General features: G+C 45.2%; 1 protein-coding gene across 1 annotated transcript; it reads left to right on the top strand.

The window, feature by feature from the left end:
• Positions 1 to 13,067: 13,067 nt before the first annotated feature.
• ALPK1 (alpha kinase 1) lies at positions 13,068 to 43,356 on the top strand. Its single transcript, XM_050896191.1, has 13 exons — positions 13,068 to 13,188; positions 17,987 to 18,141; positions 28,554 to 28,752; positions 30,775 to 30,834; positions 32,510 to 32,596; positions 33,296 to 33,372; positions 34,944 to 35,039; positions 35,548 to 35,652; positions 36,084 to 38,124; positions 38,912 to 39,065; positions 40,139 to 40,301; positions 41,917 to 42,103; positions 42,727 to 43,356. The coding sequence occupies exons 1-13, from the start codon at positions 13,068 to 13,070 to the stop codon at positions 42,921 to 42,923; spliced, it is 3,642 nt and encodes a 1,213-aa protein (XP_050752148.1). The 3' UTR covers positions 42,924 to 43,356.
• The last annotated feature ends 7,255 nt before the right edge of the window (positions 43,357 to 50,611 follow it).

Below are 50,611 nucleotides of genomic sequence, written 5' to 3'. Positions count from 1 at the left end.
AATTGCTTCCAAGAAGTATGCAATTCATATGTGATTTTTTTCCCCCTACAGATACCCTGTGAAATTCCCGCATATGACCTATGATATCTTCATGATATCTGAGTTTTTGGCCTTGTCAGATTCACAATCTCTATGAGACTGGACCTTATTAAGGCTTGCTTAAGAGAAGTCTGTGTTGCTGTGGGTAGCCCAGCACGCAGCGTGACACCTTGCCTTGAGTTCTGTGCGATAGAGGGCATGCCAGGAAGTGGAAGCTCCGTCTTTCACATGAAATCTCACGTTGAAGATCTGAACAAGAGAAGGGTTGAACTGGTGTATTACAACCATCGAGTGAGGGTTTATCAACCTTTATAATCTCCCTGATCAACTGTGACCATTAAGAGACCAACAGCATTCTTTGCAAGAACTGGAACAACAGTCCGGGTTTCCTGCAGAGATTACAGTAGAGATAAGTATGTTCTTCCTAGGTCATAACCCTTGCATTTCAGTTTGATATTCTCTGCTCTTTGCTATTTCCTCTTCTAGAGAACTAAACCGAGGAAGCTGCACTTTCTCAAAGTGGCCAGATACCAGCAGTAATCAAAGGCATCACAATACATAGTTTGGCTAGTGGCAAGTATTTTAAATACTGTATAGGGAATTGATAAGGTTCTAACAGTGATAAAATATATTTGCTGCATTAAAAAAATCTGTTTCCTCTTGCTCTGAAGCAAATCTGTTGGAGTGTAAAAACTGTGACAATTGATACAGACTCCAGTGAAATGGTTTGGCTGAAAGCAGAAGCTTCACGACTTCAGCGCACTTTGGAATAGCCTCCAAAACACCATCTCTGTACTTCTTTACATTCGCCACATGAGGGATGATGTGGTCTTGTCTCCTAGGTGTGTAGTAACAATTCTAAATGTGTTGGATTATCAACATTTTGGATGAGATACTATTTTGATAGCAAGGAGCTTAACCATTGCCTTCACCAGGACCGAGATTTTACCATAGAGACTGAATCTGGTCACTCTGTCTGGTTTGACACCATTTAGATGGAGATAATTTCATGTGTACAATGCAGACTGAACAGAACCAACCTTTCCAGCGCCCTTCAAGAGCAGTGATTGAACAAAGAAAGTTATTTTGAAGAGTTAAAGATAACCACTGAAAGAAACTGTCTTTTGCTGATACATAGCGGGACCAGCGAATATGGAGGTTCTTTTTTTTTCCCCTTTGAATTTGTATAGATGCTAAGGTGTTAAAAGTTTCCACATTCTGTGCTGTGTGGCAATAAAACCTCTATTCCATTATCTCAGTTTATAGCGTTTAAGGGCACCCAGCTGTGAGAGATGCAGCCTGCCTAGGAGGTACATGACCCTTTTTTTTTTTTTTTTCCCTTTAAAGATATATATGATTGTGGCCCAAACTACCCGTGATGTCTTTATGTTGTAGAGCTTACTGGCACAATACAACACTATCTGTTTTCCTCAGAGGTAGGCTTTAATTGTAGTTTCTAGTGAATCAGTTTGGTATCGCATTTGCTTTCTAGCTGGCATCCTAAAACTAAATGACCAAAAAATACACCTGAAATAAATGTGAACCTTGCTGAAATAAATGTGAGCCTTTCCACAGAAAGGGATCTAAGGTGGAATAGAGGCAGAAGGAGAAGACAGGAGGGAACTACGTTTCAATAAATATTCTCACTTTGGCGTCTTCTGTCTCACTCCGGGTTATATTGGCTGTCGCCCTTTCAGAGTGAGCCATTGTAACCTGCTGTATTTCAGAAGCCTTGCTGGACTGTGAGAGAGAGAGGATTTGCCCAAGGAAGCAGGTGCCTGGTTCATCTTTACCTTTTATTGTTCTGGTAACCCTCCCTCGGAGCAGTTGCTGTCTGATGATGTTTAGAAACGAGGCATTTGTATTACTGTAGGCATAGAGGCTCCGGTTGTAAATTGGCATTGAGAGGTGGTGAAGGCAGACGCGTATCTCTTCCCTCTTGTGCAGCCCCTTGCTTGGGACTAGGGAGGGTCTGTCCCTTACAGAAATTCTTGGTGATGAAAACAGTAGGATTTCACAGCACAGGGAGCATTGGTTTATGGCTCTGTGTATAGTCTCACAAGGGAACACTGTTCAATAGGCTTCAAAGTGATTCAGCCATGGCATAGCCGTGGCTGTGGCCAAATGTAATATAGCCTGTAGCTCTTTAAAGAGGATTAGCCTTAGATCAGGGACAGCATTCATTGCTGGATTTCATGTAAAGTAGAATATGCTAATGAAATGGAAATGTCTACAGCAAACATTGCATAATATTGTAAACCTCAAAACTGAGCGTTGTGTCTTGATATCTCTGATGGAAGTCAAACTTTCATATTCTGTTTGTTACTTGGAGAAAGAATTAGTTGAAGTTTGTAATATCACCACAAGCTCTCTATAGTAAATTAAGATCTAGTTTGCACTTTTACAGGCAAAGTTAAAAAGATAACAAACATTTGAAGGTAACTTTTCAAACACTGTTGAATGCTTTAATGATGTCATAGCTCTCCAACAGAGACAAAATCCACCACATCTTAAAATATCTTCATTTGGGTTTTCTGCAACAGGCGTAGGCTTGGTTCGATCCTGCGTTCTCTCCCTGTCTGCCCTTCTGTTGCTTTAAACACCATGTTTGGGCTTACAGGAGTCTCAGCATCAGTGCTGCAGAGGCACGGTATTTCTGACATGCATTTCTGAGCCATTTCATCTTTTTAAGGCACTTTCTTTCTGTATGTTAGCCTCGATTGGCAGTCCAGTAGGCTTGATTTGGCTCTCCTATTTCAGTTTTACGCCAGTCTTTTGAATGCTTGAAGTTTAATATTGTATATATGTAAAAAAAGACCCCAAACTTCAAGGGGACCCGCGATTCAAACTGTCTGACTTGAGATGTTGTGACGGATTTTATTTGCAGAAGGTCATGAACATCTCTCAGAAAATTGTTTTAGTGGGAGCACTGGGAAATCACTGGCCGCTTCTGAAAGTCTCGGTTGTGTTGTTGCATGTAAAGGAACTCATTCTTACTGTATTAATGCACTGTATGTAGCTTATTAAACCTAGAATCATGTTTATTTTTAAGGTTGAGTATTTGTAAGCTTCACAGGAAATTTGTTACCCTGATACGAAGCTGACTCAGTGCCTGGACTTGAAACCTTTGCCCATGGAAGCATTTAGACGTGCTATGGGTGCTTTCCTCCTTGCACAAGTAAGCAGGCATTCACGTGAGGCTCGGTCTTACCAGCCCAGCAGTGTGTATTTGTGGCCTGGGGTTTGATGCCCACACAGTACATTGAGACAAATGCTAGATATAAAATACAGTGATAGATGTTATGTACCCTGATGGGCTGTTTTGCTTTTGTGTACTTGCAAGTGATGACTTCAAGTGCCTCATCCCACTCTGCTGGGGAATAAAAGTCCAAAGAAAGCCTTTGGGAAGAAGATCCTTCTGGCTCTGTTTCCAAAACGTGCGCTTTCATTACTTAGTAGTTTTTTCTCTCCGCACAGCTCCATATCTTAGGATTTTGTTGTTCTGGGATTTATTTTTTATGGTGGTGGGTAGTTTTTTTTTTTTTTTATTTTGCTGTTTGGAAGGGTTTTTTTCTGTAGACGTGGAGGGTGGTGATACATATTCATGAAAGAGAAGTCTTTCCAGCCCCTGCTCGCATTGACAAAGACTTAGCTGTTTCACACAGCAAGCTGACTGGAATTGTGTGGGGCCTGCCTGACCAGATTAGAGCAAACAGCAAGCTTATTCCTCCAGTCGTCAGGCCTCCCCTTCCTAACAATTTCCCCAATTGTCATTTTGACAAGGCTGTCATTAGGTGATGGCTTCTTTTGGCCATTTTCAGATAAAGATAATTTCCTTAACTTCCATTTTATTTGACAACAAGTAGTTTGGGAGAGAAAGGAAGTACTTCAGTAGTTTATGGATTAAGGGTTTGTCACTTCAAAGGCATCTTTGATCTAAAAATATGTGCTGTACCAAATTCATTATGTCTTTTTTTTTTTTAAGAACTTTTAAATTTATTGATCTGCCCCTCAATTATTCCCTTTTTTGCATCCCCTAGTAGTACATGAGATAGCAATGGTGAGGGGAAAGCGCCCAAATGGCCTTCTTGAAAAGTCACGACCAGGGCAAAACAACAGGTGCTTTTGTTCGGCACCCAGTGCCGGCTCCGTCGCAGATCTGGTTTTAGCCAGAGGTCCTGCCTGCTCCTGCCGTGGGAGGGATGTGCGGCTGGGTGTAGAGCTCGGTTAAAAAGTGGGAGACAGAGAATACGTTTCATAAGGAATGGCTTATTGCACGTTTTGTATTTGTCTGGGTCACTCCTCTGGTATAACTGAACGGCCTAAAAACATGGATCTTGGGCAGCGAGCGTGTAGCAAACTGGAGTTTGTGTAGTTTGGTGATCAGGTTTGACTCCCCGGTGCCCGCTTCTGCCACCTCCATGCGATGGGCAGTCGCTGTGTGGTTTTGGCTTATGCAGCTTTCTGTGGGTGATCCCCCCCCCCCCCCCGCCACCCCCCTGAGACCCTACACCCTGACTGCTCCTACAAAAGTGCTGGCAAACGACCTTCTCTGATTAAGGGTAGCTTTGAAGTCAAGCTCTGGAGCTCCTTTTTTTTTTTTTTTGTTTTTAATAGGAGTAACTTTACTGAAGCTCTGTTTTGTGTGTGTGCTGCACTAAGAAATCCCAAACCTCATTCTAACAAACAAAACCAGAAAAGCTCTTTCCCTGGTCTGTTTGCAACTTAAATGCTCTTCCACAAAGCACTAAGCTCAGCTTTGGAGCAGGCAGGTGCAGCGGCCGTTGAGCGTGTTGCTTACCCAACCCCATCCACCCGAGGAGGCATGCTCGGAGTTGGACTTGATGATCCTTATGGTTCCCTTCCAACTCGAGATATTCTATGATTCCTAAGTGCACGTCTGCACAGGCAGAGTTTCTCTTCGGGTGCTTGGTTCGCACTGCTGCAGGGAGAGCGGGGTGCGGTGGAGGTTTGAATATGGATCAAGAGCCGGGCTTTTGCAATGCCTGCCGTAGCTGTGTCAGGCACCGGGCTTCACTTTGACCCCTCCTCTGCTTTTTAGGGCTGACAAAACTCTGTTCTTTGCTATAGCAATGTAAATCCATCACGGTAGCCCATTACACTAGCCTTATGCAGGCTTAGCTGAGGCCGGGATTTGTTCTGTATTAATATTAATATCTGTTCTACCTAATTACTTCAGCTTTTTCTGTAATGTTACCTCATATTATACCCAGTTGGCTAACCACCTCCTTGCTGCTGGAGGCTGTTCTTGATCCCATTTCTAAACAGAAGCACTTCTGCTTCAGCTCTGGCTGGGGTAGCTGTGCAGAGGCTGGCTTTTTTTTTTTTTCCCTTTTGCCTGCTAATTGGCTGAGACCACTAGAATTTGGAGGACACAGATGTCACTGATAGTTTGCCTAGGGAGCACATTCATGCCCATCTGTTGCAGTCTAGAAGGCTGTTCATATATCCACAAGGCCTTCATTTAATTCTTGTCAGAAAGTAATGTAAATCCAGTTTACCTCAGAGGTCACAGCCAAGATTTATGCCAATGAGCCCCCTGCAATTTACACACACTGTAGTTGTATAGGATGAAAAGAAAGCCTTTCATGTTGGTGCATATTAACAAGAAAGCTTGCCTTAGGAGAGGCTTTTTGATTGAGGTTCTTCCTTATTTTAATACAGCCAATGCCAGTTGGTATATCCAACTTTACCAAAAGAAAACATCTAATCTTTAAGCCAGAGAAGTAAACTAACTGACTAAATAAATAAAGCCCCTGGCAAATCGATTTTTTTTTTTTTAAACCATCTTTTCTCTATCATGTGGCAAAGCCTCCGCGTACTGAAAAGAAAGGTAAATGCTCTAGGAAAACACAAGCATGTGTGCATTGAAATAGTCAGGAAACTGAATTTGCTTTCTGTGGAAGATGGTATTAACTCAATCACTAAAACCTTTGCTAAATTATCGTAAGCATGTTTTCTTTTTCTGTTGTTTTTTTTTTTCCCCCCCTCAAACTGCCAAATCTGAAAATAAAGTTGAGCCTGTTATTTTTGACACACGTGATGGGAAGGACTCCAGAAGGCTTGTGCGCAAATCCGCAGGAGGGAGAGCAGCTGAGGGTGCCGTATGATGTGCATGCTCCCTGCTACCTGCTGAAGGAAAAAATACCAGCCTCAGTGTTCAATCGCTCTTTTAGGGACAATTTTTTGCAATTTTTTCAGTCTCCCTACAGAAAGCAAGGGGAGACAAAATATCATAATGTGGAGTGAAGATGAGACAGTAACTCGATCAGCTGCAGGAGGGGGTGCAGCTAGAATAGATCCAGCACTGCCTCTGTGTCATGATTTCACCCGTCCTCCTTATTTAGCAAGAGACTATACCACCTTAAAAAGCTCCCTCAAAAATTACTGTAGCTTCATTGATCTTAGTGAAGCTTCATGGAGATAGGCCACGGTACACCACGAGCTGCTGCGTGCAGTCTTCGTGTTGGGCAGTGAATTACTTCATTAGAACAAGGAAACTGGATTTCACAGAGTCGGAGGCAAGGATTCCCTCCCCAGCACACACAAAAAATGCTGTCCCGCCATGTGGTGTTGGCATGGCTAAAATGTACAGGAAAGCCTATTGAATTAGACCGGAGGGAAAAGCTAGAAGTGCAAGTGGTGCAGATACTTGAATTGAAAAATAGCTGTTAAAAAAGAAACACTCTTAAGTACTTTGGTTATTAAAATTGCTTGTAAGAGCAGGCAGAGAAAAGTAGCACACAAAGATGGATCAGGGTGTGCCAACAACATTACAAGGGGGTTTCAGAGTTGGGCACCTCTGCTTCTTTAGGCCCAGTGTAGTTTGAGGGTGTTATTTTCATTGATACTGGCTCCGCTCGGAGGGATCCTCCTCCCTTTTCCTCCTTCCTTTTCCTCCTTCCTTTTCCCTAGTTTGTCCGGCCGGTGGATTTTACCTTGGCAAACAATTTCAAATGTTGTAGGCATGAAAATCGGTATCATTTGCACGGTATCATAATGACCAGAGTGGTTTGGGATTAGGAGGGAGGAGAGCAAGGCATCGAAAGGAAAACAGGGCTCAGATTCTAAGTTCCAGCGTAGCACTTAAAATAATTAAAATGTTTATTTGAAAGTCAAAACAGCCTCAGTCATAAATAACTATCCATTCCTCGATTGATTGTGTCGAGTCCCAACCGAGAGCTTTGGGAATAAGGTTTATTTGCTCCCTGTTGGGATTAATCCATAAATGTAGTCTCCACATGGAACTCATCAGGTCTTTGCTTCCTCTTCATTAGTCTCCCTGAAACTGGAGGGTAGCCTGAATAAGATGAAAATTAGGATAATATATTTTCAGAGAGAAAAGGTCTGGCAATCTCTAATTTGTGTTTCAGGACCATAATGCTGTGGAAAATTTCCCAAATGATGTTGTCTGAGAAACCAATGCTTGTTATGCTTGCTGTATTTGAAGTTTGAATGCGGCAATTACATCTTCTTTTTCTTAAAGCCTCCAAAGCTAATTGCGGTCTTAAACTAGCTAGATTGACTCCCAGGCTTCTGTCTATCCACAGTAGAACTTAAAATTCCTTTCTCCTGACAGATCTTTTGGTCTTCTAGCCCAAGGGCTCTGAAATGTCACAGTATGGCCCATTTCTTATTAAAGAGATCATTTCACCGTAGCCCACCCAATTCCTCCCTCCTTCCCTCCCTCTTGTTCTGAAGCCCAGCTCCGATTAGAGGGCAACCACAGAAATATACTTTCTCATCCCCTGAGACCTTGGTAATTTTTTTTTTCATCATATTTGATGCAAGAAGTTATTTTCATCCAGGCTCCAACCAGAAATGGCACAGATTTTTTTTCATCATTTCTGTTTTAAAGTGTCTAACAATTACATCAACCATTTAAAAACACTCTGTGCCCAAAGTTGGAGTAAAGGAGCTTTCCTGTCACCAAAAAATGCTTAAGTCCTCAATCTGATGCAAAATTGTTTTTATTATGTGTTTTGAAAGGGGTAGCTACAGCATTTTTTAGTGTGTCCTTAGAAAGCATTTTTGTCTAGACAGTTTTGCAGCATATCAAGCTGCAATTTTTATCACTTCAAAACTGTAGTCTCCTTAAAGTACTGTTTGTTAGGATTTAACGGTACGTTAAGAAAGCTAATTAGTAAGCATTGAGAGTGTTCTAAAGGCCTCTAGAAGTTTTTGCTGGTTCTGCTGTTCGGCTTTAGTCTCAGGTCCTGTGTTTGCCCCAGGTCCGTAAGCTGCGTGCTTGGTTATTTTCACGTCCCAGCTGTCATTCAATGCTACAGCTGTCACAAAACACAACTTACAAAGTGGCATCTGTGTAAAGGATGCTGCTATAGTTTAAAGCTCTTCGGTGCATTTTAAGCTGATTTTATGATGCGAGTCATTGCCCCTAGTGATGGGTCTCAAAAGGCTATCTTCCTTCTGAGTACTGATGTACAGTTTATTGCACTTTTCTGTATGGTTCCAGCACTTTGTTGTCGCTGCTGTTGTAAATCATTATTTATTACTCTAAGTGTCCTTGCTGTTTATTCAGTTCTTTGGAAAAATGTACTTGAAGAAAAATTTCTCGCTTGCTGACATTCATATATCACTGTTATAGATCTGGCAGTTTCCCGGTGAGTTAAATCTTTACAATCCTAGGAAGCCAAGTGCTGTACTTCTGCACTAATTTAAGCTTCCCTGCTAAGCCCCATCAGTTCTTTGTGAGACTGGCAGTCTGTGTGGCTCACAAAGCGACGGGGCCCTCCTGCTTACAGTAAAGACCCAATGTGATCTTCCAGGCTGAAACACTGCAGTCCTCCAGCCTTTCCACGAGCTGGGTTTAAAAGACTAATTTTGGGCTCTGGACTGCAACATAGATAAGTTGGAGCATGTCTGTAAGCTCCCTTGGATGCTCTTAATGCCATGTTATTTTTTGTAAAGGCAAGTATTCCAGCACTTGTTTGCTTTAATGCATCTTCACAGAAAATTGTGTTGATGAACGTATATTTAGCAGGCTGCGAGGTGGCAGTCGAACGCAGGCTTTCTCCAACATGCTTCTGCATGCTCTTGAAGCAGTCTCCTCCACTCGGTTGGACTAATGTTCACAGGGGATCTGAGATACGTGTTTATGTGCTTGGTGGTTACCAGAGAGGACTCCCTAGAAAACGAGATTTTTGAGAAATCAATTACACAAAGGAATGGAGTCAGGGCCAGATGGCAGGGATGCTTCATCCCAACCTGGGAGGTACTCATGGGACGGCTGCACACTCATTCCCACAGGGCTGGGTAATCAGATAAATCAATTAGCAGATGTCAGTGCAGTTAACAGAGCAAGCAACACTAGCATAGGTGTGTTACTGTGATTATAGCAGAGGGGGCTGCTTTTCTTTTCCCCGATGGATAACCAGCAACTGGATCAGCTTTTCTAGACCTGGCAGGGTAGGAGGAGAGGACTCTGCTTTTCCCGAGTGTCTGCTTTCTGGGTGTTGTCATCAGGTTCAGCTGTCTGTCCTTGCCGACCTGGAGGTGCTTAGGGAGAGGGGGCCTTTGTGAACTAGGATGTGGACTAGGACCTTGTGCTGTGAGCAAATCCCGTCAGTGTGGTGACCTTTTTTTAGAATGATCTTTGTCAGTGACAGATAGTTCAGCCCTCTCTCCTTGGTGGACTTAGGACCATGCTGTAGGTCTGTCTCCAGCCCTGTCTCTGGCCCCGTCTCCTTTTGCTCCTGACGGGAGCCCCTAAATGGGCCCTGTGCCTGGGCCATCCCTTTGCCATGTGGGGGGCGATCCCAGCACCCCATTACCAGCACCCAGCTATGCTCATCTGGCTCAAACCCTGTGGGACAGTGCCCTGCGTGGGGTGTCCCTGCTCGCTCTTACTTGGAGCTTTAAAAGATGGAGAACCCTTTTCGGGGTTTTCTTTCTGGTTTGTTTCTTCATGTCCTATACCAGGATGGGGAGAGAGGCGCTAGGAGAGGTCTTCAGCTATAAATTCTGCATTTGTGGCTTTCTATTAACTTTATCATGCTTAGGAGTTGCATTCTTGGACTGTGTTGATACCTGCATGTGCACCTGTTTTCTGAAAACACCTCTAAATCCACTCCCAGGAAGGCATTTCTAATACAAAAGCGATTGGAGAGAAATATCAACTTGGGCAGAGCTATGAAGGGGAGGGAAAACAGCAGAAATCCCACCTTGGTGTTTTGTTGGAGGGATGGGAACTGAACCTGAGTGCAGACTTTAACCTGCTCATGTTGTAAGAACTCTGACCTGTGTTGTATATTTTATTTGATTGTTTTTCCTGGTGGGTTAATTTTTTAACAGCTTTCTGAGCACAGAGTTGGTTGGCTGAGAGTCGCAGCCACAGCGATGAAACCTGTGCTGTTCCCCAGAGAACTTTTTCACTATATGAGCTTTTTATTCGTTCATACGGTAGACATCTCGCAGACCCTGACAAACTTGACTTCACAACATCCGAGGTTTCTAGCTGTCCATTGAGGGGCCCAGGAAAGAGGCCGCATCTCAGATGGTATCTCTGTTCCTCTCTCGTGTATGTGACAAGGAGAAACGAGGCACAGTGTATGTGACTTGACATCACCAGGACATCAAGAGCAGACCTAAGAACTGAAGCTAGCACCTCTGTATCTCAGTCCGACGCTGTACTCTTGAGACTCCCTACATAGGGAGTTGGACTCGATGATCCTTAGGGGTCCCTTCCAGCGCAAGATATTCTATGATTCTATTCTGTGATTTGAATTCTTACTAGAGGATGGTTTGTACCCTCCAGAACGTGAAGACTACAGTCTGCTTTTGCAGCTCGTTGAATACTGTGCCAGGACCTTCCCATGCCGTGCTCCGGAGTGCAGCTGGAGTAGAAGGAAGCCCTGCCGAGGTGCTCCACGGTGTGAGTTGCACAGAAAGAATTGATACCAGCAAAACACCACTGCGATCACAAAGCCAAGCCTCAGATGCTGGGAAATGTTGAGCGTTTAACAGTGTTAGTCTTGCCTAAGTTTTTATCCATGGTTCTGCATCTGGCTGATCTTTTGCTTGTCCACCCTGCTCTCCAGTTGCTCTTAAGTGCCTGTGCTCCTGCCCTCAGTCTCCCTTTTACAGCTACTTCTTAAATTTCTTCTTTCTCTGACATTTGTCTGCAGAGTCAGTCACAGCCCCACTGACTAGCTCCTGCCTCCAGGCTCTTTGCTGATGAATCCCATCCTTTGCCCTGCTCCACCTGCCCTTCCACGGCAGGCTCTCTGATCCTCTCTGCTTTCACATGAGTGCATCTCTTTTGCCCTCTGCTTTTCAATCTGGCAGCTTGCTCTTAGTTGGTGCGGTTGAGAACACAGGCTATCTGCCACCAGCTCCGGGATCCAGCGATCCCAGGGCTGCAACAGAAAGGAAAAAAACTATTTGGAAATTTAGCTGTTAATATATAAGTAGTTTCTAGTCAGCAGAGCAAACTCTGCCTGTATGTGTGTTCATTTGCACTCCCCTTCCTCCTTCACAGCCTTACTGTTTCCCCAATTTTAGAAATGTTTTCACAGAGGCTATTTCTGACTACATTGCTTCAAACTGTGGGAGTAGTTTTCTAAGTGAGACCATCACCAAATTGGTGGAAACCCCCCCCAAGTATTTCTTTCATGCTTCATTTTTGAAAGCTGCTTGACTGTTTTGGCAGATGCTGAGCCTGATGCCTGGGATGGAAATTGTGGGTTTTTTTCTGCATCACCATTGGCAATGTCCTAAGCACCTGAAGGACTTGCAGTGGAAAAGTTATGGCAGGCCAGACAGCCGGGTGAATGTACGGAGAGCCAGCCTTGGATAGAAGCACTCCAAGCAGACACTGGCAGAACTCTGCTACTAGGGACTTCCCCCCAAATTACTGTAGTAACTGGAAAGGATTTGGCGTTGGTACCCTGCACATCACGTGCGGGTTGCTCTACAGTATATCCAGAGCCTGCGCCTGGCTGCTACCAGCTGATCTCCTCCGCCCTGAGCTGTGGGTGCCCCTGGCCCCTGGCCCGAAGGATGCTCAGCAGCACCCAGGCAACGCTGGTGCCACGAGCGTTTCCTGAGGGTGGGGGCACGAGGTGGGCAGCCTGGGAAGGTGGAGGGATGGCATCGGTGCGGGAGGTGGGAAGGAGGGGTTATCAGGTTTGGAAAGGCTCCTGAGAGCTGGTCTGATTGTGGGAGACCCAACTGTGACAAAAAGAAGCCTTGTGTGTGTTTGTTAAGATGGTCAAAAGCCCCAGTCCTTTCTGTCTGTCACAGAGCTGGTGAAGCTGTGATCAACTCCAGCGCTCGTCCTGCAGGCCTGTGGTTTTGTGCTAGGTGAGCTCCTGCTGCATGCTGCAGCATCAGCAAAAAGACTTTTGATTCTGGCAGGCTCTTTCAAAGATGGATTTTGCTCCGCTACCTCAACCAAACCGTGGTAGGATGCTGTGTTACGTGGCAGGAGCTGGGCTAGCGTGAGAGGAGGTGAGAGAGCAATGTGCTCCTGTGCCCCAGGGTAAAAGAGACGGCCCCCGTGGTCTGGTAAATGCACGCAGCATCCTCCACGAGTTCAGAGCGTGCACGGCTCTGCCATTCAATCCTGGCTAACAGTATGCGACAGCCTGAGCCTCCCAGGTGCAAAGGGCTTCGGCACAGCCTGGCTAGTCACTTCCCTGCTTGGGGTTTCACAGCTCCATTGAAGAGCCCGTCTTTTCTCCCTGGCACCTCGGAGATGTTCGCCTCGCACAGTTTGTCACCGAGACCCTGCAGTAATTTCACACACTCCTCTAATAAAGTCCTCCGAGGCTGTCATGTATTTTCATGTATTTCCTCTATTATTTCTCCCTGCTTGAGCCTTTCAGATAATTGATGATACTTTAGTTAATCATTTTCTCCCTCCTTTGTTCACCAGGTACCTCAGCCTTGAAGGGATCCTTTTCATTTAGAATCCGTGTCTTCTCTTAAGTAATTGATCACTGTGCACCCGGGGACACCCAATTCACAGCCGAGTGGGATCAGCCTTCATGAATAATCAAAACGCCGTGGCCATGCTGCTGCAGGAGTGCAAGCAAGCTCTGGACGCGCTCCTGTCGGCAAAGGCTGACACGGGCGAGGAAGACGAGCGAGAATACCAGCGGTGCCAAGGTGAGGTCCCCAGCAGAGGCGGCAGGACCACGGCAGCAGCCGCTGGTCCTCAGCCCTGCCCTATTTTTCTTCTCCTGGCAGATGAGTGTCCAGAGATGCCTGGATTTTGAGGCCATGAATGGGATACGGGCTACAGGCAGGCAGGGAAAGAAGTCCACTTTGTTGCAGTGAATTGCTGTCAGTTCTAATTTTAGGCTTCAGTAAACATGAGGCTGTAAGGAACAGTTTAGTTTGAGAAGAACAATGCCCAAAAGTTTGCTGATGCACATAAATTTCAGTTATTAAAAAAAAAAGAAAGAAAAAAAAGGATGCAACTTCTGAATAAGGGCACATATTTCCTCTCCTTTCATAGGAACTGGGGGAGGGCCTTTTCTGTTTGTCAGCTTCTCCCAATATATTAAAGAGCTCATTGCCTAAATCTTTATCTTGTAAAATGTGTGTGACCTCTATAAGTGGTGTCCAAAGAAAAAAAACTTGCAATATCCCTCTTGAAAGGAAAATCCATGCCGGCTAATGGTTGGAATAAATAACCAGCAAAGGAAGCAGTATTTAGCGAGAGCTGTAACAGAAAGGTTCTTCATTTGTTTTAATGCTGGCATTACCAGCTGGAAACCAGCATTTATTTTGGTATTGCCGTGGTGCTTTGAGAGTGGTTTGTAAAAAAAATTTATTATTTCTTAATTCCAGTGGAACTCCAGTTCTTGTCAATCATGAAAGGATGTAATAGACTTGGTTCAGTTTTCTCTGGGTTCAGACTTTCAGAGGGCTATGTAACTTCATTGCTACAGCTTTTTTACTAATGAAATAAAAGCTACGTTTGAATTACTGAACTTGTTTGAATTACACCTTTTCAGTACAGGGTAGGGAGGTTATGTACTCCTTTCTGCCACACAGGAAAATAGCTTCGGCAAGTACAGAAGAATATAGTAAAGGATGAAGGTGGAATTTCTGGGGGGAAAAACAAAGGCATTAGCAAAAAACCGCAGAAGATCTATTTATGTGCAGATTTTCCTTTGCATGACACATCTGCAGTACTGTCCATTTTCCAGTTTAGTGTTAATAATGTTTAGTTTTGCTTTGCATGAATGACTCAGCCGTAATGTTAATTTGATCTTTAAAATCCTTTGTTTGTCTTGGAGTGCAGAGCCGTTGAGAATATGTTTTTCTGACCATCCTTGTTCTTGCTGGGAGGTCAGCTGCCTTTTTGTGAAGCACCTAAGTCTGTTTGCGGTGGAGGGTGGCATATAGGTTTCTGTTATGGATACTGGAAGATTTTTCTCTTCTTTTTTTGTTTTCAACAAAGGGTACTTTGTTTCCTCATCACAAATTCTTTTAAGTTTTATTATGGCTCTTTAGAATAGGCTCTTGAACTCCTAATCAGGTAGCGCTTTTTTCCCCTCATCCTCCTCCCTCCTTTTCTGCTATTAAATACCACAAAGTATGAGAAATAATCAGTTTAGTTCCAGATAAGGTAAATCAGTGCCCTTATAATCACACGATTAGACATGGTCCTTCAGGTAAACTGCTTCAGGAAATGGGCGATCAGAGCCTGAAGTGATGCTTGGGCTTTTCCGAGGACCGTGTTCCCATCAGCTGAAAGAAAAATACCCAGCAGTGGGGTGGTGACAGCGACATTAATAACTGCTGGGGCTTTCTGCCTGGGGAAGGCAGGGCCTCGCAGGTCGGCAGCTCTCGGCTTCAGGGGGACCCTCCCAGCGCAGAGGCGGAGGGGTTTTCTTCGCCCCCCACTCCTCCCGGGGCTGCCTTTGTTCGCCCCAGCTTTCTCGGACCAGGCGCAGGAGGAACTGAAAGCCAAATACATATAAATGGGGAGGAGAGGGGAAAGGAGGAGCGCATCCTTATCTTGCTTTAGTTGAGGGTGCAGAATGGGTGTTAGATGGGTCTGAATTGCTTTTTTTATTTCTTTTTAGGCTAGAAATCATTCCAATCAACTTCTGTGCCAGTTCAGCCTTCATTAATTAATGAATTTATATTACCTGAGGTGAGAACAGCTATCTGTTACAAGAGTAAACTCTTGTCCTGGGAGTTGGATTTTAGCTGAAAGCTGCGGGACTGTTCACACGAGCTCCCCAACTAGTTGGTGTGGTTCTAGTGGATGTTGTTGCGATACAACATCATTTTATTGTCATTAACACGCTAATTGTGTTTATTTGCACGCGGTGACAACTAGACGTCACAGGGAGGCTTGAAGTGGTATCCTGCTAGGCTTACACAAATGTCCAACCCCAAAGATGACTGAAGGCTCCTAGATTGCCAAATCCTTCTGAAAATGTTACCCTGGTTTCCTTTTCTAACCAGCTCGGCAGTAGTGACTGCTGAAGATGCCTCTTTAAAAATCAAAGTTCAATATTAAAGAATTTGGCCGTATTCTTTGTTCTTTAGTGCATCAAGTATGAGGAGGATTAAGGTTTAATTAAGGATAACATGGAAAACAGGAACAGGAGGACAGCAGAACACCTTTATGCTTTAGAGAGAATACCAACATCCACGTTATCCCACTGATTATTTTCATAGTTGCTGACACTATTATTTTTTCCTGTTTTAGCGTTATTTAAGTAAGCGTGAGTTTGTGTGAGAAAGACAGAAGAAGAAGGTAGAGGAGGAGGCAGAAGGGCTGTCTGTGTAAGCATCCTATTTCTCTTTCTCTAGATCCCTCCCCAAAATGTTGGTCCTATGGGATCATATGGGGAAACATGTGCTTGCTGTGACTGCCTTCAGGCCCCCGCCATCTTGCTTTGGAAAAGATTTTGGGAAGCTCGGTCTTCCGCCTTCTGGACAGGGGGACAAAACCCTCTGTCCGTCATTTTGTGTTCCTTGTGATGAGATGGATATCCCTGCTCCTGCACTGATTTTGCAGCGAGAGGTGTGAGGGTGGAAGCACGACCTCCTCTCCCCTCCGGCTCTGCCGCTTGGCCGCCTTGCCACGGCGTGGAGGGCTGAGCCCCTCCAGACACCGCTTCAGAAGGGCAGGGAAACGTGGCTGCGCGTGAAGCTGGGATGTGTAATGGGAAGTGTGTCCAGCGCTGCAGCAACAAGTGACAAAACATGAGTTGGAAAAAGTGATACCTTTTTAAAGGTGACTTTTTGGAAAAAGGGCCCTAAATATCTGACTTCCCACTTCTTCCACGGAAAAACGTACTGGTGAATGCACTGTAATACGAGCGTGAAATAGACTTTTTATGTAGTGCATTTTCTACAGTCATCCGTAAAGGATTAATTAAAAAATATGTAGTAATACATTTATTGCATTGCCTCGTTAAAGCAATGGTGGTCTCTGAGCAGGATTTTTTCTAGGGATTAATGGCCAGAAGGGGCTAGATCTGCAGCTGATGATCACCATTAACCCCATCTGGTCAATAATCCTTGTTAATCCACTTTTATTGGCCAGAGAGTCTGCCTGGCCGAGTGGTTAGCACAGCACAGCACACTCAGGCTGCAGCTTCACCCCTGTTTCAAGGAAAATTAAAATGTGGGCTGCAGCTGAAAAGAAGGGACAAATCCAAGCCCAGATCTCTAGCTGTGTGCTCCTACTAGCAGTTGCATCCTTAGTCGGGTCAGGTTGGAGATCCGACCAAAGCCAGTGGTTATACGGGAGGCGAAGGGCCAGCCCGGGGAGGGAGTGGGGCATGAGCATGGGCCAAACTGCACTCTTGCCTTGCAAGCTCTGGCACGTCGCTGGAGGATCAGGGGCCAGGCATGGGAGTACTTTGCCCTCATCCAAAAAAAAAAAAAAAAAAAAAAAAATCTGTCTTTTGACTCCTTTGTGCTTGGCCTTTCCAATTGGGAGGGAAGCTGTACTTTGGGTAGGGTTTGGAAACCCTCGGGTGAAAGGTGTGAGGACTGGGGTTTCCGTGCAGCTCTGTGCTGGCCGTGCCTGGGTAGGAGCATACCTGGACCAAGGGCACCTTCTCCTCTTAACTTCTTTTTAACTTCTGTTGCAAACTGCAAGAGGAATGCAGGAGCTCAGGCCAGCTCCTCAGCTAGTGTGAATTACTTGGCTAAGCAGGCTTCAAAGAAGATGCATCAGCTTCAAACAGGGAATCTCATAGCAAGGCTTCAGCTGGTATCTGCCGTGCATCCGTGGGCACTGCCATGTTGATAGCGGTTCCCAGGCACGTGGCTTAAACCCTTGTGTCTTGCTATGGCAGTGAGCTCTCTTGTGCTGAGGGAAAGTGTGTCCTGTAGTGTACGGCTGCTGCTTTGAGAGCAGGTTGGGTAGCTCAGACCAACAACTTTTTTTTTACTGAATTATCAGTCAAATAATTATTTTCAAGAGCATATGCTTGTTATTCATTATATCCCTTTAGATCTTTGTCTAATTGCTTTATATGGTCCGGGTTTGTCTCCTAGTTTGGATGTGGCTTTTCAAGCTGTCTCTGCCGCTGTCACCAGCAAGCCCTGAGCAAGGGGGACAGGTCTTCTGTGCTGTTGGCCCTGTTTGCTCTGCCAGGAGTCCTCTCCTCAGGTTTCCTCCTGTCTCTCTTGGAGTAGCTCTTCATGCCCAGCCAGCCATCAGCCAGTGTGACTTCCTGCTAAAAGCCTTTTTAATGGCTGATGGCTCCCATTTACCTGGAGGGCAGAGCAGCCAAGGGTAACGGATGACAGGCAAGCTTGCCTTCCCTCCCAGTGAGGCTGGTGGCTAGAGCTAAGAGCTGGTAGCAACTGGGGGAAGGTCCTAGAGGGAGGGGAGGTATGCTTTTTGCAGGGTAGGTGCTCTGTCGTAAGTGTTGCGGCTGAACCCACTGCAATATTTTTACCTGCTCTTTGACCTTTTCAGCTTTGCTTCCTGAGGACTTGAGGACCCTTCTGGAGGAGGCAAAGGAAATGAAGTGGCCCTTTGTGCCGGAGAAGTGGCAATACAAACAAGACCTCGGCCCAGAAGACAAAACAAACCTGCAAGATATGATCAGCGCGAGGCTCCTCGATTTGCTGGTATGAAGTTCCACACACCTGTTGCATAAAACATCCCGCTGAGGTGCTTGAGGGTACGCAGAGCCCTGGGAGGTAGTATCGTCTGTGGGTTCAGGGGCTTGTTTTTCTGCACGGTGGCAGCAGCAGGTGAGGAACTGCTTGGTGAGCAGAGGTGAGCGAGTTTGTGGTGGGATGGGGCTGCTCACAAAGGCCAAAGGGCCAAAGTAGAGATGTGACTTTTATTTGTTTCGGTCCTCAGACAAGAGAGGGACCCAGAAGCGACATATAGTTTCCAATTTTTTTCATTGAAGTTGCTATGAAGCAACATGTGTGAATCACAGTTTCCTCCTCCTTGTGAGACAGCTCATCTCCATGTCACCACTGCATCTTCCAAAGGAAGGAAAGTCCTGCCCTCTGCTCCCACTGCAACCAAGCCAAGGTTGTGAGATCAGTGGGAGCTCTGCCTCGAGGTTAGGCTTCTGGTCTGTTGGCTACATAGCTCGCGGCAGATGGGTGTGCAACACTACGCAAGGCTGTTGGTTTGAGGTCTTGTTGGTACCTGCAGTTTTATGTGCTCTCCCAGTGCAGGGAAGATAAAATGGATTTGAGTGATAAAGTTCTGAGTGTGTCCAGGCGTTTGGCTGCTGCTGTGCAAGGAAAAAAGTGCCTAGATAGTAATGACAAAGACATTGCAGAGTGGAGGGCACTGGCTCTGCCTTGTCTAGAAGTGATCCCAGAGGTATAGAGGGATTGTCCATGCATTGAGCACCTTGCAGAACAGCAACCTCGTTTGTTGAAACATGCAGTGATGACTTGGACTGCATTTATGCTATTTCTGCTCACTTTCGTGCTCAGCCCATGCTAGTTTGGGCACTTGCTTTGTCCATTCCTCTGGTTTCACAGGGCAGTTCTGTTTCTGTTTCCACTAAGGTATCGTTTACCTCTTTCCTGAAGAACTGGCATTATAATAAAACTAAAATGCTGAATGTTTACATAAAGTTTTAAAAAAACCGTGAATTTGAAAAGAATGCTGTGCCTTGTTTAATTCAACACTGCTAGGAGGCAATGAGGATTACTCACTTTAGTAGGGCTTGCACAATTCATCACCTGCTTTTCTTTTTTCAAGAAAATTCCTTGACAGGATCCCTTTGAGGACAAAAGCTGGCCAAAACCTAGGCAGGAAAGGCAAGAATTTAATGTGACTTCTCCTGTGAGTAAAGGATGCTTGGCTGTGTAAGGAGTTGCAGGATCCAAGTGGTGCTTGGGGATCCCATCCTGTAAGGTGATGAGTTTGAGCTTAAAGATTAGAAAGCGGCAAGAAATGTGGATTGCTTTTTGCTTTTCTGATTTTCTTGGAGGCATGTCAGATGTGACTTGTAACAAATAGAGGACTCCCTTTTCAATGGTAAATGTAATATGTAGGCTAATGAGCATCCCTTTGGCAGGACAGACGTAAAGTAAGAGATGAGGTTTGTGAGGTTTTGGGGTTTTTTTTTGCTTACTGTGGTGCATGTCTGAAGTGAACACAGTCCCATTCCTCATGGGAAGGGGCAGTCCGGCTTGAAAATCTGGAGTTTGGGGCAGGAAGGTCTGGCCCCGCTGAAATCCCAGCTGCAAAACTGCTGTTAAGTCTGAAGTGACCAGGAGATTTCACCTGCTTCAGAGAGAGCCCTGCCCAAGTAAGGCCAGCAAGTTTTGTTTGAGGACGACGATTACTTTGAATAGCACTGAGCAATGAGAAGCTCAGAAAAGCCAACTTGCAGGGCTGGGAGGTGTCAGCCCCAGCATCCCCTCGCCAGCATCCCACGTTGCAGGGATCCTGAATTTGCTTGGGGGGGGGTGGGGAGCGGCTGCTTCTTGGGTATTTATTTTCTTTTTCTCTTTGGTGTGTGTGGCCTTAGACAGAAATTTATGGCAGAGGTTGACCTCCTTTACAATCCCCGTGCAGCGCTCTAACTTTGGAGCGTTTGTCTGCTCTCTCCCAGGATAAACACCTGCAGCAAACTCCCTGAGAGACCTGGCTAGATGGGAGATTAATGTGGCTGTAATAGTGGAGCAGTGTTTGCAGCATTATGCCCTCTCCCCAGGTAGATGGATCTTTTCTGAGATGATACCAATTATTTATTGCTGAAACATCTGTTGATAACTGCAGCTGCCCTTGTTAAACAAAGCATATCATGGGGTCATAGACTATAGGGACCTAAAATCCTACCGCATGCTAGTTTTAGACTATTCACCGACACCCCCTGAAGTCCATTGGTTACCGTTGTCTTCAATGTTTCATCCTGCGGTTGAAAATACTTTGTAAACGTTGTGCTGCCTTTCCCCATGTGCTTTGAAGTATTATTTCATCTTCATCGGTAATTTATATTCCAGTGCCATTGTACCATGGGAAAAAGGGAAAACCTTTTTTGTTTTCCATTTAATTGTAGATAGACTGACATTTTGACCTGTATTATTAGTATTAGTCAGGAAAAGGGAATTTTTCCCCTTCATCCATTCCTTCCCCCCCGCCTTTTTTTTTTAAATAAAATTTCAAGGCAGAGCAAAGGCTGCTTCAGTTCTTTGAATAAAAAGCTGGGGGGGAAATGAGGCTGAAGAGAAGTGATTACAGTGTGATGAGGAAAGATAAAAGTCTGAGCAACTTTTTTCTTCTTTTTTTTTTTTTTTGGCGTGAGGGACAGAAGGATAATTTAATTCCCTGGAGGAAAAAAAATGTCTTTGTCGATTTTATTGTTCAGAAAAACCTTTACAATTTTTCATCTCTGTTTATTTTAATTTGCCATGCTTAGAATAAGCTCATAAACCGTAATTCATTACATTTAAAAAGTGCTTTGAGATCCATGAATGAAAGGCACTTCATTATCATAACACACTGGTGGTGTTACGAGGAGGCAGAGCTGGCTACCAGGGCTCACTATGAGGATGTTTTACTCTGCAAGTAGGCTGAAAAGCTCCATGAGACCTGCACAGTGAGTAAGCGGATTAGGCTTCGGCTTCAAGGGTTTGCCTTAGTGTTGCACTTTAAAAAGTGGGATCCCCATTGCTGGTGGCTGCATGCTAGTTTGACACATCAAGAAGGCAAAGCCACCTGCACCTGCAGCCTTTTAAAGTGCTCTTCTTCGCCTTTGCTGTGGGATGCTCATTACTTCTGCACGCTGGCTGAAGCAGTAGGAAGGCATGGCAAAACCAGCTTGGGGAGGCAGGGGGTAGCGGCAAGCCAGGCTTTCCTCGGCACGCTCTCACTGCAGCCTCGGTTCAATGGGAGCCGTGCTGCTGCCGCAGCAGGGCTCAGGGCAGATTTTGGCAGTGTACGCAAACTTTTCTTTTTTTTCCCCTCTCTCTCCACTAATGAAATTACTGAACCTCCCTAGGGATTTTAAGGCAACAGATTTACTGTAATCCTTGAGGCAAATCAGCACTTCTGTTTTTACAAAATCTTTGCATCTTATAGAAGGTGGGGTTTTTTGGTTTGGTTTTTCTTTTTTTTCCTTTTCCCTACCGGGGATTCACCAACCAATACAAAGGCCACCCCAGTTCAACAAGCTCAATATACTGTTTTCCACATTTTTCTAGCAGGTTTTAACAGAACCTCGCTGTCGGCTGCCATCGGCTAGCAAACCAAGCCCATCCTGCAACCCCCGTCTCAGCCTGAAGGCCATTTGGTGGGAATCTGCACTAAGGCTTGAAGGGCGATAACCAACATCTGTATCCAAAGCAAAAACTGGGAAGCACTAGGATTTTTGTTTTTAACAAATCAAAGCAAAATCAGAATTGTAACAGCATCCTTGGTGACAAGTATAAACAAGAAGGGATTCCTTTTTGTCTCTAAATACCACATGTGCTGTGGGGTTCGAATTGAGGCTGCAGATCCAAAAGGGAGGCTGCCACGGGTCACCCTTCCTGCAGATCTTTGCTATCCGAAGGGATGGAAATAGCCTTATGCTCGGTGACCAGCCAATAGAGGGCAACATGCCCATGTACACGTAAGCTTTGATCCCGCAAACCCTGTTGTGGGTTTCACTGAGGACAACTCTATGCACACAAGTAGTTCTCTTGTGGGATGATTCATGCCACATTAATATTTTAATTGGTTTTTTTGCAAGATCGGAGCTCGTTTGCAAACCCATTGTAATAATGTGGGGCTTTACTTCATTTTTATTGTACGTATCAATAGTTCCTGCATCCAGGCTGAGACATTCAGCCATGGACCAGGATCTGCTGGGATAGGTACGGTGCAAATACAAAAGGAAAAGCCCCCAAGAGTAGGGCTCCTGCAGGTCCCTCTGCACCCGCCGCAGGGAGCTGTGCGGGCTGACCCCATGCTCCCTGCCGTGGATGGGGGAGCGCGGATCCTGGCCCTGCTGGCGCAGAATCTGGTGGGAGTTAATGGGAATATTGAAAAGAGTAGAAAATAAGGCCCTGCAGCCCTTGCCTGGGCCTTGGCTAATTACGTGCTGATGGATTGCCATTAGGGAAACCATTCTGAAGAACATGCCCTAACTACCCTTAGGTGTGTGTGTGGCACTTAAGAGCTGGGAGCCTTTGAAAAAGAACTAAAGAGGGGGCTGAGGATTTAGTTTTCTCCTCCTTCTAACTGTTGGTGTGGTAACAGGAGAATTAAAGCCCTAAATCGTAGCCCTGGGATCTTGGTTGTTCAGGCTGACCTTTTGCTACCTGCCTCATAAGAGCTCTTCTTGGGTGATCCCAGTGAAACGGAGAGTGACGTAAGGGAGAGCTGTGGCTGTGGGCTGAATTCAGCCCGAGAGGGAATCCATGGCACCCCAGCCTCCCTTACGCTGCGCAATCCCTGATGCTTTGTAAATGAGAAGTATCAGAGATCAGGTGCAGCCAGGAGAGCTTCAGCTGTCCAGGGTGACTGCCCTGATGCTGCCAGTGTGCAACACTGCAGAGCGCTCAGTATCCCACTGCCTATGTGGGAAAACTACAGCAGAATTTATGTGGAGCACCAAATTAAAAAATGGGAATTCTGATCCTGGGTACCTGTAGGGCTGTCAGTTCACTTTGCTCATGGGTAGGGTTTCCTCTTCTCAGATGCAGCTTCATGGAGTGTTTCCTCCTTGGAAAAGACTTTAAATGTTGTATTACTGAGATTGCTATGTTGTGTTTTCCTTCCAAGTTAAACTACTTCTCAAATGGATTGATGTTTTGAGGACACAGATTTAGGGAAGAGACTCTTGGATTTTTAGCTGATTATAATGGTCTTGATGCTGCCCTCTTGGGGGGGTTCTGTCACTGGCACTTAGCTGTTTTTAAGTATTAAAATATCCCCTTCAACATAGTATTTCAAGGTACCACAGGAAATCGCCACAATATAGTCTAGAGCTTGAGCACAGCAGGACAAATCAGGGCCACAAAATGATTGTTGCACCTATCCTTAGTGCAGTACCTTAAGAACAGGTACTCCTGCAGATGACTGCCGTCCCCTAAACCCCCGCTGCCTTGTCAGATACATGAGGCCCCCAGGAACTCCCCCTCGAGGAGCTTCCTCAGCACTTTAAAGGGTTCTGCTTCTATCCTTGCCCCAAAATGCTGCTGTTCAGCAGCCCGAGCTACCTGCTGCTTTCCTCCCTCCTGATACCGCTCAAGTTCATCATGCAGATCGTTCTCCCACTTGCCCCCACGGGTAGATGCACTCCCTTCATTACCGCTGCCCAGCGCTGAGAGCTACATGCCAACAGCAGCTTGATCAGGGATGGTGCCTTCTCTGCTTTGTGTTGATGGGCTGTGGGAGGCCCTCTCCGTCCTGCAAGGCACGGAGCTGGTCCTGCCAGCGGGACTTTCCAGGCGCTGCTCTGCTAGAGCTCTGCTTCCTGCAAACAGCAGTGGCTCTCAGCTAGAGAGTGGAAGCCGAGAGCAGCCCGTGGAACATCCCAATAGCAGTAAAATGAAAATCAGTGGCAAGTTAAATTGCAAAAAAAGGGGGGCTCTTGAGAAAAGTGGGACTTATTCTCGCTCTAGTACTTTGTCAGTTGGTGAAGCAAGATGTGGTCGGTTGTAAAAAACTGACCCATTCTGTGGTGTTTTGAGCTGCTAATAATGGACCTAATGCTGCTCCCATTGAATAAACACCCAACTCTCCATTGCCTTCAGGATGAATAACTTGAGCTAATTAACAGCTTCAGAAGCTCAAGCCATTAAATGGGGTTCTCCGCTGCTCTGAGCAGAGAGGAAAGTGTCCAGGAGCTTCTTAGTTCTCAGTCTGCAGCTATTTACTGTGTGACTTGACTGTCCCGTGTTTCAAGCGTATCCGTCTGCACCTCGCGGACATGCTTTCTTCTGCCCATCACAGAAGTGGTAGGATTAATTCCTTGTTATTTGTTGAGTGCGCTCTGATTGCCAGCTGAAAGGCAGAGATTGATAGAGAAGTCCCGTGCAGTGACAGCAGCTTTGGTCTCTTGGAAAGACAGGCTTTGCTAACAGCGTGTGGGGTAAAAGGGTGAAAGACTTCAGCCAAATCCATTGGTGTTGTGACTCTGTGTTTAATCTGACAGGGGATGAACGTAGGGGGAAAGAAAACCGGGCAATTTGTTAGGGTTCAGTGAAGTGCTAACTAGGAACAGCTCTTGGGAGAGAACTAGAGCACCTGGAAGTACATGTCACTGAAACTCCTGCCTTGTGCACCGCATTAGAAATTCTTTGTTGACTGCTCTTGTTTTTGGGGGTTTTTTTTAAGATTTTAAACCTCAACTGCAGTTACAAATGAAACAAAGACTGAAACAGTCTGAGATGAAGGGATATAAGCAAACACAGAAATCCAGAGTGTCTGCAAAACTGCGGGGACACTCTGAAAATGAAGTGATTCCTGCCCCTGCTTTCTAACCTGCCCGCGTGCAGAGGCGTTTTTCCAAAGGGGACCCTCCAGAGCCCGCAGGCTGGGGTGGGGGGGTTGCCTCCAGGATCTTCGCTTTATAAAGAGGGCAGAGAGAGTGGATTAAATCAATATTTCATTTATTTGGGCTTGTAATTCCTCTTACATCAGCTGCCACATAAAGATTTTCCCCTATTTTCTTCCCCTCCTCCTCGTCCTCATTTACTATGCACCAATAATTTCCCTTTGACGCTTTCCTGCCAGTCCTAGTGCCAGATGGCCCCGGTTCTGAGCTTCTCCCCTCTCTTGGGAGCGGCCCCCATTGTCAATGCAAAGGAGGCGTCGTGGCTTTGAACCCAAAGCTGGGACCCAAACTTCAGCCCCGGCGTGAGGAGGAGCTAACCCACTAATGCAGGAAACCATGCAAACAGCACACCCTCCCACTCATTGCCATTAAGGAAAAAAACCCTTCACTAAAGGCTGTTTTGCATTTTCCCCAATGGTCCATGTATAGAAATCTGGTGCAAATTTAATTCTCTCACCACCTGATTCCACTTCCCAGCCGCGAGGTTCCCTTTGTGTCATAAACTCAATTAGACATATGCATTTCACATCATGGACACAGACGTGAAAACAAAGTGCGCACGTACCTCACGCGCTCTCTCTCTCTCTCTGTGTAGATGCGCCTACATCGGCTTTAAAGCGATAAAGAAAGTGAGTAAATCTGTTTTGGGCACTAGCCCACTATGCAGAACAAAGTGTCGGGCTGCGGTGAGCAGCACCGAGTTTCTGATTGTGTTGGGGTAGGCTGTGACATCTTGGAAGTCAATAGGGTTTCCCTGGGTCTGGGCTGGGTAACAGGGAGCCGCTCCCCCCTTTCATTTCGGAGCGGCGTGGGGAGGGTCTTTGTGCATGGGTTGGGTGCGTGCCCAGCACGCCGGTGCATTAGCTGTAGGTGCTGAGGAATTTTCCAGCCACACGAGTTGGCAGGGAATGAAAGGAGCGGGTATTAATTTCTCAGTGTACTGCTCGGAACAGGGGGGACGTAATTGCAAAGATTGACATCGAACCGTGTTTCTGTGTGCCACACAGCATGCAGCCCTGCCTTTTAAAAAAAAATAGCCGAGTTTCTCTCCCTGGCTTGACTTTTCTACATTTTGTGTCCATTTGGGTTTGGAGAGGGACACAAGAGGTTTCGGCATTGAGCGGAGAGTTAAATTATGCAGCTGCAAGACTGCCAAGCCCTTCAGAATAGGATGCTTCGTTTAGATTTTCCACAATGCTATTGAAGTGCTTATTTTCCTCCTGAAGAGACACAAACAGATGCAAACTTCTGTAAACACTTTAGAAATGAATTCAGTGAGTTTGGCCTCTCAGCAGTGCTCAATAGCTGACAGAAAAATGTCTAATTAGTGCAAGTGGAAATAATAGGGCCACTTGGATTCCTTCCATCCTCCTCCAAGTCTACTTTTCCTAGGAACTCAAAGGCTCTTTTGTTTGGTAGGTCACCCTCTCTCAGGCTTTTGTGCTCCGATCTATTAAAGGAAGAAGGGGAGGAAAAAAAATAGATTAGGCGATGCTCTGTGCTTAAATATATGGCCTGTTGATGAGCATTTCGAATGGCTGGTTTGCAGTGTCAGTTTACAGGTGCTTAGAGAGGGGGATTCCTCCATTGTTGGCCGGCACAAGCGGAGTTGTGCGTGCCCGGCTCGAGGAATCCTTTTCAAGTGCCATCCTCTTAGAAAATCCAACTCGGGCTCAGGAAAAAAAAGGAAATTTGTACAATCCGCCTCGCTGAAGTGCAAACAAGCTAGCAAATACTTGCAACAGATCGGTGCTGCAAGCTGGCCTTCATGCTGTATACTGTAGGCTCTTCTCCAAACGGTTTGACATGGGCTTTCTCCTGCACACCTCAGACGGTGGTTATGCTGCTCAGAATCAAGAAGGAGTCTTGCTGTCAGATTGTGGGGCTCTGAGCTAAAAGCAAACAGAATAGAAATGGGGCTGGGGAGGAGTCCAAGAAGCCTGAGCGGTGTCTAAAGCAGTTCATGGACATTGCTGTCTCTCTGGCTCTGCCTGTACGTTTACACAAGGAGGGCAAGGGAAGGAGGCTGGTGCTAAGACAAAAATGGGAGATAGCTGCCAAACTTGATGTTTTAGTGGGGATTTGGACAAAGTTTTCTTGGCAGTCTCTCATCCTCTGATGGTGCTGTGGGGCCTGTTCCTCCCTCCCCTGTGTTGCTTTTACTCTGTCATGAGTGGAGTTACTCGCTGACATGAATGAGATGAGAAACGCATCCTTTTTCTGAGGAGGCTTTGTGTGTTTTAAGGTGTTTTCTGTTTTTTCTTTCCTCTTGTGATTGACCACACTGCAAAGCAGTACTTGACCATTGCCAGCTCCCAGGTGTTTGAGCCAGGCCAGCAGGAAGGTGGGCTCGCCGTAGGCAGCGTGAGGCTGCTGAACGGCTGGTGGCCAGGAAGCCAGACAGGTCAGGGCACTCATGAGGCTCCATAGCTGAAGAGATGGGTCTTTCCTTGCAGCCGATGGCTGTACTTCAGGCAGATGTTCCAGTGAAACAATGACTGGATGCCATCTTCCCCATCCTGCACGACAAACCTGTAAAAAGGGAATCGCCTGGATGTCAGCGTGTGGAGCACCTCCTTGTTCCACCGGGCAGGAGTCCCAACCCCTGCCCACCATGGGAAGGGGTCGGTTGTCAGTAGATGTCTCCAGGTCCATGTGGACTTCTGCAACTGCGATGAGGCTGTGTGCTTCCTCGTGGCTGTCTTTGCTGGCCTCCTGTCCTCTTAACGACATGCTATCTCAACAGCTCCGGCTGATTCCTCATGTCGGTGTGGTGGCTCAACCGCTGTGGGAATCCAAGAGAGTTCATACAGACTTACTAGTCATTAAAGATCACCTGCAGGGGAAAAACAGCGGACTCCTGGCCTGTTTGCTTGTTTGTGGTGTACAAAGGAGCGGATGACTTGAGCTCCATCTGGGACAATGGCTATAGTGACCATTTCCAGTCTTTCCAGACTCATGTCCTCCTTTTAAACTAATTGTTATTACTGCTAGTAATCTGTTGGGCATGATTTAAATTCATTAACGGACCACCAAATTATGCAGTTCCAAATACTAAACAACAATTAGAAAGACCAAAAAAAAATCAGGATGATATCTACGGCTTAAACAAAATAAACCGCTGGAACCTTCCTATCTTAAAAATGAAAATATGATCAGGAATAATCATAATTGTAGGTTATAATAAATCGTATCTGATCACTGCCACAAAGACTTTCTCCGTTATATAAATGCCTAGGGAGATAAAGATTATAAGGTGAGTAGAAATTTTGAGACAGCCTTTTAATTGCTAGTGAATATTTGCATCTTGTAATGTTCAGTACTTCACTTGCTGTAAAACTGCGTAGCCACCTTACAGGAAATAACTAAGGATATTGCATCTGTTCTAAGATGGTACGTAGGCAGCACCGTTAGGCAGAGGGTTAGTAAAGCCGAATATTTTCTGTAGACAGTTCACTGAGCCTTTGCGAGGTGAGTTTCTCCGAGGCTGCCCCATGGCACTGGTGTTCTTTTCAGGTTTATTTGAAAGCCTCCATCATGGTCAAGGACTGCATAACGGCAGCTGCTATTGTGTTCCTGATTGACCGGTTCCTGTATTGGATTGATGCCTCCAGCAAACTTCTTCAGATTGCCAAGGGTCTGCACAGGCTGCAGCCCACCACGCCGATCGGTCCTCAGGTGCTCATCCGCCAGGCTCGCCTCTCCGTCAACACAGGTACGGCTCCGTTTTCTCAGCTCAGGCCCAATTAGGAACTACTTGACTTTGAAGAAGATACTTTGTCCCTTGCTGGGGATGACATGCTCACGGCCCCGGTGCCATCTTTTCAAACACGCAGCCCACTCCCAGCCCCCTTGAGCCCTCCCAGCTCCTCTCACTAGCACAAAGGGGCTGATATAAAGGGTTTCAGAGGCAAAAGCAGGAGAGAAAATTGTGAAAGGGTGTGGAAAATACTAATTGGAGCTTTTGTTCCTTAACAAATCTTCCCTGCTGGTTTCAAACAGGGATATCTGAATTGCTATACTTCTGACCAAGGGCCTTTAAAAAGTAAATTAGAATCCCGGCATTTTCTCTGCACTGTCCCAGCTGCTTTTTTTTTTTTTCAGTGGGACCACTTGACTATGCAAACAATGCAGCTTACAACCCCTTGAGGATAAACTGATTTAAAAAAAAAAAAAATTCCATCGTTCCCATAATGTGGGCAACACGTGAAGGATTTTTAATGTATCTTCCAACTGTCCCACTGGGGAGAAGAAGACAAAGCCAGACAAACCTGCTCTGAAAAACCCAGCTGAGGAATATTTTACTTGCAGAAAAGAGAACTATAAGTTTCCTGCATAGCCATTTTTATTTGTGGCTGTGGACTTCTCATGCTCCCATTGCCATGGTGGCTGGATACTGGCACACTGCAATTGATGGGCTAGTTCAGCCAACACTTACACTGCTTCACTGGCTGGAGCAGCCTTCTTGAATTCAGCTGGACAATTGAGACAAAAAGCAAGGTTCAACATGAATTGAGCTGATCAAATTAGACCTTACGGCATCTCTTGCAGCCCATCAGGCCTGCCACAGGTGACTCCAGCCATGTGACAAAACCTCTGAGCCATATGACGGGACTGAAAGGCAGAATCCCCGCTTTGTGTTGCATGCTGCATCCTTTCTATATATTTTTTGGCTATATATTCTGTGCTTAAGATGGTTCTTAAAAGCTAGGCAGAGAGTGACAGGGAGGCAGCATAGCCTGCAGCTACAGTTTCTGGGGTGGGACGTCAAGTCAGCTGGCTTTGAGGTGCATCTGCAGAGCTTCCCCTCCTGGTGAACTCCCCAGTGAGACCAAAATGGGTTTCCAAAACCCGTGTTTCCTTGGGACACAAACCGGCAGCTCTGTTGCTGAAGGAAGCAGGCTAGACTACTTTCTTCTGGAAGAGGAATAAGAGCAGGGAATCCCAACCGGTGGGTGGCCAGCAGCTCAGTGCCTGCCCCAGTCTTGTTGCCACCTCCCCTGCTCTGAATCCTGCAGCAGCCCAAGGCACGGGAAGGAGCAGAGCAAGAAATGAGTGCCTGGAGCCACATGCCTACACTGCGGGGCTTGGGTTTAGTCTGAAACCAACGTGCAGCCTTAGCTTTCCCTGTAAAGGAGAGGTAGCTGTTGTTTTCTCCTTGCAGTTGGTTTACTGAAGCTGCACTGTAGAACGTAGACAGCATGCACAGAAATTCAACAGAAATACCGGAGCTTGGCTCAAGGAAGACTTTCTCACATTTTAAGATTAAGCACTCTTCCAGGAATGTGTAGTGTGTTAAGTAAAACAGATATATATGTAATTTCATCTTACTGTGCAACCACGTATTATAGAATGTAGTGCATGTACATTTATGACTATTGACAGCAACAAATCTATGCGCAGGTGATATTGGGATGTATCAGGTTAAATGTCGTACAGCTGCTCGATGAGATTTTCTGAAGCAAGTGTCTGGCTAGAAACAGTTGCCTCATCAGCATTTTCTGCAATATTTGTTGTGTATGTGAAATAGCCTGTGTCAAAGAGATTCCTGAGCATGAGGTAGCATCTGCAGCGCATGCTTAATTGGAAAGTTTAGTCTAAGTGTGGACACGCTGACAGTGCTGGGAAGAAGAGTACAATTTGCAGGGGCTTTCACTGATGACTATTTTTGTTCACTTCATGCCACATGATACATTTTTATATTCATTTTCTATCTTTTTTTTTTACTTTTAATCAGGTAAACTTTTAAAAGCTGAGTATATCCTAAGCAGCCTTATTAATGACAATGGAGCAACAGGTACGTACATATTTCTTTTCCAGTTTCATAGTTGCTATTTTGGTGGGATTTTTGATACTAATTTTAACAGTCACACAAGCTTCAAATACAGCCAATCTGATCTCAGTAATGACTCTTTACATCACATTTGTCTTTTCTTCACCATTCTTTGCTAAAATGTGGAAACTGCAACTTTGTTTTGAAATTTCCATAATTCATCCTTGTGTATCTTCAGTTAGGTGGGAAAATATTCTGGATTGACAGCCTTCCTACTAATTTCTCTGCCCAGAGAATTTTAAAATGTGGACCAGTTTCAAGCAATGGACTGATTTAGAAAACTAAGACGACTCCCTCCCCCCCAAAAATCCAGGTTGTTAGAGTAAGGCTTATCCTCCAAATTCACACTGATCCTATGAACTAAATGAATACTTTATTCTAGACCTGTAGCAGACTGCAGTGCAATTATTTAGTATCTTTTGGAGTTAAGAAAAAAAGAGAGTGCATCCTGGTTCTTACAGCGCTTCTATTGCAGGATAGATGTGCAAAACTGTAAAAATGGGACCATTCCTTAATGCATGATGGTGTTTGTAGAAATTACTCTTTTTTTTTTTTTTTTTTTTTTCCCCTTTCTGTCAAATGACTACACTACTGGTCATGTGGCTTGTTTCAGATCTGGAGGGATATGTAGTATTTCTACTGGTAAGAATTCATTAATTTTGACAGACATCCGTAATTATTATTTAGTTATGTTTTTGAGACAATATATTTTAGGGTTTGATATCTATTCTCCATTTTCATAGCCTTCGGGGTTTATTTAGTCAACACATTCAGGTTTCTCTACAACCATGAAACTTAGAGAATTTAAGAAGCCAGTTCTGAGTTTTGTTGGTTTGTTTTTCTTGTGGAACTGAGATTCTCATACAAGAAGGGCCTTCATGCAAGAGAACTTTAAACAAAATACCAGCTATCACTATTAAAGTAGAACTGGCTAGGCAAAACACTGCATTTCATCTCTCTTGGGATTATGCTTTGCTTTTAAGATTATTTTCATAATATTCAATGATAATACTTGTTTGTTTAACATTGAAGATGTGTTGTTGAACAGATACTTCATGCTGAGAATTACAGTGAAATGCTCACAATACTTAGGAAAGCTTAGTGATTTTATTTCATATTCTATTCTGAAATCCAATATCGATTTGATAATGAAAGACTTTGTGTAACTAATCATACTGTGTTAACATGAAAACTTTTCGTTTAATCTTCATGAGATACTGATATCTGAAAAGAAAACATGTTTTGCCAATGGTTAAAAGTATTTTGCTCTGCTGTATATACTGGTGACAACAAAGATATCCCGTATTAATCCTTTTGACTGGTTTTTAGTGGCACTCTGTGCAATGTGTATATACAATGACTTTTTGTTACTTCACAGAAGGAGAGGTACCTTTCACTTTTTAGATTGTTTTTATGCTCTATATAGCTGTCACTCAAGCTACAAACCCATATAGCTGTCTACTTACATTCCTTAATGCACTGTCACATTGCCATCTATCTGACTGTAAGTCCTGACTCAAACCAGCTGAATTCAATGGGGAGAATCCTGGCAATTCACTGGGATTTAGGTTACCCTCGGAGGCTTAAAATGACAGCAACATTTTTCATTCTTTACTGAGTTTTTCCACTCTTTCTGCAGGTACCTGGCGATATGCTAAGGAAAGCGATAAGATTCTCGTTCAGTCAGTCTGCTTGCAAATCAGAGGACAGATTCTGCAAAAGCTTGGTAAGGCTTTTTCCTATAAATGTCTGTGCAAGGTTTTCCCCTATTTTTTTTTCCTTTGCAGTCAAGCTTTAAAATGGCACATGTGGCATATGTCAGGGTTTTAGCTTGCGTGGAACACCTGCCTGATGCCCATAACACAGCCACAGAAGATGAGTTGTACACCCGTCTGTTTGCAGCAACGACCTAGAGCCATGTACCAAGCAAACACATTTTAGAAATTATCATTTTATTACTAATCTTACCAGAAGTCGAGGAGCATTCTGAAATGTCGTTCCCTTTTTCCCTGTGCTACTCCATGTTTGCTAATGCTTTTCCCAAATTTGCTGTTCCCAAAGGCATGCAGTAGTTTATCCCAGGTACATCACAGCAATTTCCTCTCTCAAGACAAGAAAATCCCTAGTTTTCAGCATGATGGGCTTCTGTATTCAGGGCTTGGTACTTGAGGCCAACAGCCTTAATTTTATGCTTTTTATGTGACCTTTCATCTTCCATGACTGTTGAGCTGAAGTCTTTTATGAGCATAAAATGTGCGTTTATGCGCAGCCAAAAGCTAAAGGAAACTAATAAATGTTCAGTGTCACCAAAGCAAAAAATGCCATGGTATGGTTTTATACTGTTTTCAGGGCTCCTGACTCAAGGAGGTGTAACATAAACTAATGCAGTAATCTGCTTAGTGACTATTTTTCTGATTTATTTCAGGGATGTGGTATGAGGCAGCAGAGTTGATTTGGGCTTCAGTTGTGGGATATTTTAAACTTCCTCAACCAGATAAAAAGGTAGTATTTCCTTTTCACTCTGGATATCCTTGCCAATCTAATAATCATTCCAGATTAGCTTTTGTTTACTTCAGAAAAGTCTTTTAGCAATAACGTTTCAATTACGCACCTTAGACAAGGTTAACATGCAGGACAAATATTCTAGCCGAAGTCTGTATTGCACATTGTTTCCGCATGCATACACAGACTTACGGACACCTTTTTTCCTGCAGGGGAATGAAAGTAATAGTTTTCATTAAGCAGAACCATCACCTAGGATGTCACAGGTGCCTCTGACAAGACAGACTAATCCCAGAATGCAGCCATAGATTTCATTTATTTATTAGGACTAAGGCTAATTTTTTTTTTCCTCGTACCCAAGCATGTCTATTTGCTGAACTGCACTACACTATCTGTTGCGGGCGATGGATGTTCCCTGGCACTGCAGTATCTGAACACCTTGCAACAGCTACCGTATCCGTCTTTAACACCTTTGTGAGGCTTGGCCGCGCTAATCTTCCCACTGTAGATGAAGCAACAGTCACACCGTGTGTCCGTAGCTAAACAGGAGTGTGAACCTAAGTCTTGCAAGTCCTAGGGTGATGCTTTAAGAAGTTTTGTAATTGTACCCCAGCACAAGATATACCACAAAACCAGACCTCGTCACCTCTCCTCTGCCATACCTTAAAGCTTGACCTCAAGCTCAGAACATTTCTATGGGAGCAAAGATGTGTAGTGAATTTTGCGGAAAGCATACAGATACTTCCTGGCATTCTTAACTATTTAGCTGGGCAGACCCTTAGCTAGCACATATAGATCAAATCTTCCAGAGAGAAAGTCAATTAGCAAGTTCATAGATCTATATGTTACATGTTTGTGTCTTGTTTTTTTAATTGGTTCTGTAGAAGCAATTACAAATTACCAAAAAAACCCCAATTATATCAACACCAAGAACTATTGACTTTTGTCCAACTCTGTTTATTTGTTTTTTAAACAGTGCAATAAGCTAGGGAAGTGTGTTAAAAAAGCTGCTTGTTTTCTTAGGCTGTGTGTGATGAGTATTTATTACTTCTATCATCTCTTTAGACATCTTCACCCTGGATTTTTTAGAAAGACTGGGATCAACTGGCCAATTCTTAAACATAATTTTTGGCTTTCTGTGGTCTTTTCTGAAAAACAACGGTGAAACAGATTGAATCTTTTTTCAGATATGATTAGCCAAGGGCTTAATGCGGCTTTTGGTGGTATCATGAGACTTTCGTTGTTACAAGTAGCACCTTGGGAAAATGCAATGCTAAGGCAAATGCAATGCTATTTAAGTGGCAACCTAGAGCAAGTGGTAATAGGGATAGCTGCCACTCATGGAAACTCATACGTATCCACCAGGCTACACTTTCTGCAAGTTGAAATTAATAAAACCCTACCAAGATGACGTCTCTGAATTTCTTAGCAGTGCTTCTCTTCGGATCTTGTTTGTTTGTTTGTTTTGCTTTTTTTCTGGTATGTTCTACACAGAACCTACTTTATTGTGAGCAGTAAAATTCAAAATACAAAGGGAAAAACACTATGATAATTTTCCATTTCTCTTTCAGGGAATTGCTACTTCCTTGGGTATTATGGCAGACATCTTTGCTTCCATGAATGAGAAGGATTATGTACGTTTTAAAACCAGTGCTGAGACTGACCTGGTAAGACTTGGTTTGGTATTTGTGTGTGTAGATTCTTCAGAGGGACTGTATGTTGTTGTCGCACATTCACCCACACTTTGTTCTTCCTCCGGTTCTTCTCCTGTGCTGAGAGGGCTGAAGAAGCTTCCATTGCTGCTGGTGAAAAAGTTCATTAGCACCTAGATGGAAGAATGCCTTGCTTCAGGAAAAAGAAAACATTAAGAGTATTTACAGAGTGTGTATGTCTGTGTAATATATAGAATATTTATAGGGTCAAAAAGTGACACATCGATGGTAAAGCTGAGCAAAAAGGCTCTTGCAGAAACAGACCTGGCTGTTTTTTAACATATGACGTCCTGCTCTGTCAAGACTCAAAGGTCTCAGGGAGCTCAGGGAACTACAACAGACAAGAAACAAATCCCAAGCTGCCTTGCTTCAATCTAACAGGCTTGCTTACCAGGTAGACCCGTCTCTTTGAAAAGAAAGCCTTTGAGATAAGGTTTTCCTCTTGTTTTTTTCTTTTCACTAGAGCCTTCTCCGAGAGTTCAGTCATCGCTTATTAGCAGCTGCTGAGGCCTGCAAACTAGCGGCAGCCTACAGCCAGTACACCCCGCTGTTTGTTCTCACAGCCGTGGTAAGTATTAGTCTTCATTCTGAAAGTGTTATTTGTATAAGAGAAGAGTCCCGGCTATTAAATTTGGCTCTAATCCGGCTTTCAAACATCGCACCATACAGAGTATTTTGTCTGTGTTGTGGGGATGATGCTATATGTTGCTCTGAACTCCAATCAGAAGCTAAGCAGATGGGCGGAAAGCAGTATCTGTCCACAGAGCGAGGATGGGCTTTCAAGCCCGTCTGGGAATGCTGCTTCTCCTATAACTCCAGCTCTATTTCAAAGGAAAAAGAGCAAGATTATTTCCTCCAGGAAACGCAGCAGCAGGCAGTTAGAGCCGCTGTTTGCTTCAAATTGTGTAAGGGAAAGAAACATATTTTTTCCTCTCTTTATTTATCTCTGACAGAGGTCCAGGTTTTTAATTCCTTCATTCCTCTTTCATCCCCTCCCAGAACATCCGTGGGGTGTGTTTGCTGTCCTATAGTCACTCCAAGGACTGTCCCCCAGAAAAGAGAAAGTTCTACTTGTCCGAAGCCAAAGAATCCTTTGAGATCGGCCTCCTCACCAAGAACGATAAGAGTCCCATCACCAGCAAGCAGGAGCTCCATAGTTTTATTAAAGCTGCTTTCTGCCTCACAACCGTGCATCGATGGCTCTATGGGGAGAGTGAGAAACTCCGTGAGGTGAGTCAGCTATGTAGAGAAGCCATGGGAAAACTGCATTCATACATCACTGCATTTACGGAGGAGGAAGAGAAAGGAATGCTTGCCAAAGAGATCATGTCTCTGATCACATCCGTGAAGAAGCGCCTGCAAGTGGAAAGCTTCCCTAATTCCGATGCCAGGTCTTACGTTCCAGACAGTTATAAAGGCACAGTGGAAAAACCTGTCCTGCAAGGGGAAGCCAACTTTGACAAAATCCTTGCCGTGCATTCTCAGCATCATCTGTCAGTGTGTGAAGTGTTTGAAAATACTTGCAGGATTCATAAAACCACACCAGGAGAAACCCAAGTGGGAGCTTGTATCACAGCCTTAAGAACAGAAACCAAAAATGTAGACACTGTGTGTACTACTGAAGAAATAGTGTGGCGGAGGAAAGGTGCTACAAAAATGCTGAATTCACCAACAACAGGAAGTAGCTCAGAGAGACTCAGTGGCCAGAGAAATAAATACATTGGTTCTGATGTGATGAAAATTTCCTTCGATGAGAAGACTGAGCCATTAGGAATAAATGATGAAAACAGTGTTTTCAGCAGATGGCAAAACAGGAGTCAAACCACTACTTCAGAGAGCTCTTGGTGCAAGCTGTCAAAATCAAGTTACTCTTCCAGCTGGGAGGAACTAAACTGTAATAGCAGCAAAGGGTCTCCCAGGGAAGGGCAGCAGCAGGAAAAGGGCTCAGCAGAGGAGCAATGCTGCACAACAGAATGTGATGAAAATGGTCAAGCTGCATACTTGCGCTCATTGCCTCCCAGGGCCTGGCATCCTCCTTCTCGAGAGCCTCTGCGTAGCTGTCGGGGATCTCCTCAGCCTTCCTTAGAGGTAGATACACCTCTAGCTGTGAGGCTGGAAGAGAAGGCGTCTTTTTGCGGAGAAGAGCTGCGGGAGGGAAGACACCGTGGAAAGAGCTCTTCAGAAAAGAAAGCAGGGGAGGTGAACAACACGGTTCCTTTCCTCTCCATCCCTTACTCTGTTCCTACCAAGCCGGAGGAGGAGGAGGAGAAGAAGTCCTCCTCCCGGGTGGAGCTGGGCTGCAGGACCAAGGACAGTGGCAGGGAGGGCGGCAGAGGCACCCCTGCGTCCTGGCCCCGGAGCCAGTTTGTGTGGGTCCACCCAGAAGGAGAAACTGCAGATAGCACAGAGGATCCCTCGTTTGAGTTGTGTCCACCCACAAATGGGGGTGCTTCTGTACTACCAACGAGCATCGAGCCGAAAACGGCCAGCGACTCCTCTGTGCGTGACTGGCTGAGGAAATCTGCCGTTCTGGGAAACAGATCTCTCAAAGTGCCTGAAGTTGACACGCAAGCGGAAACAATAGATGACACTGAATTTGATTTCATCGGTATTGGAGACTTAGTAAACAATTATCCGACGGCGTCTCTTCCAAAGCATCAGTCAACTCCCAGTGCACCACCAGCTTTGCCCTCAGGGGGAAAGATATCCATAACCAAGCACTTTGACTGTGTCACTACTGAAGAAGATGAAGAAAAGTCTCGGGACATGGTGAGCAGCAAGAGACAATCCAGTTCATCTCTGAGTTCATCGTACAAATCAGCACAGATGCCCAAGAGTTCCCCTGAAGATCCGTTTCTGAACCCAAGGGAAAGTGGTTTTGTCTTCATGCCTGGGAGAACGAAGGAAGAAATCCTTGACACTCGATTTCTGAGGGACGATGATTATGTGCAGCTTCTGGCAGGGGTAGAACGTAATTGGCTTGTCCAGAGACTGATGCCTACTGGAATTTTTAAGTCTAAACAGCTTCGTAAAGCATACTGTAAGTTTCCACACAGCGATGGGCATTTTCACGCAGCAACAGGTACTCCCACAGAGAACAGTCTTGACTGAGGCTTTTTAACACAATGTTTTAGTCATCGTTTATTAGGACTTAATTTTTTGTTGTTTTATGAGTTTTTGTATAAGAATCTTAGCAATGGAAGAACACTCCCTTGAACCATTTTCTCCTATTCTTTCTTACCCATTTGCACATCAGTCACAGCTTGATGGAAATGGGCTCCATCTCCATGCCCACTCCGTCCCTCCTGCTTCAGTCCCTTCATGCAAGAGCTAACTTAGGCTGCTTGAACTCCCTGTGCCAGTTCATCAAGCCCTTTCTACCCCATTACTTGAGTCTCTGGTTTTGTCTCCCATTTAGATTCCACATATCATCCCTGCAAACTGTCTATTTAAGATAACGATTATTAAGTTAATCATAAATAACAGCCATACCTTAATATGCAGACACTTGATCAATATAATAAGAAATACAGAAGCTAGGAGCAAGACCACTATAGGCTGCCTCATTGAGCTCATTAAGTACAACCCACTTAGGGCTCATCCCATCTTGCATGTCTCAAGCCTGTTTAGCAATTTTTTGTCCTTAATGTAAAATATCCAACTCTACACCTAGATACCTCTTAGCATATATTTTGTAGCCCCGTACTTTGCTTTCAGAGAAGCTTGAATATCTTATCTCCTGGGTGCTGGTTATTTCATCCCTTAGCACAGGCTTAGAGCAGTCCTGTGGAATTGCCCATTCTACTTGTGGTCTTTTCTTTTTGTAGCTGCTCTTCTTTTAAAATACTCAAAGAAATCAGGCCTCTGGACAGGCCAAGAAACGGCTGTGTTCATTGGGGACTACCTGAACGTGGCAAAGGAGGGCAAACAGAGAAGTGCATTTTGGATACACTTCCTGCACCAAGAAGAAAGCCTGGGAAGGTATTGACCAAATCAATTTCTGAAACAAAATGTTTATCAATGCTACTTCTGTGTAAATATGAGTGAAAACTGTCTGGTAAGATTAGTCTTATAGCTATGATTCAGCTAGTCCAGTGCCTTGTTAGACAGTAGCTTTTATCAAGTATTTTCGGAAGACAGCACAAGTTTTCACTTGGACAACTACAGAAATCATAGTCACAGTGTGAGAAGATTGTTTCTTTAGTCTCTTTCAACCTAGTTTACACATTCGGTTAGATTTTAACTGATTTTCTGTAGCAACAATGTTTTATGGCTTTCCCAAATCTCTTGGGCATTTTGGCATCTTTCCCATCACTCCATGTAACACTACTTTTTAATTTCTGGGAAGAAAAAGCTACTTCACTGTTGTCTTCTAGCAGCCATGTTACCGTTCATTTGCTCATGACAGCTCTTATGCCTGACTTCACCTTTGTCTGTGCTGGGGTAATCTCATGGGAGCTTAAATGTTGCTTCGTTTTTATTTGACCTCTAGCTTTGCATTAGAGAAGTAGCAATATAGCAATATATAGATATACCGCAATACCTATAGGCAGAAATGTGTTGCAGTTGCTTTTCTTTAATTTTAGCAGCAGGTTTATGCAATGGATGCATCTGCTCTGAAAGGAGGATTAAAAACACGTATTTGCCTCGTAAAGGCCTCAGCACCAGGAGAGCTCTGCCAACTGCTAATTGCAGATTTGGGATTGTTATTAGAAGTAGCTTATGAATTATTATGGGTTAAGAACAGTATTTTAAGTACTTCTGAGTCAGGTGTCCCTTCAGAGTCAAGAAGAGCTGACTTTAAACGTTCCAGTGTTATGAAACCCCCATCCTAGGGTTTGATTGATCAGTACAGCATTTTATGCTTGTAAGAGCTACAAAAGAAAAAACCCACAACTTTAATCACTGCCATTTTAAGTGCTTCACCAGCAGCTGGCTTTGCTTCTCAACAGCCAAGCTCTGCTTGGTAGTGATGTTCCTGTATCACAAGTAGGGCTTCCCAAGTGCAGTCTGCTGCAAATCTGGCTATGCCAAACACTTCTCTTTTTGTTTAGGTATGTTGGGAAAGAATATAAAGAAGAAAAAGGACTTCTTCATCATTTCAGTGACGTGGAACGGCAAATGACTGCCCAGTACTACGTGACGGAATTCAACAAAAGGCTGTATGAGCAAAAGGTCCCTACCCAAATCTTTTATATCCCATCTGCAGTACTCCTGGTAAGAACTGTCTTCTAAGCAATACAAAGGAATTGATGGGAAGAGTGTCTTAAGTCAATTTTGATTTTAAAATACTAGCAGTTAGGCCACGTCTAGATGACACGCTATCATTCATGTGATCTTACCTGCTAGCTGTATTTCCTCATTTCAGGACAGAAGACACCTACCTGCAGAGCTACAAGTTCATGGGTGCACTGGCAGAAAAGATGCCATGTACTGTTAGAAGTCAGAAACTCACTTGTGAATGAAGCCCAGGAGTTACCCAGCCTTTTATATCATCTAACAGTATATGAACATTGATTTTCAGGGGTAGTTATGAACTCTGAACAGCAAAGTGATGCATTTTGAGCACCACAAAAACATCTAAACCTCACTAGAACCCAGCGAATGAGGTTCTTGCAGACAAGTTGATTTGCTGCAGGTCAGCTTTGAGGGCTTTTCTGCATGATGCTGAATTTCAGGAACACAGGACTGGAAAGGGCCTCCTTGTGACTCATCAGGTCCAGTGCCCTGATACCACAGGCAACAACACTGCATAATCCTTTTTTACACTCATTAAGCCCTATTTTAAAAGCAGCCATGTTGTGTTTTGTGTTTTAACCTTCATTGCTTCCGATAAGAAATCATTCTAGAGCTGCTCTCTTGATGTCTGGAAACTTTCTGCTATTTTCTAACCTAAAATTAGTCAGTTTCTGAATGTTCAAATCAATGACTCAAATTCTCAATTCTTAATGCATGGATCAAAATGGCCTTATGTGTTTCAGGTAAGTGTAGCCAGGACAGTTCTTGCTTCTACCCTCTTTCTTCTGCATGATGGTTGTGAGGACGACATGCAAAGCCACGAGACAAATGGCCTTGCTGTGCCAGAACCCAGCCTGATCGTTAGAGGCAGGAGCCGTATCTGGGTGAGCTGGCACAGAGGTTAAAGCTGACATCCAGCCCCCAGCGGGAAAGTAAAGGATCTTTTCTTTATTCTTATGCCTAACTTTCGATTTGACTTGTGTTTCAAATATGGAGAGCTACCCTCTACAGTACAGAGCTGAATTCACTGTTTTGTTATGAGTAGGTCTATGATAGCATGCTATGCATATTACTATTTCTGTTAGCCGTTCTGGCATTAGATCTGGCTCTATGCCACTCGCTAATAAGACCTAATCAGAGTCTGGCATCAGTACTTACAAGTCTCTGAACATAGAAATGACTAAAACAACCCTCAAAACCTCCCACTGGTTATTTAGATACTGAAGAAGGACCAGGTGCAGGTTTAGCCAAATCTTTTCAGCTTTCTAGCTTATTCTTTAGACATAGTCTCCTGAAAGAAGTTTCCGGTTTGCTGGACAAACTAGATATTCGTAGAGTTCATTGCTCATGGAGTTTGGCCTGTCAGGCTGATTTTGTGTTGGATCTTGTTCCACCCTTTGTTCTAGTTAAACGTGAGCTCCTCATCTAAACAGCCTGTGTTTTGAACCAGCAGTGGGTTAACACGGAGACTCTTTCCATCCATCTTATGATGGCAAGTTCTAGGAGGAAAAAACAAGACTTCAGTTAGAGGAGCTTTAGCATCCTTGCTTTCACATCTCTGCTTGCATGACCGTCATTAACACTCTCTTTTCAGATACTGGAAGACAGAACTATAAAAGGATGTGTGAGCGTGGAGCCCTACATCCTTGGGGAGTTTGTGAAGCTGTCCAATAACACGAAGGTAGTAAAGAATGAGTACAAAGCCACAGAGTACGGCCTGGCCTATGGCCATTTCTCCTATGAGTTCTCCAACGGAACGGACGTTGTTGTTGATCTGCAAGGTTTGTGTTACAGTGAACTTCATTTCTTGTGTGTCCTCTCATGTTGCAGAATGTGCTATATAAGGGATGTACTGTCTCTAAATGACGTAAAGTGAGGGAGGTATGTGCAGGTACGTTTTTGCCTTGAGCAGTGCTCTTGTTCTCCACTGCATCACAGCAAGAGCACGTAAGCCGCATGCTCCCAAGTGTGCCACAGCTTCATGCCGTGGAGTGGTCTGCATCCAGTTAGACTAAAGCCACTCTGCAAGGATGTGTCTTGTGGAACCATCTAAAGGAGAGTCGCTGGAAGAGGCAGTGGGTTTTGTCACGCTTCCTCCTTCCTGAAATTGGCAAGCCTAAGAAAAGGTCCCCTATTCAGCTAATGGAGAATTGAGCTCTTTGGTTAAGAGCCAAAGATAAAACCTTTCAGACTCAACCTTTAGCACACAGGTATCTTTGGGATATTCATTTCATCAAATATTCATTATGTACCTCTCAGGGTTCTGCTTTTGCTGACATAGGTGCAAACTGGGAATCACTGAAGTGACATTAACAGAGTGTGGGCCGTGCCAGGCAGACAGTCCTGAATACGATAATACAAAGGCTGTGATGTTCGATACCAAGATGTGTCCTTTCTTCCACAGGTTGGGTGACAGGTAACGGGAAAGGCCTCATCTACCTCACAGACCCCCAGATTCATTCTCTTAATAGCAAAGATGTTTCACGCTCCAACTTTGGGAGGAAAGGAATTTATTACTTCTTCAATAATCAACACGTGGAGTGCAATGAGATCTGTCGCTGCCTTTCTTTAACAAGACCCTCAGTAGAGCTGCCGATGTAGACTCGCACAAGACAGTCACACAAAGAATGACCCAGAAGCTGGACAGTATTTTATCCTACACACCTTTAGGAGCATATTGTCTTTGTGAGAACAGAGCCACTGAGACAATACCCATGTGAGTCGGGTCAGTCATTATCTGCATGAGTTTGGCAAGTTCCTGTCTTTGCATCCAGGCTGGTAATACCATGTTACCGTCTTGTGTACCATCATGTTGTTATAGCCATCTGTAAGAATTAACAGAAGAACATAAGCCTCCCAAATTCAGCTAGAGGTGTACTACAAGACTGTGCAAACTTCTAATCCATTGAGACCCAGGAAGGGCAATAGGCACCATCTGCTCTTTGGAAATGGAATATGAAATAGAGTGAGACAGAAGCAGAGAGTTGTATTTCAACCATCTGGAAAATTTTCAAAAACTTGTATAAATGCTTCAGGGAACAAATGGTACTGTTTTGGTTTGCTTAAAAAATAACAAAGTTTCTTTCAGAGGTGTGTATGTGTATGTGCATATGTGACCACACAACATCTAAACAGATGGAAATATGGTTTTAACTATAACAGCCAAGAAATCTCTGCTTCTCTGCAAGGAAAAAATAGCGTTCTTGAACCAAAAGATGCTTTACATGAATAATTTAGGACTGCTACATTTAACAAACTCTCAGAAGACTTTCCCAAGAGAAGAACAGTTCTCACTTAAGGACAGCACATCTCTTCTGCCCCTAATGAAACTGTGAGCACCGCAGAGTTGGTGACCAATTCTATAACTAATTCCCACAGATAATCTCACGGGACGTAAGTGTAGCCGCTTGTGCAAAGGAGCGGTTCTGGGGGGAGTCCAGCATCTAATAAGCACAGAGTAAGCAGCCTCAGGGCCAGTTTTGGTTCCAACTAGGCAGGCAAAGCACCCCCTCCCTTTGAGCCTCTGTCCTCCAGCCTCACAGAGCTGCGAGGTGGAAGGTGTTCAGGTATGAGAGGCGCCTTCCTCGGCCGGGTCCCTGACAGAAGCAGACAGAAGGAGACCTGCAATTTGCTGCCAGTAGCAAGGACGACGCGTCCGATGGGTTGTGCCTCAGTGCTGGAGGAGGCACAGCCTGCAGAGCTTCCAACCTGCTGCTTTTCTGGCAAATCCCAGAAAATAGATTTATGAAAGTAAAACAGATGTCCGATAATATTTAAGTGATATATTTACATGCTGCCTCTGCCAACAGCCCACACCAAGACCCTGATCCTCTCACCCCACTCCAGTCGTACAGCCAAAGACTAAATTTGTACCTACACGATGGAAGGTTTTCTTGACAACTCCGCCTGTGCTGGGAACACGCTTTACTATCACACATGCAAACAGCTGCAACTTAGTCCTTTAACTCCAACATTTTAGCAGTATTTTTGTTATTGTTTGTGGTTGTTATCAAGCATACTCAGAGAGCCCCTGATTTTTAACGCCAGGACTGAACAGCCGGTGGCATGTATGCTGGCCACATGCTTCAGTAGTGCCTGCCTGGGTTAGAGGCAGCTGCAGCCTTTTACTTTTTATGACACAACCTTTCGTGGGTTTTTTGTTGTTGTTGTTTTGTTGTTTGGGTTTTTTTAAACTAAAACTTGCAATTCATTCACGTGACCTCCCTGGACACCTACAGCGATTCACGTACTGATAAGCACTTGCCCACCTCCAAGAGACCCAACTGCTAGAGTTATTCTGTTAAAGGAAATTTCAGAAGCACGTAGAGGAAAGCAATGCCCTCCCAACTTTGTGAATTCTAGCTGAACAGCTGAAATCTTTTCTTTTTTTTTTTCTCCCTGCACAGGCTGGTTAGCTGAAGAGAGTCAAACCTGCTGGCATGGTCAGATAATATATACATGCACTGTAAAGAAAACAGCCATAAAAAAGAGGGGATGGGAGCTCATCACACAAAATTCTGCGCCCCTTCAGTGCTGAATTAAGCCAACTGGAGTGTCTGGTTGAAAAAAAAAATAACAAACCAAAAAACTATTGGCAGTATTACCCAAATTCAGGCTGTGATGAAAGAAGCATTTTCAAATCAAATAGGCTGACTAATGCATTTTAGTCCTAAAAAATTCAACTGTCCATTTTACATCTCCTGCGGACAGACTTTTAATGAGTTACCGTGCCAGGATGAGTGGGCTTCAACCTTCATTTCCAATGGGTGATAAACCTGCGTGGGCTTCCAGGAGGATGCTTGTTTCAGCCTCTGTCAGGGATGCATTGCACATTTTGATTAAAAGCAGAGGGCGTATCTTTGCATCTACAGGTTGCAGCTGATTTTCTGTTCCACAGGAGATGGCAAGTGATCTTATGTTCTTCCAGCACATCTTTCCTGGTGTTACTAGCCTACCCGGCAGGCAGAAAAGCTACTTCTGGGAAAGTTCGAGCAACAGTTATACGTATTCCCCTTAACAGTGCCACATACGACTGGAATAACACACAGGACTGGAGCTAACATTTGTTGCTGCCTCTCCAGCCAAATGAAACTATGATAAGACCTAGATTTTACGCTTCCGAGACCATGCCAGCACCTCCAGAATGTGCGTGTATGCACGCGTATGCACATGCGCACCCACGTGTATTACAGGGCTCTTCATTTGCAAAATGGTAGGTAGCTTTCCCGCTCTGTCAGCAGTGAAAAGCTGCCTTCATTTCAAATTCTCCTCTTCTCCTCTAAAGCCCTGATGTCCCACTGCCCCCGAGCTCAAAGGCTGGGATCATTTCTTTGGGGAGATTTTCCTGATGAGAAAGGGAACACAGCATCAAACTTCCACAAAAAGATGGGTCCCCAACAGAGAGTTAGCTTTAACAAAACCATCCGCTTTTGTTTCTGCAGCCAGCAGAGATTTTGAGGCTTTTGTTCCCACTTTTTAGCAATGCTATTGTTTTCTAGGTGATGTTTGTGCCGAGTTGTTTGGAAAGATGCCCTATCGCTGCGCTGACCGATTAGAACTAGGTGTAAAGAGGGAGAAGCAAGAGAAGAAAAAAAAAAAATTAAATCTCTTTATTATGGTGCATAAACCTTCAGTGTTGGGGAGCTGGGCAGCTGCGCAGGAAGAAAAATGCATTCAAAAATATAATGCTAGTGTGAATAATCCTTTCTCGAATGCTGCTTGCAGACTGCTTCAGCTTTGTCAGGTGAACTTGAACTGGGCCATCAGATTTGCTGCCGTTCCCATTGCACACTGTCTATCACCCCGGGGCATTCACCATCTTGACTGTTGTTAAAAGCGAGCAAACAATCCATCATTGAGCTGGGGAGTCACTCGCTCATAGAAAAGTAAAATCGGCATGTGACGGTACACTCGGCCCCAGTGTTTCGCAGATTAAAGTGATACATGAAAACTCACGTGTTACTGGGAAGATTAAGTCCGTTATCTTGTTCTGCAGCCAATAAAGGACGGCCTTGTCTGCAGCAGTAGGGAAATGCTGGCTTTAACCAAGTGACAAACGCGGTGCATACGTAGCTTCGTGCTCCGGCAAAAGAGAGCGCCGAACTCTGAAGAGGAAACAAAGCTAGTTAGCGAGATCTCGGGAATTAATAGGCAGCAGAGACGCTGCGTTAAAGCCTCTCTGCAGAGGCTTTCCCTCCTCTATAGAGACAATTAAAAGCAAAACAAAACCTCCCGGACAATCTCTGCAGAACAAAGTGTCCTAATACGCTGCCAACAGCCGGCCCCGCGATGTCTGCTGTAATAGCACATGCAGTTTCGAGACCCCGGAAGAGCAATGCCTTTTCCAGCTTATGCCTCTTGTTCAGAGAAAGAAAAAAAATAGGTATTTAGATATGCTTCTGAATAAATCGATCTGCGGGAAATTTTAGCATTTTGATTTCTTCCCAATATTTGCATTTAGCAGCTGATTTTTTTTGTTGGTTTGTGGCATACGTTTTACTATCTCAGCCAAAGTTACGGCTACTCATAGTTAAAAGTTAGTATCAGGTAACAGCTTGTCCAGTTCCCTGTTAAAACAGACGTCATCATATTTAACCCCATAGCTTCTACTGGTCTTACTCTTTACAGGCTTGAGCACAAATTCAGAGGTATCACTCCTTCACAAATGCAGGCACTCTGTCTTCATCCAGGGCTTGGATACTGGAAATGTTGGATTAATGTGCTCTATAACCTCATCGCCTGAAGAATTTGGACACATACATGGCCCAAAACACACAGAACTTAAATTATTGGTTCATATTTGTGGTATAAATAGGTGATTATTGGTGGAAATAAGCAGTTGACTCGGCCTGATGATGGAGCATTTAATATCTTGGCTGGAAGTTTCATCTTAGAGCTACTGACCAAAAAAATTGCTGTTCTGCTATTTCCTCTGGTTTCAGAAGAAAGTCATTTGAACCAACCAAGACTTAGGGAATACTTTTTTCTTTTTTTTAGAAATTCAGTGGTTTATATTGAGTAACTTGCTACCAAGGATGCTTTTTGGGCTTGATTAATTGTAACACACTCTGAAGACCAACGTAAGAGCTCGCTATGACCATTAAGAGCCAGTCACCCTGTGGTCTCTACAAAATGAGCGAAACTGTGTTGTGCTGGTACAGTGAAATATTATCATTAACTGTAGGGACATAAAGTCTGAAGAAACATTTCCTCCTCTCGGCTAAAGCAGCCAACTCAAGGACTTGAGTTTACACACAGTGTAAGTGCTGCAGTAAGTCAGGCACGAAAACGTCCCGCTCCTCTTGACAAGGTGATGACACGCTTTCCTGTCCTTCAGGGAAGATACTTGGTTCAAGAGGTTTTTCCCACTTCCCTTTCTGCAGGTATCCGGGTGAAAGGCAGAGGTCTCGTTTGCTGTGTGTCGTGTACTCGTGCGTAAAAGTTAGGAAATTTGATATCAAGAGGGAACAAGATGATGCAACCAAAGCCAATTAACCACGGGCAGAATGATTTTCTCACTCTCTTGCCAATACCTGATGTCGCTATGAAGCGCTTTGGGGAACTGCTCTTAGAAAAGATGCGGTGTAAAAGGGAGACCCTCGGTTATTCCGATGACACAAGGCTGAGCCTCACTCCCTCTCCCTCCGAGTCAGCAGCATCCTGGGCCATTAAGGCCAGCGGAGAGCGGGGTGACCTCTCCAGCTGTGAGGCAGCCCCTGCACGTGAGGCGGCACGTCCCCGCTGCCATAAACCCGGCATCAGCTGCCTCGAGAGCCCAGCTGCTGGATTTAGGCATCGGTCCTTCACCAGAAAGAGCTGTTCGTGGGTACTGAGGGGAAAGCTTCACGTGAGCAAGCTCAGAAAGGCGGCCTGCGCTGTGGAATCTCTTCTGCGTGGCAAAATTCGGCGCTGATGCTGAACACAGCAGCACCGGCCTCCTCGGCGATCTTCTTCCCACTGTATGGCTTGGTAGCTGAGGTGGGATTGCTCTTCCAGGCACGGGACTGGCACCCAGCACGGGAGTTTTCCCAGCCCATCCTAAGCCCCTGGTCGGCAGAGCCATGGGGCCCCCCGCCGATGCTGGGCGAGCCCCCAGGGGAAGGGAAACTAAGCACCCAGGGCTGTATCTCTAGGCATTGCATGCGTGTTGGGAAAAAGCACGCTATTTACAGGTGGCGTGACGTACCGTTGTAACCGCTGCTCCCTTGAAATAACCAGAACGGGGATATTTGCAGCAGAGTATCGACTGGTAACTGCCGCTGTCACCTGCTGCCTCGGAGGGAAATCCCTGCACCGGCACCCGGGTGCCTTCCCCAGCCCTGCAGGGAAGCCAGCAGCCTGGGGACAGCCCCGCGGCAGCGGCGTGCTGCTCTCGCCCCTCTCCCGGGAATGGCACACGCCACCCTCCTTTTTTCCGCTTGGATGAAATCATCTCCCGTGTCCCTCTGCAGAGCGGGAGCAGATGGAGCTGTCGACCTCCGCAGCCGCCCGCTGCCCCGGCTCCTGCGAGCCCGTGGTGCCTCCGGCTCCCCCCCGGCCCCAGCCTGCCCACGGCGACCCTCCAAATAGAACTTAATCACATTCTTTAATCAAAAAATTTCTCTGCCAAGCGATTTTTAAGACGGAGTGCATCTTTTGTCAAAACATACCAAGTTATTAATAATTCGGTTATTGCTAGATACTGCTTAACGCCTCCGCTCGAAGCAGCGTGTGCCGCAGGACCGGAGCGCCCGCAGCACCAAGGGCCGGGGCGGGAGGGGGCACAGGTCCCGTAGAGGCAGGCCCAGCATCCCGCTTCCCCTCCCCATCAAAGGGGGGTGCAAGGGTGACGCAACCAGCACCCAGGGGTGCCCGGGCAGCCCGGCCGATGAAGAGCAGGGTAACCCCAGCTGGCAGCAGGTGCCTTTCCTCCCTCGATAACAGCCAAGTGAAGCCCAAACTGCCGTGCCGGCTAGGGGGGGCTGCGGTGCCCTCCGAGCAGGCCATCACGTTAATAGAGGTTGATTTGCAAACGGCGTCGTGCCCCCCCCCCCCCCCCAACACCCCCCTTTGCCTGACTCCCGCTTTTCTGCTCAATGGCACAGATGCTGCTTTGTGCTGCCCAGGACCGAGCAGCTATTAGCAGCAAATCCAGCGAGGGAAATTAATGAAGGCGACTACTAATAAAAGACAGCTCAGGACAGCCATACCAACTTGCTCCAAGCAGTAATTAACTTTTTTTAAAACTCATGAAGGTAAATATGCCATCAGCTTTGGTCCGGTCTCTCTTCTTTTTAATAAAAGGAGGGGGAGGGGAGGCGAGGGGAAAGGGGATGGCTGTGCATCGCAGCCGCCCCAGCACCATCCGTATTCCCTCCCTGCACGCTGCCGGCCGCTGCGAAGCGCTGAGCAACCCTCCATCGCGGGCGGCAGCAGTCCGAAGAATTTTTTTCTCCAGTCAATTTTGAAAGGCTTTATTTTAAATCTTAGCATCGCAAGAATACTACCTCTCTTTCTTTAATCAGAAATCTGAATTCGGTACAAGAAGTCACAGGGCCGAGAAGGTCGCCAGAAGTTTGCTGGACCTGCACAGATGCTGCAGCATCACAGGCTGAAGGCAGGATGTATCCTTAAGTTGAAGGTATCAGCTTGTCAGAGCAAAAGAATCTATCTTGGACTTGAAGACGCAAGATTTGGTCCCGTAGTAAGACAACAGCCTACACCAGGTAAAAAAAAAAATATCCCACCAGGATTTCTGTTCCTGCCAGTGGACTGCAGCACTGCCATTACTATATAAAAGATGGGTGCTTGAGATTTTTTTGCTCGTGTGGTGTGGGAATCGGGGCTGCATGGCCCAAATCCACACATAATGAGCGCAAAATGTTGTGAAGTCCGAGCCCTTAGAAAATTCGGTGTGTACGATTCAGCCCCCAAGTGATAAATTGCGACACCCCCCCCAGTCCCTACGCCTCTGCAGAGCCCCACAAAGTCTCCGGTGGCTCTTTACGTGCAACCCCGGGGGGTCCCAAGATCATGAATTACCGTTTTACATTTGCTCAGACACGTGTCTTATCCCAAACACCGGCCCGCAAGAGCAAACCCTGTGCTCACAGCTCCCCGTGCTACCGCTCGGGCAGCTCCTGCTTCTTGGTTTCCCTGCTGATGCGATAAGCTGAGGCGAAGCAGCCCCTTTCCACCAGTGACCAGCCTGGATGTGCCGCTGGGCCCAGCTGCCCGAGCTGCTTGCTGCTGAGGCGGGCTCTCCCGCTAAGCTTTCTAGCCTGCCTTGAAAAACACCGGCTTAGTTCCGT

This window comes from Gymnogyps californianus, chromosome 4, assembly GCF_018139145.2.
Source record: "Gymnogyps californianus isolate 813 chromosome 4, ASM1813914v2, whole genome shotgun sequence".
NCBI lineage: Eukaryota > Metazoa > Chordata > Aves > Accipitriformes > Cathartidae > Gymnogyps > Gymnogyps californianus.
Note: the sequence above shows the minus strand (reverse complement) of the source record. Positions and strands in the feature narration are given on the sequence as shown.

What these genes read in the sequence shown, in the direction of transcription:
- ALPK1 (XM_050896191.1), top strand. Translation starts at nt 13,068, where the DNA reads ATGAATAATCAAAACGCCGTGGCCATGCTGCTGCAGGAGTGCAAGCAA. An exon ending in TCCCATCTGCAGTACTCCTG is followed by an intron (nt 40,302 to 41,916) that starts GTAAGAACTGTC and finishes CTCTCTTTTCAG; the next exon opens with ATACTGGAAGACAGAACTAT. An exon ending in CGTTGTTGTTGATCTGCAAG is followed by an intron (nt 42,104 to 42,726) that starts GTTTGTGTTACA and finishes TTTCTTCCACAG; the next exon opens with GTTGGGTGACAGGTAACGGG.